Here is a 72,089-nt window from a genome sequence, read left to right on the forward strand (position 1 = left end):
GGTGTACACTGGAGTGGGTCCAAAGGGGGGGGAGGAGGGTTTGCACCCCTGCTAGCTATGCCAAACTTAGTGCTTTGCACCCCCTCTAGCTACGCCACTGGTTTTGCTGAACTCTTTATTTTCAAATAGAATACGAGTTTTTTAAAAAAACTAGATCCAAGGGGAAAAAATCACCCAATCCTATCCAACTTTCCAGCACTGATGCAGCTGTGCCAACATTACATCTTGCAGTGGAGGAGGCCAGTTGTGGAGGCCTCCTCAAGATGACCTCGGGAAAGGTCTCTGTAAGAAAAAAATGAACCTTGAGGCAGCCCATAGTGTGCAGCATTTACTGCATACTATGGTCTGGTCAGGGACCAGGCAGTGATGGAATAGTGACTTTTTTATTTGCCCACTCTGCCATGCCATGGTCTCTAAGGGCCTTCCTGGATTTGTGCTAGCTGTTTGGTGGGTATAAATCTGAGCGAGTTGGGGTATGTGTATTGATGTCAGGCCCAGGGCATAGGATATTGGTGGTGCAGTTGCCACAGATATCCACCCCAGTCCGCCACTGACATCTCCACCTGGCCAGCCTTGATCCTCCCCTGGAATGCCCTCCCACTGACTTACCTGCAGTGGAGCCTGGCTGCTCTGTTGGTGTGTGGCCAAGGCTGCCAGCCATTTGTGCTGGTGGCCCCAGCCTGCACACCATCACTGCACCTGCTGTGCCAGTAGCCCAGGTCTTACGCTGATGGAATTCAAGTTCCACTATTGCAATGCCTGGATAGGATTTTTTTTGTGTGTGTAGCCTGTGGTGTGCTTCATCAGATCTATGGAGTGGAATTACAGTATTATATGTTTGCCTGTTTGATTACTGTGAATTGATCCAACATCAAGTTTTTAAAGGGGCCACAGTGCCAACAAAAGAATGTCAAGGATGTCTGCCGATCTTTCTCATCTCTTCAGGTTGGCCACATTGCACATACTGTTTGAACAGCTATAAGGCTCAAGGCACACAATTAAAATAACACCAGGCCAGCTCCAAGACTTCCTAGTGCTTGAGGCAGCCTCCCCTTTACTAGATGATGGGTCGTCTCCTTTGCTCTTCCTTTTCCCTGGAAAAGTAAGAGGGGGGTGGAATGGAAAGGAAGTGTGGAAGAGAATGGAAGGCTGGAGCATCGGAGACACACTAATGCACCACCCTCTTCTTCTACACACTTTCTTGTCCTTTTCCAATCCTTAGAGGGGGAATAGGAGTTGTGAGTGGGTGGATGTAGATGGGCAGCCAGCCCACTGCTGGAAGTGACCATCTCAGTCGGCTTTATTGGTGGACTGTCTCTGAGTTCGACCCCTAAACAGCAGTCTGTTGGCACTAAAATTTGTGGAATGCTGCTGTTCAGTGCTGTACCAGGATGGGTTTCAGTCCAGAAATAATTAAATATACTGTACCAGATTTTTAAGCATAGTGGATTACTGGTTACTTCAAAGTCTGAATTGTTTGACAATAAGAGTGGAGTAGCTTTGTGTGTCATCTTGATGTGCAGGAACAGAATTCATAATTCATAATTTCATGAAATTCATAATTTCCAAGTACTTTCAGTCTTTCCCCAGTAATAACAACAGTTTGCGCGCAGCCTTCATCCTTCTCTCAGCCAAGAGATGCGAAACTTTTCTTTGCATCTGGGCCTTGTGTTTCTCCTTAATGGAGGAGACAGGTAGATTTTGACTGTAATGTTGCAATGGGAGCTCAAAGAACTTGTGTGGCCCGTGCAGCAAAGGAAGGTCCTAGGTCAGCGTTTCTCAACATTTGTCCCCCACTGTACTACTTTGCATGGTCCACCTATTGGAAGTACCACCGGTGATATCGTCATCAGTTACTTCTGGATTGGGAGGCCAGATGCAACACAACAAAGTGCTTTTTCCAGTGCACGTTGGAGCTCTGCTTGCTGGTCCAAGATTCCCACTGCTGATCTCACGCCTTGGCGGCAGCGGGGGTCTGGGGCTCCCATGTGTACCGCTGAATACCACCTCAAGTACCACCAGTGGTACTACAAGTACCACTGGTTAAGAAACACTGTCCTAGGCAGCTGGCAGAGTTATACTGCATACATATACAATGCTCCACATTGCTGGGAACTCTGAAGAAGTTGGATTCTTGAATGCACAGTGTATTGTCTGTGACTGCAAATAATTGCAAGAACCTGCTGCCTTGTGCCATGCGCACATTTGTAGTTTACATGGAGGGTGAACCCCATTGTTTGATCAGGGCTTACGCCATAATCTCATGCAGTCTGAAACTTTGATGGAGGAGGGCATTCATGCCCTCCGCTAGTGGTGTCACTGACACTTCCTTAGCCTAACCTATATTATAAGGTTTTTGTGAAACTTAAAACATTACTCTCATCTCCATGGGAGGGAGGGAATGGGATACAAATTTAACTTTTTTATTTTTTTAATCTTGACCCTGGATAACCTTTTATGGTACTGTATGTGCTTCCTTTGTAAGCTTGATTTAAAAAAGCTGTTTCACCAAAGTTAATGAATCTCACTGTGCATTTCAGTGAGAATAGTAAATAATACTTGGCATTTATGTACAGTAATGCTTTTTGCATGTGCAAAGCATTTCACATGTACTAATTACATCAAGATAATACAACCTTCTTGTAAGGTAAGTAAATACTATCCTTGTATTACAGTTTGGAAGTGGCTTGCCTAAGGCCTCAGTGAAATTCATAGCCAAGGTGAGATTGAACTGTGGATTGCATTCAACGTCTGAGCTGCTAACCTGCACTATAAACTGGTTTTGAATGACATGGTCCTATCTCTTAATCGTGATGAAGAGATCAGGAATGGTCTGAATGTGTTCTCCATCCCTCCCTGGGGCAAATTCTCTCCCACAGCTTCTAAAGTTAAGGGATACATTGGCACTAATGTTTGCCAGAGTGAAGGTTAGCCAGTTTCTCCACTTAACAAAGAATTTTAACCAGGGTTTTAGAAAATATATCTTGTTAAGACTTTGTGGGAAGGGAGAGCACATTCCTGTTAATAGTGTGTTGAAGAATTTTAAGTGCAAGCATTAAACAATAGTTTCTCCTCTTCTTGCAAAACAATATGAAATAAAATCCGTTTAGCATTGTTGGATAAAACGAGATATTCAATTGCCTGTGGTTTGGAGGAGTGATTAGGTTTATAATAAGCTCTGAGTACTGGAAGCTTTTGCAGTGGTAGGAAAACAAATTAGTGAGTGAATTTTTTTTTATTTTCTTAACATTCTTTACTATAGTATGTTCAGTCATTGGGGGGAGAGAGCGCTCTTAATGCTGCTCGTTAATGAGACTATGGGAGTTGGTTTCTACAACAACCAGTTCCCTTAATATCAAACATGCCTGGAGTGTGTAGGATACTACTGAGAGTCGAATCTCTTGTGTTCCCTTCCTTTAAAACAGCACTGCAAAACTGGTGCCTTTTAAAAAATACTTAGATGTCTCTTACTTTAAAGTGCTGGTTTTGAGGCACTTTATTTATTTCATTTATAGCCCGCTTGATTTTCAGTAATGGAACGCAGGGCAACATTTAGGATTTCCAGGTAGACACCCATCCAGACTTGGAATGACTCAGCTTCAGCAAGGTTGTTGTATTTTGTGACCTCAGATCATGCGCTGTGGCATTAAGGGCCCGATCCTATCCAACTTTCTGGCACCAATGTAGCCACAATGCAGCCCCAGGGTAAGGGAAGTATTGTTACCTTGAGGAGGCCTCCGTGAATATCCCCCTACTGCAGGTTGCAGCGCAAGCCCCCTTGGCACGACTGCATCAATGCTGGACAGTAAGAATCATAGAGTTGGAAGGGTCATCTAGTCCAACACCCTGCCTGTAGGGGTCTCTGCTTGAAGATCTCCAGTGAGGGAGGGTCCACCACCTCCCTCGGCAATCTGTTTCACTGCTGAACCCCCCTTACTGTCAGGATTTTTCCCCCTGATATAATAAAATAATAATAATAACTTTATTTTTACCCCGCCTTTCTCCCCAAAGGGACTCAAGGTGGCTTACAACAGGTTAAAACAGGTTAAAAACATAATTCAAAAACAGATAAAAGCATATAACACATATCATAAAAGCAGTAGTCAGATAAAAAGTAATCAGGTAAAAAGAGCATAGAGCAGCAAATCATAAAAGAATCAGGCCTGTAACCAAGTATTTAAAAAATATTAAAAGGTGTTGAAAAGATGTTAAAAAGGCCGAGAACTCAGAAGGCTTGTTTAAACAGAAGGGTCTTCAGGCCTCGCCGAAAAGTCTCGAGAGGGAGCCATTCTTAAGTCAAGGGGAAGGGAATTCCATAGTGTTGGTGCCACTACTGAGAAGGCCCTATTTCTTGCTGCCGCCCCATGTAACTCCCTAGGCGGCGGCACTTGTAAAAAGGCCCTCTCTGATGACCTAAGTGGACGAGCCGGATTGTACGGGAGTAGGCGATCTCTAAGATACCCTGGTCCAGAGCAGCATAGGGCTTTAAAGGTCAAAAACCAAATATCCAGTCAGAATCTTTTGCAGTTTTTATCAGTTGAATCTAGTTCTTCTTTCAGAGGCAGTTGAGAACAAATCTGCCCCTTCTACCATAGGACCCTTCAGGTATTTGAAGAGCACTTTTATATCCCCTCTCAGTCTCCCCAAGACTGAACATACCAAGTTCCCTCGACCTTTCCTCATAGAGCTTGTTCTCCAGCTGCCTGATCATCCTCTGATCGGTGGATAGGATTGGGCCCTAAGTGTTATACGTGGAGCGTGCTTTCAGCCCAGAATTATTTATTTTTATTTTACAAATAGTGCCATAGGAAAGATTATGTGAAGTAGCCTATATAGTGAAGGGTGGGAGGCTTCAGCACTCTGCCCGCACTGTGGCTCCTAGTCTGATCACACACCCCTCTCCTGGGCACTGTTTGTAGTTTTGAAGAAGCTTCAGATGAAAGCAACAGACACTTTCTAAAAACCCTAAGTAGTGTACGGGGGAGTGTAGTGCATGGGCGGGCTAGAAACTACAGAGGACGAAGCACTCCAATTCACTGCAGTTTCAGGTTGCTTCAAGCCTCTGCCCCAGCAGGTATTTTTGTTCAAAATAAAACCACAAATGCATGCATGTGTAACTCTGCCCTTATTGACATTTCTGTCTTCCTCGAAAGTGCCCCCATTATCCTCACAAGGTAGCTGGGGCTTAACAGGGACTCTCGATGAGCCTTGCCGCATGTGGGATTTGGGGCCCTTATATGTGACACCGAACACTTGCCAGGGGCAGTGCATTGCAGGGGATGAGTGGCAGGAGGGAAGCCTACCTGTCATCATTGATCTTCTCATGGAGAAACTCCAGACAACTACTGAAGTTGGCTTCCGCAACTTACAGCTCAGTGCTCTAGTCCAGGGGTGTCCAAACCCCGGCCCTGGGGCCACTTGTGGCCCTCGAGGACTTCCAATGCGGCTCTCAGGGAGCCCCTAGTCTCCAATGAGCCTCTGGCCCTCTGGAAACTTGCTGGGCCCACACTGGCCTGACGCAACTGCTCTCAGCGTGAGGGCAACTGTTTGATCTCTCGCGTTAGCTGTGGGATGAGGGCTCCCTCCACTGCTTGCTGTTTCACATCTGTGATGCAGTAGCAGCAGCAAAGAAAAGGCCAGCCTTGCTTTGTGGAAGGCTTTTTATAGGCCTTGAGCTATTGCAAGACTTCTAGTCTGTGTCATGATTCACTTTTCATGATTTAGTCCTTTCAGATTCACTTGTGCCATGGCGGTTTCTGAGTGCCAGCTGATCGATCTGCATTCTAAATTGGCAGAAGGATAAAAGATAGGCACCTGCTGGAGATGTTAGAAGGATTTCCTGCTAGAGGCAGGGTTTGAACTAGATGCCCTTGCAGGTCCTTCCAACTCTATGATTCTATGAAACAGTCCGGCTTTGCACAGCATAACCTGATCACAGCTGAGTGGAACAGTATAATCAAGGAGAGTAGCCTTGGGGAGTCGACTCTCCTGCTCTGCAGGTAGGCCTGGATTGGTAAGGAAGTTCTCTGTGCAGCCACAATTGCAATCTTTATTTGGGATGCGAGAGTTCAGCCTCTCGCCGCTGCTGCAGCACAGAACCATGGCAAAGAGCTCTGTGATTCTGCAATTGCTCTGCACAATCCAACAGTTTAATATTTAACCGTAACTGCATTTCACGGCCACATTGCTTCTTAACTTTCTACCCATCCAGTGTGCTGCCAGAATGTTTAATTTAAAAGCACAGAGAACGATGGGGTTCAAGATTTAGGGAGTTTAACCCAGTCACTAGGGTCCAAGTCCCTGCTTATTAGTTGATCCATTTGGGAAAGCTTAACATACCACAGGGCTTCTGAAATGCTCTTTCTAATCTTAAATTCAACAGGCCTGTCATTAACGAGATTCTTGTCCTAGGGTCTTTGTGGCATTCTTGCCTGGATAATAGTGACACGGGAACACCAATACCTGTGGTGACCTGTGGCTCATTCATCTCCTAAAAATTCATAAGTATCGATCCATTCAGTAGTGGAATGGTGTTGGCAGAAGGATGAGAAAGGAAAAAAAATGTCGATGCTTTCCTCCCGGTATGGTCATAGGAAGCCTTAAAAATATTAGCACTGCTGGAGTGAATAGTTTTGTTGTTTTTTGTTTGTTTGTTTTGCAGATTTTGTGATCTGAAAGGCAGACAGCAGTGTTGCATGTTTTTATTCCAAGTTCTCATTTTAATTAACTTTAAACACTTTAAAAGTGTACTGGGTAGGTGATATAGGTAATATAGTGTCAGCAGATGCAGCCACAGTTTTATTTCTAACTAGGAGAGTAATCTATTTTAATTTCTGGAAAATATCTTAAACACCAAAAAGGCGTTGTTTTGTGTTTTTTAATTTGGATATTTTAAACACAAAATGGGGGCATTTTGTATTTTTATGTGTTTTTTTTAACAAAGAACGCACTTCTAACTACGATAATGAAGAATTTACATAATTTTAATCATTTTACTTAATTTCTTCTTCTAGTTGTGGATGGGCAAGACAGTATGAGAGTTATTTAAGTCTTGCTTCAGGGAGAGCGTGTAGCTATATTCTGTGGAGTTTTGAAAATCATTCTACCCTCTGATTCCATTCCATCAAAATTGTTGCATGGGGAGCAGCCATCAATATTGTCAGCTAGTTGCAGCAACTGTTACCCTGCACATGCCCGATCTCATCTGACCTCAGAAGCTAAGCAGGGTCAGGCCTGGTTAGTACTTGGATGGGAGACCGCCTGGGAATACCTGGTGCTGTAGGCTTATACCATAGAGACTGAAGGTTGCCAACCATCTCCCTATACTGAACACTATCTCCCGATCTTGTCTGATCTCGGAAGCTAAGCAGGGTCAGGCCTGGTTAGTACTTGGATGGGAGACCGCCTGGGAATACCGGGTGCTGTAGGCTTACACCATAGTCTTTCGAGATTGAAGGTTGCCAACCATCTCCCTATACTGAACACTATCTCCCGATCTTGTATGATCTCGGAAGCTAAGCAGGGTCAGGCCTGGTTAGTACTTGGATGGGAGACCGCCTGGGAATAGTGGGTGCTGTCGGCTGATATCATATTCTTTCGAGACTGAAGGTTGCCATCCAGTTCACTTCTGATTTCAAGTTCTTTCTTTCACTGGAATCCTCCCAGGTCCCTGCTTCTGAAATATGGGAGGCTGACTCTGAAAAGGATAAGAGTGACTCTTACGGGCTGCCTATGTGTTATGAGGGTGGTGTGGCTCAGGCCCACATGTCTTCCTGGTTGTGTTTGATTAAAAAAACAAAAGAAAAAGCCCCAATATGTCTTGGAGTTCTCAACATTAATTGTACTCTGATTTGGGAAGCAACTTGATTGGAAGTGGAACAAAAATACTAAATAAATATTTTTGAAGCACAAAATTCAGAAGGTAGAGGAGCAGGTAAATGCAAAGTGCTGGTCCCGGGTTGCTGCAGGCTCTGGGACAAAGTCTCTTCCTGAACCCCTCATGGTGCTTCTGTCCGTCCCCGATAGTTAATTGTGTGTGGACCTGAGAACACTGGGGAAGAAATGCAACAATTTCTAACACATTATTTTATACTCCAGCTCTAATCCAAATTACATAGCTCGAGTCTTAATGGGCGCTGAACTAGATCCTGAAACGATTGTCTCTTCTGCGGAGGCTGTCTTAAAAGATTATGAAACCTTGTCTGCCGTTCATTCAGATGAGCTCATAGTGCAGTTTGCAAGACATAAAGAGGATCATTCCATCAGCCAGCACCAAACAAAACCCAAAAGGACATCCTGGACTTTTGGAGGCCTGCAAACAGATTCCTCCTAGACTCTTTCTTTGATGGTGTTCCAAACACTGGAACGTTTTGATCAGAGGAGCCAGAGAATCAGCATCCCTTCCATTAGGTCAGTCTCTTTTGGGGACTATTACTTTCTCCTTCTCTGACATCTTGATTGCTTTGACACCAAGGCAGCCTGAGCACCAGTTTTTCCGTCTCAACGGGGGCAGGTATTAATTCAGGTATTAATTCAGTCAACTCAAAATTCAGTCGACTTTATATTGTTGTGCAAGGGGTAGTTTAAGATTCAGGAATCATTTGCATTTGTTTTGGATAATAGACAGAAAAGTTTTATAAAACAGTTAGTGGCAATCCTGCCTTTCCATGTGAACATGTTGCAGTGTAAGTAAACTTAGAAGGAAGGCAGAAATAAGAGGGCTTGTTTTTAATTATGGGAAGATACACTTCTTATAGTAAGAAATCAGACTCCCTGTCCCATTGCTAAAGGGCTACAATGTCATTTAGGAGCTCTTCAGATTAATCTTCTATGATCATAGAGCACAGGGGCAATTTCACAAAGCAGGCAGATGTGCAGCTGGGTGCACTGTGTTTTAAGCAAGGACTTCCTTGATTCCAAGTTCAGCTCTATAAAAATAAAGCACAGCGGTTCTCCACTCTGTCCAGGGCTGGCTCATCCATGAGGCCATCTGAAGGAGTCACATCAGGCAACAGATTAGTGGGAAGGTGCCATCTCTGTTCACCTACTTGCCTCCACTGTTCCATCCTGGACTGGAAAAGGGACAGAGAGGAAACGGAAATGTGAAGGGTAAGAGAGTGCTGAGCTAGAACTCTGGAGAGTGAGAAGAGCAGAAGCTGGCACATTATTGGGTGGGTGGGGGACAGCATTTGGCATGCCACTTAAGGTGTCGTGAGGTCTTGGGCCAGCCCTGAGACTATTCTTGAACCTAGAAAGGATGGTTAACATTGTGCACTTAAATTTTGTTATAAAGCAGGGGTGCCCAAACCCCGGCCCTGGGGCCACTTGCGGCCCTCTAGGACTCCCAATGCAGCCCTCAGGGAGCTCCCAGTCTCCAATGAACCTCTGGCCCTCCAGAGACTTGCTGGAGTCTGTGCTGGCCTGATGCAACTGCTCTCAGCACGACAGCCAACTGTTCGACCTCTCGCATGAGCTGTGGAACAAGGGCTCCCTCCACTGCTTGCTGTTTCGCATCTGTGATGCAGCAGTGGCAGCAAAGGAAAGGCCTTTTATAGGCCTTGAGCTATTACACGATCTCCAGTCATCCATATAAGTTCCATCTCTAATATATTCATTTATGTAAATTCATTCAAATTTGAAATGTAAATTAATTCTTTTTTCCCCCGGCCCCCTGACACAGTGTCAGAGAAATGATGTGGCCCTCCTGCCAAAAAGTTTGGACACCCCTGTTATAAAGGAAAGTAATCAAATCCACGATTTTTCCTTTTGATATTTGCTTTACGATACCACAAAGGGGTTCTCAAATATTCAGTCTCTCTGTGTGTGAATCTGCTGGCACCCTAAGTCAGATGATACAGACAGACTAAAACTGTCTCGTGTAATAATTCCACAGACACCCAGTATAAGTTACTTGAAACTTCTTACCAACAGGAATGGAAAGTGGACCTGGACAAGGAGGCTCTGTATTTAAGCTTTGGAAAGTGGTCAAAGCCATGATTTTTACTTTACCTCTATTTAGTTTTATGAAACTATTTTTCCTATTATCGGAGGCATTACCTGATGTCTCATAATCCCTGCACTCTTTAAGGCATGGGAATGTCTCTATGTTGCCTACCACAGAATAAGCCACAATAAAACACCTTGTGCCAGCTCTTGGGTGTAAGATCCCTTAGCCAGTGGCATAGCTAGAGGGAGTGCAAAGCAGTAAGTTTTGCAGGGAGCCTCACCGTAGCATGCAAGGGGCTTCTCCCCCTCCCCTTTGGAGCCAGGTGCACACCTCTGTTTTGCTCTTGTGGCTCCGAGGAAGAGGGATTGCTTGCACACTGTGGTCTCCCTGCAAAACTTATTGCTTTGCACCCCCTCTAGCTATGCCACTGGGTCCCATCCCCTAATTCTTACTCTGCAATTCAGACTTTTTCAGACATTCAAATGTGTCTTCTACATCTCCTCATGTTAAGTTGGCGCAGAGTCAAAGGCCTGCCAAGTCCCTGCAGACACCACAAACAGGGAAATAAGAAACGAAAGTGTCAGGACTGCTGATATGAACTCAGCCATTGTTGCACGGCTGAAAATTCATGATAACCAAGTAAGCTGCAGGGTACATTTCAAAGTGTTGGCTGAGAAGTAAGCTCCAAAATCCCATTAAGAAATTACAGGATTTATGTACATTCCTCCCATCTCTCAGCTTTTTCCCCTGGAAACATGGAGTGCTGGGCTGGTCCCATTGCCAAGCCAGTGCAATCTCATTTCATTCCTACAGCCCTTCCTTGGTAATCTGCTGCTTTGAAATCCACTTCTGACTTCCAGTAGAGAAAAATACATTTTTCCCCCCTTCAAAAGACCATTATTAGGTAATTAAACAGTAACTTACAGATTACAGATGAGAAAGCTAAATAGAAATGGCACCAGTATCCGCTGGGCATTCTGACAAATGATGACTCTGCTATTTTTTTTGGTAAAGTAACTATCTTTGCTCTGTACTTACAGTGTGCAGGGGTTGTAGGTCAGTGGTACGGCACATGCTGCAGGTCCCAGGTTCAGTCCTACTGCTAGTCAATGTGGACTGTATTGAGCTAGATCAGGGGTGTCCAAAGTTTTTGGCAGGAGGGCCACATCATCTCTCTGACACTGTGTCGGGGGCCGAATTAATTTACATTTTAAATTTGAATAAATTTACATAAATGAATATATTAAAGAGGAACTTATATGAATGAATGAAGGTCTTGCAATAGCTCAAGGCCTATAAAAGGGCTTGCACAAAGCAAGGCTGGCCTTTCCTTTGCTGCTGCTATTGCATCACAGACGTGAAACAACAAGCAGTGGAGGGAGCCCTCATCCCACAGCTCACTCGCGAGGCCAAACAGTTGCCCTCACGCTGAGAGCAGTTGCGTCAGGCCAGTGTGGGCTCCAACAAATCTCTGGAGGGCCAGAGGCTCATTGGAGACTAGGGGCTCCCTGAGGGCCGCGTAGAGAGGCCTTGAGGGCCGCAAGTGGGCACCCCTGAGCTAGATGGACCAATGGTGTGGACCAATTAGTGTAAGGGTGTTTCCTATCAGTGTCAGGGCCTGTGTTTTCTATCATTGCTTGGGTGCTCTTGGGCCTGATTTCCCCCCCCCCCGGCTTGTGCACACACTCGTTCCCCCACCTTCCTGCTGGAGCGAACTTGGAGTGTGCCTTTTGCTCAGCAAAATGAAGGGCTGATCTCCGTTCATCAGGTGCTTGTCTAGCAGCAGTGAGGGAGAGGCATCCCCTCCATGATCACGCCTTTCCATTTAGCCACAAAAATGGGGAACACCAATATGGATGGAAGACATTTTTCTAGCTATGATGAAAGGAAGACGCCTGCCAAGATAGCTTCTCTTCCTGTTCTCAGTTCACCCTTCTGAACTGCTTCCAAGCAGCTGTTGTGCCTTCTACTCGTAGTTGACCAGAACTGATGCAGAATTAGACTCTAGAAAGGGAGGGAATAGGAAGTGCCCATGTGGTGACTTCCTCCTGTTTCCTCAGAAACTAACAGGACTTGCTCCCAGGACAGGCTACCACTGGGAGTATCCCACTGGGATCGGGAGCCGATCAACTGCAGCCCCTCCAGGGCCATGGGTCCTTGACACGTATCTTGGTAGCCCCACACTATGACGCTGCCACTGCCGGTAATGGTAGAGACATCATTGCAATGAGGCTTCCAGTTTTATCATATGTGATTAAATAGGGTTTGCAGCTTTTCATTGGGCTTCAGAAACTTTCAAAACCTACGTGATCAGAGGTGAGAGTGGGACAGAAGACCGAGCCCACAAACCGTGGGTAACAGTGCCTCTGTCGTTCTGTCTTCAACCGACTTAAAGCATCTGCCTATCTCCAGCTTGAGATGTTGGAGGCCACACAATGATTTCACAGACGTAGAGACTTTTAAAAAATGTTTTCACAATCGTATACACTCACAGGAGCCGTCCAGACGGAATAGGCCCCAGGACTTCTGAATAATCAGTGCAGATTTATGGGGGGTGTGTGATACTCGTATATATAAAAGTTGGTACTGGAGCAGCTGGACATTTAATGCTTTATTTTTCTCCTGAACTTTTGATAGCACTCAGTTATAGGAGTGACCAGAATTGGAAAACGAATGCCTATTTTAGGTTGAGAGTCTGGTCTGAATCTTCTTTGTAGACAACTTGGTTCATTGTGCTTATAGGAGGGTATTTTGCAAGGGGGCTTAGAAGCGTCCACATTTCTCAAACCTGGTCTCATAGAGACTGAGAAATGAACTGTTGGAATTCCAGCCAGTGCCTGGCCCTCTTCCAGGAATGCATCCATGACAAGATGCTATTCTGATCCTAAGTGGATAGCTTTAAAGTATCAGAAGAAATTAAAAACCTTTAACAATATGGGGGGGGGGGAAGAGAAATTATCTTAATCTTTTACTAGATTCCCACCACCCCAGTTCATGTCTGTGTAAAGCACTTGCTGGTGTTTGATGAATAGCGTTTGTTCATAAAGAGATACAGGCGACTGACCTGAGAAGAAGGCAACAGCAAAAAGGTTAGGAGAATTAGTCATGTAGAGGCGACTGGTATTAATAGATGTATTGTGGCACTCTTGGCACACTATCAGTAATTAAGTTGTTGGCAGTCTTGCCTTGGTTCAGTTGCTACCACGGTTTCCCCCTAGCATGCAGTTCAGTGCCTTTGCAGGGGAGGTAAATGCAAGACTTGTGTTACTCCGGCAATTTCTGATTCTAGGTCAGCTAAGAGGCTTCCGTCAAGTTTCTTTGTGCTGTTCTGTGTCCATAATTAGCCTTTGGAGTTGAATGCTAGGGGCTTTGAAACAAAAGCAGGAGACCATACAACACCACTGGGTTAGCTCCATCTTGGTTCAAAACAGGCACATCCCAAGCCAATTTTATAATGTGTTGTGAGGAAGCCCAAGATCAAACTCTGCCTGAGACCAGGTGTGTTTTCATTACAGCTCCAACTTTTGCATATCTTAATTTGATGTTGTTTGGTCTGCATGTATGGTTTATCCCTGTCATTTACGGCAAGTATGCTTGTTTCTGTAAATGTGTATTTATGAATGCCATATATCTCTGAAGCAAACAAATCACAACAATTTTGAGGGTTTGTCTTTGGGGCAAACATTTATGATGTCCCTAAAATTGTTTTATAGTTTTGTGAAGACTTTTGCTAAACTTCTCAGGAGGGCTCTACACATCCCTAGATTATTGCTCGAATCCTAGATCAAATCAGTAAATTGGAAGAATTCCCAGAACCATATTTGGCAGGCAGACTAGACTATAGCCAAAAGGAAGAGTGTCACCCCAAATTAGTGCTGGCTCATGTATGTATGTTAGAAGATCTGTGTCTTCATTCTAGAAGTTTCTCCATGGACAGCACTTTGGTAGTCGTTTCAAGAATGCTGCTTCAGAAGTCTCAATGAGAGCTCTGTAAAATGCAAATCGCCATATTAACCTTAAGTTATTAAATGAGAGAGTAAAATGGTTACCCAAGGAGAAAAGCACCGGGTTTTCCTTTTTACTGTGTCCAATTATGCTGTGATAATGACCTCACCAACCCTGTCCATCACTTGCAAGCTCAGGTCAGAGAGAAACTCTGACCTGGCCAGCTGGGTGACAGAAGACAAACAATGATGAATTCACTTTTCAGTTGATCTTGCTTGAAAGGTCTCCCAGTGATCTGTCAAGCATTTTGAAGAATCGAGTTACAATCCTGTACACACATTTCTAAGAGCAAATCCCATTTAAGCTATTTCTGCCCAACATTGCTACACCCAACAAGGATCAAATGTGTACACCTGTGGGCTGAGCAGAAATGGGTTAACACAATAGGACTTACTTCTGAGTAAACCTGCCTTTGATGGTAGTGTAAAGGATATTTTTGCACACTGGATGGAGTTATCTATCGATCTATCGATCTATCGATCTATCGGATCTATCTATCGGATCTATATCTATCTATCTATCTATCGGATCTATCGGATCTATATCTATCTATCGATCGATCGGATCTATCGGATCTATATCTATCTATCTATCGATCGGATCGATCGATCGATCGGATCTACGATCTATCGGATCGATTGATCGATCGGATCTACGATCTATCGGATCGATCTATCGGATCGATCGATCGATCTAATGGATGCCCTGTGCCGTGGCATCCATTTAAGATTGCTACAGGCTACAGCAACTAAGGTGCTGAAGTGCACAGTTTGGAAACCATGGACCGGTGGCATAGCTGGAGGGGGGCGAAGCACTCAGCCTGGCAGGGAGGTGGGCGAGTGGCCCCTCCCTTCAGAGCCATTCCCTGGCTCGCCCACCTCCCTGCCAGGCTGAGTGCTTCGCCCCACCTCCAGTTACACCACCGCCATGGACCTAACACCATAGACTCAGAGTTTCTGAGTCCACTGACTGATAAATGTGTCACGTCCCATCAGATGTGGATGTGTTGATGGGCCACATCTACTTCCAGAAAGCAAACTTAAAAGTGGGAACAGGGCAGGAGTCATGATTAACTGTGGGGACCTCAGCCCAGATTGAGACCATGATGTGGAAGGAGGGGGCTTGACCCTCAGAGGTGTCTCTAGGGTTTGTGACACATGGTGCGAGAGCTCATTGCATCACCCCCAAGATGGACCTCCTCCTGTACCAGACCATACAGAATAAATTACAATATCATATTCACAGCCTAAATGCAGTGGTATCACCAGGGTTGGTGTTGCCCCCATTCACTTTGTTTCTTTGTTTTAATGGTCACCCAACAAATCAGTGATCAACAAAAAACCAGTGGCCAACTTGATGACCTTCACTTAACTGAATAAGAGTTCTAGTACTAACTCTGATACATGGAAATGAGAGCTGGCTCATACTAACACCTTACTGGTTCCCTGCTATGTCATCATAACGCCTCATTGGCTCTCATTTGTCAGTTTTGAGTTATGGGAATCCACTTTTTGTTACGCAAGGCAGTTGTGTTTTCCTTTTCTGGTTATTTGGCTATAACTTTTGACAGAATACAGATATTTCACTGCAGTCTGTTTCACTGCATTCTGCATTAAATTACCCATCAAATGATATATAACATGATGGTATTATTTGAAAATGCCATGATTTTCACAATTTTTGGCTAGTAGTAGTGTCACTGCCCCTGAGGGTGTCGCCTGGTGCAGTCCACACCCCCGCCCCCTTGTAATGCCACTGTTAACCCTTTCCCACCGTGCTGTTTTCCCAGTGAAACTCCTCCCTCCACAACTGTTTTTCCTGGGAGAAAAACCATCACGGAAACCAATAGCAGTGTGGCAGGCTCCGGAGGAAGAGGAGAAGGAGAAGGGCAAGGCCTTCCTCCTCTCCTTCTGAAGCAACAAGACAGGTAAGCAGGTGGGAAGGAGGGAGGGGGCTTAGACACTGTTGTGATCCCAACCAGATCATTTGTGGCACGACAGGGCCCAATTTGACCTGGACCAAACTGTTTTCTGAATTTAGAAGGGGGGAAAAAGACCAGTTTTCAGAACCCAAGTCCAAATCTGACCAGCGGAGCCTGCCTCATCACTGGTGCTGGGTTGAAGCAAGTGTTTGAGATTTCTAGAATATAATGAATACTGTTTAAGGGACTTCCCGTACATGCTGCTAACCTCGGCGGTGGAGGCAACTGTAGCAGCATGTCACATCTAATGAACACGGACAGCTTGAAGGTTAACTCGGGACAACTGCATCAGAGATGTAACTTTTCCTTGTTTTGTTGTGGGTCAGTGCCTCTCTTTCCACCCCCACTGTCCCTCTTCTCATGAGAAACAATCCGAATAGCATTTGAAAGAACAGCATGGGGGAACAATGGAGTGCTTTCCTTTCCACACCAGGAGTTGTGCATGAGTGTGTTAATGAGGCTCACGTGTGAGGGAGGCCAGCAATCTCCGACCGACCGTTAATTTGCACATGAGTGCACCAAGAATGCAGAAACTATTCAGCAAAAGCAAGTTTTTAGCGTCCACACGTTGCTGACCCTGTTAAACGCTGTACCAGTTCAGCTATTTAAAATCCATGAAATCTGACACTTGGAAAACAGCGGCAGGATGAGGGAAAAGAGTGCATTTCAGGAGGCAGGAAGGCAAGGGGACTATCTATACAATGGAGAATTTGGATTTGCCCTAATAAGGTTGCGTATGTGAGGTTTGGATTGTTTTTTTTTAATTATGTCATTTGTTGGTCTTGGAAACAGGATTTTCTTTTAAGAATTAATCCATTAAAAGTCCCAGTGGCATCACATGAGTTCTAAAGCCAGTTAACCTGATACTTGCAAAGGGCACAAAGATTCGCTTGCCACCATTTTAGGCATAGATTGGATTGCACATTAGAGTTGCCCTGCTGGCTCAGGCCAAGAGCTTTTTAGTCTGTTTATTGTGGCCAGATGTCTCCTGACCTGATGGTCATATGCATCCCCTCTGTTGTTACATAAGAACAGCCCCACTGGATCAGGCCATAGGCCCATCTAGTCCAGCTTCCTGTATCTCACAGCGGCCCACCAAATGCCCCAGGGAGCACATCAGATAACAAGAGACCTCACCCTGGTGCCCTCCCTTGCATCTGGCATTCTGACATAACCCATTTCTAAAATCAGGAGGTTGCGCATACACATCATGGCTTGTACCCCGTAATGGATTTTTCCTCCAGAAACTTGTCCAATCCCCTTTTACAGGCATCCAGGCTAGACGCCATCACCACATCCTGTGGCAAGGTGTTCCACAAACCGACCACAAGCTGAGTAAAGAAATATTTTCTTTTGTCTGTTCTAACTCTCCCAACACTCAATTTTAGTGGATGTCCCCTGGTTCTGGTGTTATGTGAGAGTGTAAAGAGCATCTCCCTATCCACTCTGTCCATCCCCTGCATAATTTTGTATGTCTCAATCATGTGCCCCCTCAGGTGCCTCTTTTCTAGGCTGAAGAGGCCCAAACGCCGTAGCCTTTCCTCATAAGGAAGGTGCCCCAGCCCTGTAATCAATCAATCAATCAATCAACAGTATTTATATACCGCTTTTCAACTAAAAGTTCACAAAGCGGTTTACAGAGAAAAATCAAATAACGTAAATGGCTCCCTGTCCCAAAAGGGCTCACAATCTAAAAAATTCATCTTAGTCGCTCTCTTTTGCACCTTTTCCATTTCCACTATGTCTTTTTTGTTAGTCTCCAGCATCAGGTTATTTGAGATATTCAGATATTATTTGAGATATTCAGGCTCTGAAATTGGAGGTTGCAATTTCCCCTTCCTTTGGGGCAGGGGTGCCCAAACACTGGCCCTGGGGCCACGTGGCCCTTGAGGACTGCCAATCCAGCCTTCAAGTTGCCCCCAGTCTCCAATGAGACTGGCCCTCCAGAGATTTGCTGGAGCCTGCGCTGGCCTGATGCAACTGCTCTCAGCGTGACAGCCAACTGTTCAACCTCTCGCATGAGCTGTGGGACGAGGGCTCCCTCCACTGCTTGCTGTTTCACATCTGTGGTGTGGCAGCAAAGGAAAGACTAGCCTTGCTTTGTGCCAGACCTTTTATGTCAGGTCTAGGTTCTGGATATGGCAGAAACACAGCCAACAAGGTGGTTCAGGAACAGGTGCAGATTGCTGGAGTCAGCAGGATCAGCAAACACCTGTGACTGCCTCACCCTGGGTGTGGCTTAGCCTACACTGATTGGCCACTCCAACTACTTAATGTTTGGTCTGTTGAGCTTCCAGTGCAGCAGTAGGAGTGTAGTAGGAGACTACTGAACTGCTGCCAGTAACTTGGGAGGCTGGATGTGAGTATATACATGTTGTTACTGACCATGGAATGAACTTTGACTGTGTATCTTGGAAAACTGATTTGGATTTGTTGTTTATGGACTGACTGCTCATCGTGCTGACTAGGAACGTTTACTGATTATTCTACTTGTGATAACCCTTGCTCTGAAATATAACCACTGCATTCAAAGAACTCTGCTGGTGTATGCTGTTTTGTGTGCCTGCTCATCCAAGGTTCCATGCAACTCTTTACCAGCCAAAGGGTTGCAGCTTTAACATTTTATAGGCCTTGAGCTATTTCAAGATATACATACATTCATTCATTCATATAAGTTCCATCTCTAATATATTCATTTATGTAAATTTATTCAAATTTGAAATGTAAATTAATTCTTTTTTTCCTGGCCCCCGACACATTGTAGGACAGATGATGTGGCCCTCCTGCCAAAAAGTTTGGACACCCCTGCTCTGGGGTATCGGTAACAGAAGTCATTAGTAGAGAAAGGGTGTTAAGTGACATGGAGTTGTGCCCAAATAACATTTCCTTGGGAGGCCTTGGTGGATAGGCTTAATTTAGGTGTCGGACTGCCCCCATATCTGAGAGTTGAGAAGAAATGTCCCCCTAGATAGGCTTGTGGTTCTGGTTGGTGTTTCTGTTTTCATTCTCCTTCATTGTCTAACTTGACTTAGTGCCTGATCATATCCCCCAGTTCCTCTGCCAATGCAACTATGCTGGTGGAGAGCACACTACATCCAATAGTGGGGGGGACTGGACAGCCAGCAGGACCCCTCCCCACAGAAGGTTGACATATTGGTCTCCTTGGACACATACCAGCCATTTTGCTGGTATATGTCTGAGGGGAGAAAAGTGGCAAGGCAACCTGGGAAAGAGGGAATAGGATATTGGTGTATGCTGGTGCCCTCAAGATCTACCCCCTCCTCCAAACTCCCCCTGCCCCTCTCCCTCCCTGCCCATGACACATGTCCATGGCATTACTGGTTCCGACAGAGGTCTCTGGAGCTGCTACCGCAGCTCGTGCTACACTCTAGCCCAGGGGTGCCCAAAGTTTTTGGCAGGAGGGCCACATCATCTCTCTGACACTGTGTCAGGGGCTGGGGAAAAAAGAATTAATTTACATTTAAAATTTGAAAAAAATTACATAAGTTTACATAAATTAATATACTAGAGGTGGAACTTATATGAATGAATGAAGGTCTTGCAATAGCTCAAGGCCTATAAAAGGCCTTGCACAAAGCAAGGCTGGCCTTTCCTTTGCTTCCGCTACTGCATCACAGACATGAAACAAGCAAGCAGTGGAGGGAGCCCTCATTCCACAGCTCATGCAGGAGGTCAAGTAGTCGCCCTCACGCTGAGAGCAGTTGCGTCGGGCCAGTGTGGGCTCCAGCAAGTTTCCCGAGGGCCAGAGGCTCATTGGAGACTGGGGTCTCCCTGAGGGCCACATTGGGAGTCCTCGAGGGCCGCAAGTGGCCCCAGGGCCAGGGTTTGGGCACCCCTGCTCTAGTCCACCATTCTCCTTTCCTCCTCCTCCTCCTCCAATCCTTTCTTCTTTTTCCAGTAGGAAAAAGGGGTAAGTGGGACACACAGCAGTTCGTATGTTATCTGGGGAAAGATCACAACTTGGTGGTTTAGTACATACTTGGCCCACTTAATGCAAATGCCATCTGCAGCATTTCCACTTAAAGGATCTCAAGTGACTGGGTGGGAGAGACCTTGAGAGAGATGCTACTACCCCAGGTGGTACTGCGTTGGATGGACCAATGGTGTCTCTTGGAATAAAGCAGTTTTCCATACATGCTCACATTGGATCGTATGGACCAGGAGGGTATATTTTTAAATTCTATATATTAATAGTATTGGCAGCTCTCCCAATTGCTCTTGCAGGGCTAGTTGTGGTAGGAATAAATGAATTTAGCTATACATGAGGACAGTCAGAAGGCTCCGGTGGACAAAAGATATATTCGTTGAACATTCATCTCAATTTAGGCAAAAGATGATGATGGCTTTTCTCTTCTCAGTGCATTCTTGGTATGCAATTGTTTTGTTGCTTTTTTGTTTGTGCTGCGGAGTTGCTGTGCCTCATCCAAGATTTCAGAACAACCATAATAAGACTAACATGGAAAGCTCATTACAGTTCAGTATAACAGAATGTTCCAGCCCTAGGAAGGCGTAACTTTTGTTCTACTTCGAAGCTATTTGCTCTCTGTCTCCTTAGCATCCTCATGAGCAGAACCATCTCAGTTTCTTTACCATATGTACATGTGAAGTCGCTGTCTACTAAGTTAGACCACTGGTCTGTCTAGCCTATTACTGGTCCCTGACTTTTATTTATTTGTTGGCAACCTTCAGTCTCGAAAGACTCTGGTATCGCGCTCTGGATGGTGGTTCTGGCACAGCGTCTAGTGTGGCTGAAAAGGTCGATTCGGGAGTGACAATCCCTTCCACGCTGGGAGCAAGTGCAGCCTGTCCCTGGTCTGTCTCCCTGGCTATGGGCCTTCCTTCTTTGCCTCTTTGCCTCAGACTGTTGGCCAAGTGTCTCTTCAAACTGGGAAAAGCCATGCTGCACAGCCTGCCTCCAAGCGGGCCGCTCAGAGGCCAGGGTTTCCCACTTGTTGAGGTCCACTCCTAAGGCCTTCAGATCCCTCTTGCAGATGTCCTTGTATCGCAGCTGTGGTCTACCTGTAGGGCGCTTTCCTTGCACGAGTTCTCCATAGAGGAGATCCTTTGGGATCTGGACATCATCCATTCTCATGACATGACCGAGCCAACGCAGGCGTCTCTGTTATTTATTTACAAATATATATCCCACTTTATCTCCCAAATGGGCATTCAAAGCTAACTCAAATACGTCTGACATGGATGTCCAAGTTACATACAAACTTCTGGAACAGAACTGGGGCACCACTTGGGGACTACAGCACAATCCTATACATGTTTACTTAGGAGTAATTCCCATTATATTCAATGGAACATTCAGGTTAATAGCCCAATCTTATCCCCCCCCCCTCACTGGTGCAGCCACACCAAAAAGGCACACACTGTATCCAGTGGCGGGGGTGGGGGGTCAGAGTGAGAGGCTTTGGAAGGGAAAGGGAATTAAATCTCTTTTCCCCTCTGTATCCTCCCACCCTGCAATGGGTCTCCTCAGATCTGCTCCAACAATTTCGCTGGAGCAAGTCCGAGGAGAGTGCTGCCAGAGGAAATAAGATCTGGCATGCATTGTCACAGAGGGACAACCTGCCTGCCCCTGCATGTATGTTGGCAAGAGGGGATGCACTGCTTTTTTGCTGAGAGGTAGCTCAAGAATTAGGCATTTGCTGGGGCCTCAAGGCTGGCAGTGGACCAATTGCTCCAACAATGCAACATCCTCCTTTTGCATATAGCACATAAGAGGTTTGGAGACAGTGTGAGAGACTGCATGGTTTCCATGCCTCACACCCCTTCCATCTGGAAGAGAGGTCACCTAAGAACTCTCCAGATCCTGGGATTGGCACTGCCAGACTCGATGCCAGAGAACTTATGAGGAAAGCCAACTAGGTCAAGTTGGACCTGAGAGAGCTGAGCAGATCAAACTAAGAGGGTACAGTATGAGTTAAAGCCAAGAAAGTCGGCCTCTGCCAGAAACAAAATCTCAAAACAGAAAGCTACTCCAGTACCCACGAACCTGTTCAGGGAGATGCTCCAGTGTGCATCAATCTCTTCCATTGCTTCTTCAGGGACAATCAGTAGCTATCCAGATGTTTCTGACACAGGTCTTTACCTAGCTCTATCTAGAAATACCAGGGACTGAACCTGGGACCTTCTATGTGCTGTGCTGTTGAGCTATTGCTTGCCTTCCTCTTCTTTACACTGGGAACAAAACAAACCATGCACAAGCCTTGAGCTGCTCCAGTGGATTAGGTGGTGGTTGCAGTGGTGGCGTAGCTGGAGAGGGGGCAGAGCACTCAGGCTGGCTGCGAGGCGGGCAGGTGGCCCCTCCCTTCGGAGCCATGCCCGGCATGGCTCCAAAGGGAGGGGCCGCTTTCCCGCCTCGCAGCCAGCCTGAGTGCTCTGCCCCCCTCCAGCTACACCACTGGGTTGCAGTCATGTGGCTATTGAAGGTGCAAACTGGGCCTGCCATTTTCCACAGTCCATTAGTGCATCTAATTTGATCAAAAAGAGTGTTAGTTGCCAAGCAATAGAGTAAGTCATTTTGGATCTGGCACATGGGAAGAAGTGGTGCTGGGTGCCAGTTTAACAAGACCGGAACAGCTGTCTTTGTTCCAAGATGACCATTGCTGCCTTCAAGGCAGGGAGGGAACCTGAAACATTTTTGCTTATGTTCTACAAATGGCCTTATTCTGCATGGGCACACAGCCCACAAAGCTGTTTGGCAACTGAAGGACTCAATTAGGGTATCCAGTGGTAGCCAAACAAAAGATCTGCACCATGGTAATTAGTTAAAGAGTGGATGCTTTTTTCCTGCCCCCTTTCTAGAAATCCATCAGTGACAGAATGCATAATATTGGAGCCACTTGAGTAGCGGGGCAGCGTGGGAGGGTAGCTAGATTCTTTTAAACCAGGTTTATCATCCTGGCCTTCATGGTGGTATTAAATTCTTCTGAATGTCTTAGGGCTCAGTTCCCTGACTTAGATCCCTCCCAAAGTTGCTGTTAACTGCAGAGTGGAAAACTTACAGGCTCTACTATTGGACCCCTACAGCTATCAGCAGCTTCAGATTTAAGGGTTCCAAGTCAGGGAATTGGAGTGGATGGAGGAGGGTTGGGTACCCGCCATGCTGGAGCCCTGATCCAAGTGTGTGGTGGGGTGGGGTGGGGGTTAAGGCACCTGTAGCTGCTCATAGAAAAAGAAAATTACATTGAGGGTTCAAATCATGACCTTCCAAAATAGTGTTGGGAGACAGATGGTTGATTTTTTTCAGTGAGTTTAAAGTTGTATTGCATGGGTGGCATTGATAGTCAAGGGGTATTTGCTTATCTTTCTAGCAGCTCTTTAGTTCATTGCGAAGTTATTTGTGGAGAAAAACTGCTTGTGTGAAAATCAGCTCACAAGAGAGAAGCCACGGTCTCCCTCCCATGTTCCAGAGAGCGCAAACCGCTTGCACGCGCAATTTATTTCCCACAAAAAAAGGATTGTCAGAACTGGACGGTCAGAGGTTTTGTGAGAACGAGGAAGGGTTACTCCTTAAAAAAACAGGCCCAAACTGGTTTGACCAGGAACAACAGGGGGCCAACAGAAACGAGTGAGCCCCCCACGGGAAACAATGCCTTTCTCATACCACTTTGAACTTTCCTCCAGACCATTGTCTCTCTCTCCAGTCTGTAGCTGGTTGCACTGATGGAAAAGTACAGTGCCTCACTAGAGCACTGCTGCCCTCTTTGGGCCACTGAAGTGGAATCGCAAGAAAGTTTTGCCCATCAAATGGAAATGAATTATGTTTTGCTTGTAATAGAACTAGCAAACAACTCCCAAGCTCTGCTATGCACACTTTAGAAGAGGAATGTAAAGGCAGCCTACACGACTTCAAGATTTCAGACAGTGATTCCCAACCTGGGGGTCCTTATACCTGCAAGCGGGGTGAAAACCAGTGTCTGGAAGGGCCCATTAAACTCAGCTGAGGGACTAGCCTGCTGGGGGTGGAGCCCGCAAGCCTACTGACTTGCTGGGGACTGATTGACTGATTGTTCTGCTCGTCCTCGTTGGCAGGTGTGTACTATTTCACCACAGGGCTTGCCAGAGGCACAAGCCTTTGGCGTGAGCCGAAGGGCAAGGGCCAAAGGGCTTTTTGCCCGTGGCTCTTAGCCCAGGGGCTCATGCCACTGTTGCCAGTCTCTGACAAGGCTCCCAAGACGGTCAGCAGCTGTCTCCTGAGTTCCCCTCATCACTTCGTATCCAAAGCTCTGGAGGAAGATGACTGCCAGCTAATATTTCCACAACAGAAAAGTGCTCCCCCAGTTTGCAATCATCAGGACGTGGGTCTCCACAATTTTTACATCCTTTTTTGACAAGGATTCCTTATGAAGGTTCTGCTGCTTTTATTGACCTTTACGTCCTACAGACTGTGGACTTTAGATTTAATTATTTGTAGTCCTTGTGGCATGTGCCAGATTCCAGCAAGTTATTTCTCCAGTTGGAAACAAAGAGAAAAATTATTATGGGACGGAAAAGGTCCCACTCCCTTGAGAGTGCAGAGGGAGAAAAGTTATCTCTGGCAACTAAGCAATCCAAGATTGAAGATTTCTTTGCATTAACAAAGACGCCATTAAAGGAGCAGAGCAATCCAGATTATTTGGAGGCTGCGTGTGCAAATGAGAGCCGTTTAAGGCAACCCTCTCCTAAAGTTATGCAGGAGGGTAGCTGCTTATTATGTGTGAGAAAAGCTAATAATCTGAAGGGAAATACAGATATTGAATTTTTAATCAACCAGAATTTCCTCATGGCTGAGATACTTCAAGCAATATCTACCCAGCTTGACTGCATCACCAATCTGCTTCAGGACAGGGACAAAAATTTACAGCCAGAGAATTAGGTGAATGCCCAGACAAGAAGTAGGGAGACTGGATTTATAAATAGAAGAGCTACCCCTGCGACACAGCCTGGCAGTCACTCTACACAGACAGCCTTTGAGAAAGATTCTGTTGCCCTTAAGTTGGATATAAACAGTTTAGTTATTAATATCTCCCCTTTCTGGGGGAGACATATAGACTGGTCCTCTAAATGGAAGACCAGGCAGCATCTTGCGTTCCTTCTCAGGAAGACCCCTGCTGCGATAGATCTTTATAAGCTGGAAAGTTTGCCCAACATGAAACATCAGGAGCATTTTCTTATTCATTTTTGGACAACCAAAATCCCAAGGCGGTTTCTTGCACAGGCCTCCGAGTTATCTGGCTTTGGGATGAAGGTGCATCGGCACTTTAGAGATTCTGTATTACATAAGCTTGAGCTAACCTCTGTGAAGCAAGGTGAGGGTGCCAAGGAGGCTATTAAAACTCGGAAGGGGATCCTTGTGGTGAAACCTGAAGCATCATGTCTGAGTACACTTCTGTACTGCAGCGAGTCATGGACTCTTCACTCACAACAGGAGAGGAAACTGAATGCTTTCCACATGCGCTGCCTCCGATGTATTCTCAGCATCACCTGGCAGGACAAAGTTCCAAACAACACAGTCCTGGAACGTGCTGGAATCCCTAGCATGTATGCACTACTGAAACAGAGACGCCTGCGTTGGCTCGGTCATGTTGTGAGAATGGATGATGGCCGGATCCCAAAGGATCTCCTCTATGGAGAACTCGTGCAAGGAAAGCGCCCTACGGGTAGACCACAGCTGCGATACAGGGACATCTGCAAGAGGGATCTGAAGGCCTTAGGAGTGGACCTCAACAAGTGGGAAACCCTGGCCTCTGAGCGGCCCGCTTGGAGGCAGGCTGTGCAACATGGCCTTTCCCAGTTTGAAGAGACACTTGGCCAACAGTCTGAGGCTAAGAGGCAAAGAAGGAAGGCCCATAGCCAGGGAGACAGGCCAGGGACAGACTGCACTTGCACCCAGTGTGGAAGGGATTGTCACTCCCGAATCGGCCTTTTCAGCCACACTAGACGCTGTTCCAGAACCACCATTCAGACCGCGATGCCAGAGTCTTTCGAGACTGAAGGTTGCCAACTAAGACATGTCTGTTAGATCAACCTACGCCAACAGATCTGCCCACGCCAATAGCATCAACTAATGTAAAATCAGGAAGCTTCCCTATTGTCTTGAGCCAGACATCCCCCTTAATCTCTTGCAAACAATTACAGAGGAGTGTCTCCACACCTGGCCTGTCAGAAGAAGAGATGGATGCCAAGCTCCTGTCTTCATTTGGACATTTGCCTTCTAACGAACAAGATGTTATGATTACAAGACAAGAATCTCTGGTTTGTGCCTTGAAAGATATTAAACAGTCATCTATTGCCAATGCCCTTGCAGCTGTCTCCAGATTCTCTGGCCAAAACTTGTCAGAGGTGATTCCAAAGAACAAGCGTCTGCCCTCCTCGAAGAGGCCCTGTCAACGCACTAGAACCAACAGTGATAGTTAAAAGGGCTTCCTTATTGTCCAATGTGAGTGTTCCTATGGACAACCTTGGTCTAGGCGCAATAACTGTAGACTGCAATTCAAACCAGCAGTCAGCTGAGGCAGGCTTGGCCTGACTACACAAGGATAAGCCTGCGTTGGACCGAATGAAATTTTTGTTAATTGCTTCTTGGAACATTGCAGGCTGTACCCGCCGTAAAAGCCAGGATGTTTCTTTTTTTCATCAGAACTACGGCATAGTTTTACTTCAAGAAACATGGACAGATAAAGAACTTAGTTGCTGATGGTTACCATTCTTTTAGTGTTGGGGTTACTCTGGGGGTAGGGCTAGGGTGGTTGAAAGGAGGTTTGGGGATCCTGGTCACCTCTTTAAATATCATATGCAGAGAGCTGCACCCCTTAGATAATCAGGCTATGGCTATTAGCTTCAAATTGGGAACCCAAACAGTACTGGTGGTGAATGTCTATCTTACCCCACAACAAGCAAGAGTTCACATTAATAAGTCCTGGGCTGACTTGGAACGATATATTGAAGATCTAATCTCTGATAATTCAGTAGATATGGTTCTCTTGGAGGGGGGGGGGATTTTAATGCCCGCACTGGTTCAAATGGCTGTCCCTTTAATAGGATGGCCAAGGGTAAACTGGCAATCCAGTGCGATGAACACACTTATTTATATCTTCCAAGTCTTTCAAAAGATAGCAAGGTAAATTTTGCTGGTACTTGGTTGCTCGCTATGGCTCAGAATCTCAACCTTCATATCTTAAATGGAGTCACGATAGGAGACTATCCAGGGGAATTTACTTCTATAGCAGGAGCAAGGTGCAGTACCATTGATTATTTTTTGGTCTGCAACAGTTTACTTCCCTGGGTTGAAAGTTTGCGAACTATAAATGGCTTGGCGGATCACCTGAGCTCTCCTGACTTCCACCCTCCAGCTTGAGCTAACCGTAAGATATCTTTCCTACTGTGCACGGATGATACAGTTATCTTTTCAAGGACCCCAGTGGGACTTAGAAGGGCCCTTAATAGTTTTACTCTTTTCTGTGAAGAAAACCACCTGGTCACTAATGACCAGAATACCAAGATTATATCCTTTGGCAAGAGACCTAAGTGCAGGCCCCGGAGATTTAATGGCCATAAGATAGAACAGGTGAGTTCCTATAAATATATGGGTGTAATGCTGCACTCCACTGGAACGAGAACTGCTCATCACGAATCTGTGGCGGCAGCTGGCCAGAATTCTGCAAGTACATTAACTAAGTTCTTTTGTGTTAAAGGTGGCCATTATATTCCGGCAGCAATTAGATTACTGTAGATACTCACGTATAGTACATGAAATTTTTGCCAAGTAATCCAGCTCCAATTCTCACTTGATCAAGTGATCAGGATCAGGAGATCTCCTGATCTCCTCCTCCTCCTCCTGATCTCCTCCTGATCTCCTGATCTCTGAGTCAATCAGAGGGCAGAGCCTTTCAACTCTGAACAGTTTCTTTCTCAGCTGAGCTATTGCTCAGCTCAGGCAAGCACCTATAGTTGCTATAGTTACTTCCCACTTGCTATTTCTTATAGTATCCAGTTACTTATAGTTGCTATAGTTACTTTCCAGGGACATTCCAGCCAAAGTTAACCTTTTCTTCTCCTTCCTTCTGCTGTAGCCTGGTTCTGCTTGGCAAATGCTTGCAAAGCAGGTCTGTTTTTTCAAATGCCAGGATGGGACCCTCCTTCCCAGGCTATAATTCAGTGCACCCTTACATAAGAGTAACACCTATGGAAAGCAGTGAGTCTACTTCTGAGTAAAAAGGGTTGCAAATATCTCATCTCTCTGCTGTGAATTGAATTGCACACTCCCAGTTATGTGTTATGGGTTGTATGCTGTATGTAGAGCTTCTGTCTTAACACACCAGACACCTTAAAGGTATCTGATTCATGGTTCTCCTCATGTCCACCTTAAAGGTGGATTTGATTCATGGAACTCCTGTAGTGGTTCCCAACCTTTTTCACTTGCATACACCTCGGCAATAATAAATTGTACCCTTCATATTAGCAAAATGTTTGTAATAATACAAGCCCTCATCTCCTCTCTATGAAAACCCAGACTTCATGCATTTATCACAGTGTTTTCTCTTTTTATCTGTTTGAGGAACAGAAGACTCTGCCTTTGCACTATTTTGCACCAGAAGTGTGCTGACAAATTCTGGGTGATTGATCACTTTCCATATTATGTTTCAGCTGTTTTACTGTGCTGGTTTTCAATCACTGGTTCATAGATGACCCAAAACTAGCTATTGGTGGGGCTTTCACAGCCAACTAGCTACCTCCCTTCCTGCCTTGCTGGTCCTTGCAAGGCATTCTGGAGCACGGCCTGCCTTTTTCTGCCATTCTGCCATTCTTTTTCAAATACCCCTAAAGGTCCTGTTGAGTGTCCCTGGGAGTACGTGAATACCAGGTTGGGAACCACTGTTTTACTGGTATGTAGTTTACAGTGCACTTACTCTGATAGTGTTTACAAAAAGGTGGTGAAGACCAGAATTTAAAAAAGAATAAAAATGTATCTTATGATCTTTTTCTATGTTTTTAATAAATTAGAGACTACAATTCCTAGGTAACAATTAGTGGTAGGTTATTTTTCAGGATCTGGCCTCTGGTAAAATCAGACAAAACTATAGTCAGACACCCCCCTAAGTTTAACCCCCAACTTATCCATGGACCATAGAAAATTCCAGGATTGTTGGCTCAAAATATGCCCTCGACTTATCTGTGGAGTCGACTTATAGGTGAGTATCTGCGGTGTATCTTGAGAAGGTCTTGCCCCAACTTTTGTATGGAACAATTCTTGTTCCCTCCTCTTCTTCCTTTGTCTCACTTGAACGTGTCCAATCCAAATTTTTAAGATCTATACTTCAAGTGTCCAGCTATGTGTCTAATGCAAGCTTACGTCTTGATTCCGGCCTGTTAAAGGTCGAGGCCAGGATTGCCTTTGCATCCACTTATTTGTGGCTCAATCTAAATTTTAATACCCAAGGCCGAACACCTTTGGTTTTAATTGATAATTTTCAGTCTACCCGGCTCAAGGCGGTACACTCAAAGCTGAGACACTTGGGGTTTTCACCGTAGATTGTTCTGGCCATGGATTTGATTCAGGCAAGAGTGACTATAAAACAGAGACTGAGGGACATCGAACGACAAGAAGATGTCAGCAGGTCTCCAGATTTTCTTGCCTCTGATGACACAAGGTATGTAGCTGCCCTGGCCACTTATCTTTCATTATTAGAGCTTCCTGGGCAGAGGAGAGCTTCCTTCCTAGCTAGGTGGAGAGCTCTTCCTTTGGCATTTGTCGAGGGCTGTTTCAGAAAGATCCCCATCTTGAAAGACTGTGTCCCTGTGGTTCAGGGGAGGTTGAGACACTTGAACATGTCATGTTCTGTTGCCCATTTTATCAGGGGATTCGAGATAAGTTTATTATTCCCCTGAGCAGAAAATTCTTGGGCTTGTCACAAACAAAAATGGGCAAGAAACTTCTTTCAGGTGCTAATTCTCAGATTTTAAGACCAACTGCAAGTTTTTTGGCTGCTGCTTACAAAACCCAGATGGGCATTATTAATATTAGAGCTTCATGTAATTTTTATTTGCCATGTCACGTTCATCAGATATGTATAAAATGCACTGTGGCTAACTGTAAATTTAACCAGCGCTTATCATATATGGTTAAAACCTCCACAATTTTTTAAAAAAAATATTATTTGGACTTTTGCAAATTTATCTCTGGGGTTCAGGCAATGCAGAGTCCAAGTCATGAAGAATATGAGCGATTTTTATCTGTAGAGTGGCTCAGCATGGACATCGAAGTCCCCCAGCACAACTTGCTGGGGGCACCCCAGCACCACATCTGAGACCACCGTGGCCAGCTCAGACATTGAGACTGTTGGCCGGGAAGGTGAGTGGAATGCCTACAGAATCCCTGGCTTATCTTGGCCACTCAGCCTCACTTCTAAGCAACTCAATCTTGGCACACCACTGGAAAGGTATCAGGGATGGTTTTCCAGTAGACCAGTGCCTGCAGCACATGAAAGCACATGAAAACCTGAAGGACATAATTAGACTAAAACCTCCCATGTCTTCCAATCAGGTCTCTATTATCCATGCCAGGTCATCCAGGATTAAATCCTGGATCAGGCAGATCATATAATTCACTGACCTGGCATTTAACAGCAGCAGCTTTGGGCCACCGGAGAGCAAGGTTGCTGCTAAAGCCGCTAGTAGTCCTAGGGCTGGATGGAGGGCCAGAAAGAGGGATGGTCCATCTCTGACTATGTTCCAGGATGCTATCCCCCTTCCTTCTCCTGTTCCTTCTCCCTTACTCCTAAACCAACAAAGTGGCTGGCACTTTGCTGGATCCAAGGAGATGGACCCAAGGAGACTCACTGGGGCAATGGAGGCTTACCCTGGTAAGGGAAGAAAAGTTTCCTTACCTTGAAGAGGCATCTGGGACTTCCCTCCCCTGCAAGATGCAGTACGAGCTCCACTGGTGCAGCTGCATTGGTGGAAGGGGGGTTAGTTAGGGTGGACCGTAAAACAGAATGCCATAGACTGCTGGAACAGCGTAATAGATTGCAGGTAAAAATAGTAGATGCTTAACCATGTGATTGCCAGTTTCTGGTGGCTATGTTGACAAGGTCCGGTATTCCTAAAGTACCATCACTGACCTGCTCCTGACATCTCTGTCTTGATCTTTGTCCTGATTCACTATGCCTAGTGACATGTCGGAACGGCGCATGCTGTACGGCATTCTGAGCTGTCTAGCCAAGTTCTAAAACTGAGCATGGGGTGGCAGCAGAGGACAAAGCTTTAGCAGGAGAAGCTTAAGTTTTTCAGATTGAAGAATCAAAAACTTACCACAAGTGTTTTTTCATTCTCCCCAAGGATAATTCTCTCATTTGCAGCTTCCTGTATCTCACAGTGGCCCACCAACTGCCTCAGAGAGCTCACAAGACAAGAGACCTGCATCCTGGTGCCCTCCCTCACATCCAGCTTTCTGACATAGCCCATTTCTAAAATCAGGAGGTTGCACAAACACATTATGACTTGTAATCCATGATGGATTTTTCCTCCAGAAATTTGTCCAATCTCCTTTAAGGCATCTACGCTAGGTGCCATCACCACATGCTGTGACATGGAGTTCCACCGACCAGCCACACGTTGAGGATGTTATTTCCTGCTTCTCATTATTTTAAAAAAGCATTCTAAAAAGGCATTCAGTTTTAAGAGAATATCAGATATGGGAGGGGGGGAAATGGTTATAGCCAGGGCTTTTTTTCTAATGGAACGCGGGGAGACGGAGTTCCGGCACCTTTTTGCAGGGGCCCCTCCCCTTTGGAGGCATTCCGGGGGGGGGGGAGCAAAACAGAGGAAGGGTAGACAGGCACACGATTGGACTCTAAGGCTGCCATCCTATCCACAGTAAGCCCCATTCACTAAAGTGGACTTCTGAGTAGTCATGCATAGGATCGGGCTCTTAGGCTGCAATCCTAGGCACTTTCCTGGGAGTAAGCTCCATTGACTAGAATGAGACTTACTTCAGAGTAGACATACCTAGGATTGAGCTCTTAATCCTGGCAGAGATATATATCTGCACCCGTTTTCACATGCTAAGGGCAGGTGAAAAGGGATTCTACGTGTGTACAACATGCTGTCCAGCCTTGCCAGAGATCTTCCTCGTCCTTCCCCCACAAGCATGCCCTCCGCCAGCCAGTGTTTGCAGCTCCTCTCCAGCAATGCAAAGCAGCTGCTCAGGGCAGCAGAGAACATACAACTGCATGCCAAGCGCCTTCCCAAAGACACAGAGTATTCTGATACCTGAATTAAACCATATTTAATCGCTTGTTTGCAAAAATAGCTGTTTCTATGTGCACCTAAGGACCCCTCTCATGTAAGAATTCCTTTTTTGTTCTTACTCCTACAGTTGCTTAGAGTAATTTTACTACACGGAACTCATGTAAGCCATTTTTTGGAATCCATTCACTGCTTCCTCTCCTTGAAGTAGTGCCACACTACATGCTACAAGTGCACCTGTACAGTATTTTCCCCCATGTGTAGAAAAAGTAGCTAGGGGGAAGGGGATGTGGAGATGGACTGCCCAATCCTATGCATGTCTACTCAGAAGTAAGTTCATCTTTAGGGGGGAAGCACATAAAAAATATTTTATTTCTCCAATAAAAAATGGTTTATAAATAAATAAATAAATAAATAAATAAAAGATTAACAAGTTATGAGTTCCTGCACCTTTTTTTTTCACAAAAAAAGCACTGGTTATAGCTGTACTATGTACAGATCTGTGTTGTGCCCCTCAGTAAATGTAACCTTCGAAGCACAGGGAAGTTAAAGAAAACACTCTTAACATTTGATAGTCTTTAATAACACTGGTATGTAGGGTGCGGTAAAGAAGCAGCGCAATTGCACCATCGTTTACCCAGACTGTGCACAGTTAAGCCACATTTCAGATACTGTGAATCTGTGTTGTGTGAACAGATTTAAAAGACAACAATAAGGAGCAAGGTGCATCTAGTCCTTCTGATCTCTCCTTTCATTGAAAAGATAAGTTCTGCTCATATTTCTGGTGTTGTGAGGAATTTGACTGGCTAAGAGTTACATTCCGGCGGCCTGCGTTATCAGAGCACTTCAGCTCCATCACTTGCTTCACCCAGAGAAATTCACACCTTCTTTAGCAGAGAGACCAACTCTGGAGGCTGGCGTCATGCGCTTGGAATCCCAAGGCTTTGGTTGAAAAGCAGAGGAGGAGCTTCTGTAACCATCTCGTAGAAGAAGTTGAAAGCAATGATTCTCAAACTTTAGGAAGGAAAGCAGCCTCTTTAGTTCAAAACAATCGGCCTACATAATTCAGAGCAATCCTTGCCCTCACCCCAGGTTTATGGGAAACTCTCTGCAAAGACCCAGCTAAGAGTCCCCATCACCAGTGACAAAATCAGGTAGGCAGGGCAGACAGACCCAGAGGATGACTTACAGGTTCAGATTGGCTGAGGGCACCCACCTTCATCAGCCTGCTCTCCTCCACTCCTCCTTCCACTCCCTAGATTGCAAGAAGATAGACATGGAGTGGACAAGGAAGTGGAGGAAAAGAGAGTGATGATCTAGAGCAGTGGTGCTCAATAGGTGGATCGTGATCTACTGGTAGATCGCGAGGCAAAATGAGTAGATCGCAGAGCCCTGTCTCTCCAAACTGTTAATATGTCAGTTTCGTCTAGTGACTAGACGAAACTGACATATTTAGCTGACACTAAACTGAAACTGACACTTTAGCTGCTCTTCAAGCATGCAGCAACAAAACTGACGAAACTGACTAGACTCCAGCAGGGCTCCATACATTAAAGGGGGTGTCTGTCAGACGCTTCCTTCCCCCCTGGTAGATCTCCGGGCCTTGCTGGGTTTCAAAGTAGCTCTCGAGCCAAAAAAGTGTGAGCACCCCTGATCTAGAGGGTCACTGTAGCCCACCACTTTCCTTTCTCTACACCTCATACTGCATTGCTCTAGCTCACCATTCTCCCCTACACCTTCTCTCCCATTCTGTCCTTCTCTTCCTTTCCTAGGAAGTGGGGGGAGGGCCACAATCAGCAAAACAAATGAAAAAGATCTCATTGCTTACAATACATGCTGCTAATCGGATTTGTTCTTTATGATTCACCTTGGAGGTCAGAAAATTCATAAATTAAGATACGCCTCTTTGTGACTGTCAAGAATAGTGCTGTTATTTGACCCTAGCCATGTTTCCTAAGCATATGCAACTATTGAGCCAGGTCATGGCTGTAGGGGAGGGGTGGAGCTTTTCTACCCCCTGCTCCTTTTGGCAAATGCCTTTTTTGGGGAACAGTTATGCTCCAGAGCATAACACTTTGATAAGTATTGTCGGTAGGTTTGCGTGCTCTGGGGAGGGAGGTTGCCAGGAAAAGGGCAACAGAGGATTTCTCCAGCCGGAGTTCTACCGCTTCCTTGACTACGTATCACCATGATAAGCACTGGAACCCAACCAAGTTCGCATTTGCAGCTCTGATGATATATTAGAGTGGAATTCCTGGAATGAACATTTGCAAGGCCAAAGACTATAGAACTGGAGAGGGTCAAACAATCTCAACTTCCTGCATGGAAGTTATCTGTGCAAGGAATATAAACGTTGTATGTGAAAACTAGAGGCCCTTTAACAGGGTTGCTCTTATCCCTGAAAATACTTTCTATCTCTTGAGAAGTCCACTTACAGCTGTGGCTAGCATGTCAAGGGAGAAGGGCAAACAGGAAGATACAAGCCAGATTTATCCAACTAGTCCTTAACTAGCTACGACCCTGTCTCAAGAGGTTTGGATACACGTCTCTATTTTGAAGGTAGGCACTTCAGTTGAGTTGTAACCGTCAGATTCTCTTGCTCCCTGTAGTTCATGTAAGTTCACTGCTAAATGACTGTGCTATTATTAATACAGAGAGGTGTTCTACTTTTCAGGAGACATTTGCTCTGGAGCATAACTGTTCTAACAACCTAACATTGTGCTGGGCCAGTGGAAGTCACTTGTACCAGCACAGGGGGGGGGGGGGGTTTCCAAACGTGCCATAAAGCACCTTTGCACCTACTCCAGAGTCAGCCGGGCCAGCACAAGGATATGCGCCACCTGCGGAGGCAGCCTCCAGCCTCCACAGTGATGGAGCATGGTGAGTTCATGCTGGCTGAGCTCAGCCAATGCAGGGGTCTGGGGGTGTGTGGGGAGGATGAGCGGTGGGGAAGTGGGGGGCGATAGGACCAGGACCTGGCCGTTATGCCAGATCCTGACCCAGTTCCTGGGCAGCCTGGGCCAACTCTGGGCTGCTTGGATCGGCACCACCTCTTTAGCAAGTCCCATTGGGACTGCAGCAGCACTCCTTGGGATAAGGGGAATTGCCCTTGCCCCAGGCTGAAGTGCAATTGGCCTCAAACCTGCGCTGGATACAGGGCAGGCCTGCCAGCCTCCCCGTTCCAGTGCAAGTTAGGATTGAGCTGCCTGGAAGATATGGTCAAACTGGCAACATTAACAGAGCATCTTAAATCTAATAATAGCTCTGAAAGGGACTCTGAAAGGTGAGAATTAGAACAATGGGATGTCTCAAATCACAACTCTATTTTTGACAGTCACATGGTGTGTTGTTGGCAACCTTCAGTCTCGAAAGACTATGGTATCGCGCTCTGGATGGTGATTCTGGCACAGCGTCTAGTGTGGCTGAAAAGGCCGATTCGGGAGTGACAATCCCTTCCACACCGGGAGCAAGTGTAGTGTGTCCCTGGTCTGTCTCCCTGGCTGCGGGCCTTCCTTCTTTGCCTCTTTGCCTCAGTCTGTTGGCCAAGTGTCTCTTCAAACTGGGAAAGGCCATGCTGCACAGCCTGCCTCCAAGCGGGCCGCTCGGAGGCCAGGGTTTCCCACCTGTTGAGGTCCACTCCTAAGGCCTTCAGATCCCTCTTGCAGATGTCCTTGTATAGCAGCTGTGGTCTACCTGTAGGGCGCTTTCCTTGCACGAGTTCTCCATAGAGGAGATCCTTTGGGATCTGGCCATCATCCATTCTCATGACATGATCGAGCCAACGCAGGCGTCTCTGTTTCAGCAGTGCATACATGCTAGGGATTCCAGCTCGTTCCAGGACTGTGTTTTTTGGAACTTTGTCCTGCCAGGTGATGCCGAGGATGTGTCGGAGGCAGTGCATGTGGAATGCGTTCAGTTTCCTCTCCAGTTGTGAGCGAAGAGTCCATGACTCACTGCAGTACAGAAGTGTACTCAGGACGCAAGCTCTGTAGACCTGGCTCTTGGTATGTTCCATCAGCTTCTTGTTGGACCAGACTCTCTTTGTGAGTTTGGAAAACATGGTAGCTGCTTTACTGATGCGTTTGTTTAGCTCAGTATCGAGAGAAAGAGTGTTGGAGATCGTTGAGCCAAGGTACACAAAGTCATGGACAACCTCCAGTTCATGCTCAGAGATTGTAATCAGTCACATGGATGCATATTTTAATTTATGAATTTTCTAACCTCCATAGTGCATCATAAAGAACAAACCTGATTAGCAGCATGTACTGTAAGCATTGAGATTTTTTGTTTGTTTTTGTTATGCTGATTGTGCCCTCCCACAAGTTTTGCAGGGAGTCTCACTGCAGCCTGCAAGCGACCCCTTCCCCTCCCCTTCGGAGCCATTCTGAGCAGGGGGGGAAGCAAAACAGAGGCATACAACTGGCTCCTAAGGGGAGGGACAGGGACCGCTTGCACGCTGTGGTGAGGCTCCCTGCAAAACTTAGTGCTTTGCACCCCCTCTAGCTATGCCACTGAATGGAAGTAGTGTCCCAAAGGGGAGTGTATTGAAACAAATGGAACACGGACTCTTTGAAAAGCTCTATGTGTTCTTCCCAACTCCAGAATTAAGAAAATTAAGCAGATGCAGTGCAGATAATCAGTGCTGTTTCTCCACTCCCTTAGCCCACGCCTTCTGCTGTGTAGCTTTACAACCTGCCTGAAGGGGTTACGTGCTCCTTGCTGGCCACCAATCTAAAAAGGAGACTGCTCCCGAGTTTGATGCATCTCTGTAGAAGAAACTGACTCTCTTGACAAGGTTGCCAACTTTGTTTCTGGGATTCTGGCAGGACGGAATTCTGGGTCTTCCGCTATATTATGGTGAATGGGGGGAGGGGGTATTGGATGATTACGAGTGCTTTATTTTATTGTGTGTGTGTGTGTGTGTTCTGAATGTTTAATGTTTGGTTGTTGCTTTGTATTTCCATTATCTATGCCAATAAAGGTCTTATGTGTGTGTGTATGTGTGTGCATCTCTGTAGTAAAGTCATCATTTTTCCAGCTTTCATGTCCAGTGAATCCCTATTGATGGTCAAAGGCCACGTGCCTCGTAAAGGGCATGCAATTTGGCTACATCGGCAGTGACCATCACCATTAAAGCATTGTAGTAGAACTGAGAAAACTGGTGGGAGTGACCTTTGCCATCAGGCAGCAATAGGCTGCTGCTGTGAAATTGCTGTGCCTCTTCTGAATGGTCTCAGTGGTGTTTTGTTTCCTCTTTGTTCATTCACCTTCCTTCCGTGGTTCATTGCTCTGCGAAAGCCCTGCAAACAAGAGCCATAGCTCAGTGGCTGAGCACATCCATGGCATCGCCATGGGTTGGGAGAGACCCCTTTCTGGAACCTGGGAGAGCTGCCCCAGCGAGTGTAGGTAATGCTGGGTTAGGTGCACCAGTGGTCTGACTCGGGGGGACGACAACAACAACAACAACTTTATTTTTACCCTGCCTTTCTCCCCAAAGGGACTCAAGGCGGCTTACAACAGGTTAAAACAGATTAAAAACATAATTTAAAACAGATAAAAGCATATTAACACATATCATAAAAACAGCAGTCAGATAAAAAGTAGTAGTTGGCATCCTTCAGTCTCGGAAGACTATGGTATTGCACTCTGAATAGTGTTCTGGAATGGAGTGTCCTCTCCAGCGCGCGAAGCCTGGGTAAGGTAGATATGGAGGATAGACTGTTACCCATGCAGCAAATCCCCCCTCTCCACATTGCTGAAATGGTCCAATGGAAGGCAGAAGCCAATCCGGTTGGTTCCAGCGGCGTCACAGGAGTTGCCAGAGCGTGACTGTGTTCAGCCATGAACTGCCTCAGGGACTCCGGCTCTGGATTTTGCCTCAGGGTTGACTCCTGAAGCCTTTTCCATAACTGGAAAAGGTAACAGATAAAAAGTAGTCAAGTAAAAAGAGCATAGAGCAGCAAATCATAAAAGAATCAGGCCTGTAAAAAATATTAAAAGATGTTAAAAAGGCCGAGAACTCAGAAGGCTTGTTTAAACAGAAGGGTCTTCAGGCCTCGCCAAAAAGTCTCAAGAGAGGGAGCCATTCTTAAGTCAAGGGGAAGGGAATTCCATAGCGTTGGTGCCACTACTGAGAAGGCCCTATTTCTTGGTGCCACTACTGAGAAGGCCAGATAGGGATGTGTCATCTCTTCGTTAGCACAAGTAACACATGTGGCTGAAACAGCTTCCACACTGGGTGCTTCCTTCATTTTCATACTGGATTGATAATTCCAGTTTAGTGCCCAATCCTATGCATGTCTACTCAGAAGTAAGTCCCATTAGAGTCAATGGGGCTTACTCCTAGGAAAGTGTGGATAGGATTGGGCTGTTAGTTAAGAAGCGAGAGAAAAAGAAGACAGTTCTCTTTGCTTCCTGAATAGAACTCTGTGACAGAGCCAGAAATGGCTCTGTTCATGCAGGTGGAAAATCAACTTAAGGGCTAAGCCTTCTTTCTGCTATTGGATTATAAATTCAGAGAGTTGGATTAAGATTTGCCACAAGGAGGCAAGTAGCAAGCCTGGTCCCTTTTGTACTCTTGAGGCATGCAAGCAAGGTTGGTTTTTGGGTCATTTCAAGCCGGCAGACTGACTAGCTTGCCAGGATTCAGTGGCTTAGCTAGAGGGGGTACAAAGCACTAAGTTTTGCAGGGAGCCTCACCGTGGCATGCAAACGGTCCCTGCCTCTGTTTTGTTCTGAAGGGAAGGGAGAGGGGCCGCTTGCACACTGCGGTGAAGCTCCTTGCGAAATCTGCTTTGCACCCCTTCTTGCTACGCCACTGCCAGGTTCAGTGAGACTGCAAGAGGTGAAAAATCAAGTAGAAAATTTAAACTAAATGAAGGAAGGAAGGAGTTTTGCAGTTTAAAATGTCAGGTCTTACAACAAGAAATTCTGTAGCCTAATACCAGTAAACATAAAATGCTGCAAAGAGATCATCGTCACTGAGCTGCATGAAATCCTCTGTCTCTGCTGGAGAGAAGGTGGAGTACCTCAAGACATGAGGGATGCAAACATCATCACGCTGTACAAGAACAAAGGTGACAGGGGTGACTGCAACAACTACCGCGGCATCTCTCTCCTTAGCGTTGTAGGAAAGCTGTTTGCCCGAGTTGCACTAAAGAGGCTCCAGGTACTTGCAGAGAGCGTCTATCCAGAATCGCAGTGTGGATTCCAAGCCAACAGGTCCACCACTGATATGGTATTCTCCCTTAGACAACTGCAGGAGAAATGCAGGGAACAACGACAGCCACTCCTTATAGCCTTCATAGATCTCACAAAGGCTTTCGACCTGGTCAGCAGAGACGGCCTCTTCAAGATTCTCCCCAAGATCGGATGTCCACCCAGGCTCCTCAGCATCATCAGATCTTTCCACAAGGACATGAAGAGCACTGTTGTCTTCGATGGCTCCACATCTGACCCTTTTGACATCCGAAGCGGAGTGAAGCAGGGCTGTGTTCTTGCGCCAACCTTGTTTGGGATTTTCTTCGCTGTCCTGCTGAAGCATGCCTTTGGAACTGCAACAGAAGGCATCTATCTCCGGACCAGATCAAACGGAAAGCTCTTCAACCTCTCCAGACTGAGAGCAAAATTCAAAGTCCAGCTGAAATGTCTGCGTGACTTCCTCTTTGCCGACGATGCAGCTATCACTACCCACTCTGCCAAAGATCTCCAGCAGCTCATGGATCGTTTTAGCAAGGCCTGCCAAGATTTTGGACTGACAATCAGTTTGAAGAGACACTTGGCCAACAGACTGAGGCAAAGAGGCAAAGAAGGAAGGCCCATAGCCAGGGAGACAGACCAGGGACAGACTACACTTGCTCCCAGTGTGGAAGGGATTGTCACTCCCGGATTGGCCTTTTCAGCCACACTAGACGCTGTGCCAGAACCACCTTTCAGAGTGCGATACCATAGTCTTTCGAGACTGAAGGTTGCCAATACATAACATCATACAAAACATTCTATGCAAATGTAGCTGTATTTACATATTTTCATTTGTTTGCTAGGTTTGTTTTGCATTTTTATTGGGTGCAGAATGCATTTGTTTCCAGTTCTTTATGACTGAGGCCAAGAGGCTTAGGAGGACTGTTATGCCTGCAAATCACACCATTAAATGTATGTCTTTCAGACAAATTGGGTTTGCTTTTATTAACTTTATGGCTTTCCTCATGGGAATTGCTGGTGCAATGTAAGTGCCAGCACCAGGTTACTGGCCCCCAAGGCAAAAGCCCTGCAACACCTCCCCCATGGCATCGTTACCTGCCCCAATGGTTCTTTTGAGTGCTGCCACTGTTCCTTGTACTGAAGCTTCACAGGTTGTCCTCAGTGGGTGTGGGCCCTCGGCCAGTGCCTGAAATAGCCCATTTGTGATGCTCTCCCCCTTCCTTGTGCTGTGCCTTGTGTTGATCTTGCTTTGGTTTTGTGAAGTGCCTTATCATCAGGCCCAATTCACACCACCAGTGAATTGGAATCTCATTCAGGTAACTGCTTTCTGAAGTTGTCTAGTCTAATCCCTGTGGTTGAGCATTGCCCATATATAGACATGGGCAATGCCATTATTTAATGTAATTGCTGGTCTCTCATGTCTCCGTTTTTTATATTTTGGTAACTAGTGGGCACTAAGTTGTGGAGCGCAGTTGCTTTGGTTACTTAACTGCAGGGGTGTCCAAAGTTTTTGTCAGGAGGGCCACATCATCTTTCTGACACTGTGTTGGGGGCCAGGGAAGAAAATAATTAATTTACATTTAAAATTTGAATAAATTTACATAAATGAATATATTAGAGATGGAACTTATATGCATGATTGAAGGACTTGCAATAACTCAAGGCCTATAAAAGGCCATGCACAAAGCAAGGCTGGCTTTTCCTTCGCTGCCACTGCTGCATCACAGATGTGAAGCAGCAAGCAGTGGAGGGAGCCCTCGTCCCACAGCTCACATGGGTGGTCAAACAGTCACCCTCATGCTGAGAGCACTTGCGTCAGGCTAGTGTGGGCTCCACCAAGTCACCAGAGGGCCAGAGGCTCATTGGAGACTGGGGGCTCCCTGAGGGCCGCATTGGGAGTCCTCAAGGGCCGCAAGTGGCCCCAGGGCCGGGGTTTGGGCACCCCCGCTTTACCGTTTTTACTGGCTGTTCCTTGTCAAACCAATTGCTGCTGTTTTCATCAGTGTTCAGTTATGACTTGCTTCGTCCTCCTTTCATTGTCCAGCTGAAGAGTTCCTATGCAATTTGTAATATTAAAAACTGCAGAGACCACAGGGGTTGCCTTTTTGTTTCTTTTTGTGTTTATCAGTAGTTAAAAAAAAAATCCTAGTTAGATCACCTCTCCAGTATCCATTTTTGTGTATATAATTAGTGGCATGTAATAATTTTATGTCACTTGCCTTGCAAGAGACCACAGAACAGGTGCAGAAAAGGCAAAAAAGAAAAATACAGAGTGATCAAAGCATCCCCAGTAGAGATGGGATTTCTCAGTTGCTCTCCAGATAGTTTTGGAGTAGACTGTAGAACTTTGTGCATGCTCTGAGACCTCAAGTGCAACTGTCATGTTCGACTTCCAAGGGAGAACTCACAAGGCGAGGGAAGATAAGACTGCAGTACCTTGGAGAGCACCAAGTAAGCAACCTATTAGAGAAGGAAGGGGGACTTGAACGTACCTCCAGTCCCACCAGTCCCAAACTATCCTTTCCAGGCTTTGCCTCCTGCCTGGGGAGTGGAGAGATTTAAAGGGGTAGCCGTCTAGCCTGGAATCTTGCAGTCCTTTGTTCTATTGCAGTGTTTCACAAGATTGGACCTCTACTGTACCGCTTCACATGGTCCACCTATTTGAAGTACCACTAGAAGTAACCGGCAATGACATCATCTCCGGTTACTTCTGGGTTGGGAGGCCAGATGCTGTGTGTCACTTCAGTAAGGGGCTCGGAGAGGACAGGAGGAGTGTTTTCAAGCACAGAAAAGCATGTTTTGGAGCTCTGCCAACCGCGCCAAAACTCCTACTGCTGTTTGTTCATCAAATTCCTGGTCTTCCTGCCAGGTGGCAGGTATCCAGGGGTCCCATGAGTACCACCAGACACCACTTCAAGTATCACTGTTGGTACCTGTACCACTAGTTGAGAGACAGTGCTCTGTTGTACTCCTCCTGGCCAGTTGCCAGTGTTTAGGTGCAGGTTCGGGCAGCTCAAGGTCCTGGCTGTTGGTGGGGTGGGTTCATTGAGGGGCATTGAGTATCTGCTTCTGGTGCTCCTGATGCCAAGGTCTGTGGCTCTGGAGTCTTCCTGCTGGCAGGCTCATGCTCCAGCCTAAGGTCAAGGACTCAGACTGGGTCTGGGGTTATTCCTTCTGACCTTGCTGTTCCTCCTTGCACGCAGCATGTGTGCAGAGCTATTTTCTGTGGCTAGGCATGGCCAGTTCCAAGTTTGAGGTGCCCCTTAGCCAAGGGCCCTCTGTGACCCTCTTCTACCTGGGTGGCCTCTCAAAGATTGTGGGGGGTACCCAGGCTCTCTCTCCCTAATGGAGCCTAGTTACTACCTGCCCGTCTGTCAATGGGAGCTTTCTCCCAGGAGCCCCTGCAGTGATGTGTAAGGCTGTGACCGGAAGCTCTCATTTGCAGACAGGAAGGGAGAGAAGCAGTAGCAATGAAACAACTCAGTTGAAAGAGTTTTGCTGTTGCTGCATTGGCTCTGGGCACGGGGCCTAGGACCTTGGCAGCTGCCCAGAGATGCTGACTAATGGTGCAGGTTAGACACTCTCCACTTGCCGAAAGCAGACCGCAATATCCATTTTGGATTTCACAATCTGTTCTGGAGTTTTGGCAGAGAAGGACTGAGTCATCCTTATTTCTGTAGTGGAACCATGAGATTTCACTTATGCCTACTATAACTGTTTTCTCTTATTTCTTTTTTTTTTGCTTTGCATTGTCAATTTCAAAATGTAGTTGTATTAATACTTTTATGGCTGGACCTTGACTTGCATGTTTTGAATAGAATGACAATTTTAAAAAAAAGACGAACGTAAAAAGAGCCCTGCTGGATCAGACCAAAGTTGCATCCAGTCTAGCAGTCAGTGGCTGTCTAGATGTCTCTCGGATGCCTTCGTACAGGACTTGGTAACACACACACACACACACACAGACCCTCCATGCTGTTGCTCTCCAGCAACTGGTATTCAGGAGTACATAGCCTTTGAACATGGCATTTCCAGATTAGCACAATTTATGTCCAATAGCCATTGACAAACCATAATTTTGTCTAACTCTAAACCCTTTCAAAGCCACTTAACCATGCAGGACTCTGCTTGGTTTTCTCCTAAAGCAGTCAGGAGTTCAGGTGACTCATGAGCCACATTTTTGCTACCCCTGATCTACATTCCAGGGTTTGGAACCAAGAATACTGTACTGCCTTCCTTCCATTGACCCATCGGGCAGCATAAATGGCACTCCTCAGTGATGCCCAAGATTGAGAGACCAGCTGACCTTTTGCCTTCTTTTCTTGCAAGGCCTCCTTCTGTTACCAGGAGCCATTCAAGTTTGGCGTTTCCTGGTTTCGCTGTTTTTCCAACCTGCCTATTGAAACAGGTGCTCAGCTTGGTGCGTTCAATTGGTGCTTTGTTTGCCTTTGCAATCATTGTGATGTTGGCTGAAGGTAAAGCTGTGTATCATATGATGTTGCTTGCTGGACTGGAACACTGCTGTCTTTCCCAGGGATTGCCACCACACCCTAAATGCAAACATTTCATCCAGGTGCATTTTTTTTTGCAATATGGCTTGTTTTAAGTGCAGTACACTGGAAGCTCAGTTGTCACAGACCTGGGAGCTGATCTAACTGGATCAGCACACATTTCTAGCCAGTGGCGTGGCTAGAGGGGGTGCAAAGCACTAAGTTTTGCAGGGAGCCTCACCGCAGTGTGCAAGCAGCCCCTCCCCTTCAGAGCCATTCTGGGCGGCGGGAGCAAAATGGAGACCCGAATGGCTCCAGAGTGGAGGGGCCACTTGCACGCCACGGCGAGGCTACCTACAGAACTCAGTGCTTTGCACCGCCTCTAGGTGCACCATTGTTTTCAGCTCGGATCCAACCCTGGGATGACTTCCATTGCTAAAGAGCAGAAATAGATCAACTGCTTTTGAGAGGATAGATGCAGCTTTGTTGCATATTTTTACCCAAGAAGATAAGGATAAACTACTGTATTTTACACACAGAAGAACCAGATTGATCTAACACATATGTCCAGCATTTTTAATTGACATTTTAATTGCCTTCCAGACTCAGTATCTATTATTATTATTATTTTATTAATTTATACCCCGCCTTTTTGCCCAATGGGCACACAAGGCGGCTTACAACACCTTAAAAATACAACATTAAAAAACAATTTACAATAATTAAAAAATCTAAAAACAAACAAACCCTGTGGATTTTCATATAAAAAGCAAGAACGCCAGCCAACCTGTCAACAATTAAAAGCTTTTTGAAATAAAAAGGTATTCGGTCCACGCCGAAACGTTAGCAACGAGGGAGCAGTTCTCAGTTCTAAGGGGAGGGTATTCCACAGTTCGGGGGCCACCACCGAGAAGTCCCTCTTCCTGGCCGCCGCCCCTCTCACATCTCTTAGTGGCGGCACAGTCAAAAGGGCCCCCCCAGATGATCTAAGAGCACGGGCAGGATTGTAGGGAAGGAGGCGGTCACCTTTCTTAAAGAAGACTATCCAAGTAGCGTAGAATGCAGTTGGTTGAGGTTCAGGTAGAGCATTAAATCAACATGGGCAAAACAGGCAATCCTAAACAAAGGAGAAAATATTTAGTCAGAGAAGTTATGTATCAGCCAAGTCAGCAGTATAATCATGTAGTGCAACATAATGCTGGACAGTGCTACTGTAGACTAAAGATGGGGTTTGCACACGTGAGTGTTCCTGCCCTCATATAAAATGCCTTGCACATAGAAAAGTAATGTAGCAGGAAGGAACGGAGAATAGATCTCTTCTGACTGACCTGTCATTTTTCTATCTGCAGGAGTTTTTTTTTTTTGACATGGGGCAGCAATCTAACATACAGTTTTTCTCAGCTGCAGTCTGATGTGGTGCAGTCCTGCAAGAGAGGCAACCACGATTCTTCTGGCTGTAGAGCTGTGCTCTGAAATGGAAGGTGACACATCGCAGATATTTCAGGAAATGGTTCCATTTCAGGCATCAAGCCTAAAGGCTTTGCAGAGAACTGGTACATTCTCTTATTACTGAGTCTTCTTGATTTAATTTCAAGGTTCGAGATGTTTCCCTGCAAATACTGTAAATGGTTCTCATTACAAAAAAGGTTTGCTCATCCAGAGAGAACACCACAACCTTGCAGTTAAGTACTATATCAGTAGATATTTTAAAACTTTCCACATATATTGCAAATCATTTCTGAAGGCATGTCTGTGAGGTACACATGTACCCATTTGGTCAGTCTGAAGTGCAGTTGCCCAAGTGCATGAAATGAAGTTAATAATTCTAAAATTTCCTGATGTCGCAGATTCAGCCCAGGTTTGCACTGCTGGTTGTTGCAGAGGAGAAGGAAGCAAGACAGACCGTGTATCTTTAGAGGTAGCACAGACCACCACAGTTCCTTCCTGGACTAGATCTATTTCAGGAATTACAGTAACCCTACATCCTCAAGTCATTTACCTGATGCATAATAGACATAATTATCCCCTGGGGGCTGGGGATAAGAATCGGCCCTCAGTTTGGCTGTACTTGTCGTAAGAGGCGACTAAACAGCCACTGGGTAGATGAGACTCCTCAGCCTGGGAAGGCAGCTCATCTGAGAGAAGGAAAACTCGGATCCCAAACCTCCACTGCCTTGTGGCTACATCCAGTTATGGAAGAGGCTTCAGGAGTCAACCTCGAGGCAAAACCCGGAGCCGGAGTCCCTGGGGCAGTTCATGGCTGAACACAGTCACGTTCTGGCAACTCCTGCGACGCCGCTGGAACCAACCGTATTGGCCTCTGCCTTTCCATTGGACCATTTCAGCGACGTGGAGAGGGGGGATTTGCTGCATGGGTAACAGCCTATCCTCCATACCTACTTTACCCAGGCTTCGCGCACTGGAGAGGACACTCTGTTCCAGAGCCACCATTCAGAGCATGACACCATAGTCTTCCGAGACTGAAGGATGCCAACAACAAATAGACATCAGGTCATCCCTACCTAGGGAGGGGAGGTTTATTGCTCACGCACTGTGAAGTGCAATTCACCATTCCTTCCTGTAGCATGTACACTCATGTTAACTACAGCGATTCCCCTCCTACACGCATGATTGTTACAGGAACCCTATGGAGATGCTTGATATACACTTGGTGTGAGGGAGTCATGATCATGCCTACTGGGCCCTCCCCCTCAGTACAACAGGCATTCATAAGTAAAAAAAAGAGTGTTTGCCCAAGAGCCAGTGCGCATAGATGTGAATAACACAATCTGCACACTATTTCAACCCTTTCGTGCCAAACCATCTGCATTTCCGCAACGTTAATATTTAAAGACAATCAATCTGCTCTAATCTCACCAGATCCAGCAACCATCAGGTGTGACCTAAGAGCAAAAGATGCTAGAACAACAAAAGTGTATAGATAGCATTAAGAGTCCAAGATCAGGCATATCATGCATGTGTCAGAATCAATGACTTAGTTAGAGGGGGTGCAAAGTACTACATTTTGTGGGCGCCTGGATGCGCCGTGCGAGCAACCCCTCCCTCATCTTCGGAGCCATTCCAGGGGGTGGGAGCAAAATGGAGGTGCCTGGAATGGTTCCAAAGGGGAAGGGGAAAGCCCACTTGCACGGCGCATTCAGGCGCCTGCAAAACTTAGAGCTTTGCACCCCCTCTAGCTATGCCACTGGTTGGAATGACTGTGCTTTTCTATGACTTTAAAGCTGCCTGAATGCAGTATGACTGCAAAAGTGCTCTAATGCAAACCTCCAGGAGTCTCGGATAAAAGCCCAACAGCTGATAAGTACTGGGGGAAAGAAGCATAGCCAGAACTGACCAAAATTTGGATTGAATTCTCTGCAGCATTCACACATGACTGCTTCCTAACAGTAAGAACAATTTAGCACTGAAAGAAACTGCCTGAGGAGGCTGTGGAATCTCCTTCCATGGAAATTTTGCAAGGCTTTGGTGCTCAGAACTGGCTAGAGTTTCACTGGGGCTAAGAGCAGTTCCTGAGAGACCGCTGAGGGCTGTTCCCTTTTTCTGTCCTTCTCCCAGCCAAGGGGTCCCTGGTGGTCATGCCAGGAAGCCATCAAAGCGGTCTGTGCCATTTTTTAAATGCCAAGTCAGTTCACAGGAAAACAGGGACCAGAATGAGGGTGCTGACCTGGTGTGTGTACAACCAAGACCTGGATGGATGAACTGAGACAGGCTGATTTGCCCCAGCTGTGTCTGCCTGGATTCTTGGTGCAGCATCAGCCCAGACAGGGATGGGGGCATAGCCCCAGTGGTAGAGCATACATGTTCCATGCAGGAAGTCCCTGGTTCAATCCCTGGTGACACTGAGTAAGGGCAGAGACTGCTGTCTGGAACCCTGGAGAGTCCCTGCCAGTCAGTGTTGACATTTCTGAGCTGGGTGGACAAATGGTCTGATTTGATATGGCAGCTTCCTGCGTATTATGCTGTGGCTGTTTTGTTTGGTGCATCCCAGAGCTTCATGGCTACCATGATAACCGTCCCAATTTGCCATTGGCCCCACTTATGTCGCAGATCAGATGCTGAACTTGGTGTTTTTGATTGGGAAGGGAGGGTGATGGTCTGGAACAGGGGGTTTCTGCCGACTGCCTTGTCAAGATAAGACCGCTTGCTGGCAGGGTTGTGGTTGCATCCTTGCATCAGATTGTGGTTGCATCCTTCCTTCACAGGGTTGGTGGGGCAATTATGAGGGTCTGTATGCAGAGGTATTAGATAATTCCTGAACACTCTTGGAGCATTTCCTGCTACATGGCTGTTGCTCCCGTCAAAGCTGCATCATATTAGGAGATTCAGAAATAACCTGGGCCATTGAAATGATTGCTCCTAAGCACCTACTGGGCTCCTTGGTATACCTAGGAAGGGACAGTGAAGCAGCTTGGGGAACACCCAGTAGTGGAAGACTCACTCTGAGTATGATCAAACCTGTCTTTGGAGAGCTTCCTTTTGGTGCCTTCTATGTGAAGCTCTTTAGAGTGGTTAGGGAACTCATAGTCTTCATTTTTTTGTATAAATATATATGATTTTTGGGGTGTGTTTGTATATAATACAGTGGTTCCCAAACTTTTTCGCACCACACCTACTTTTTTTAAAGACACTCTATCATAAGAACATAAGAACAGCCCCACTGGATCAGGCCATCTAGTCCAGCTTCCTGTATCTCACAACGGCCCACCAAATGCCCCAGGGAGCACACCAGATAACAAGAGACCTCATCCTGGTGCCCTCCCTTGCATCTGGCATTCTGACATAGCCCATTTCTAAAATCAGGAGGTTGCACATGTACATCATGGCTTGTAACCCGTAATGGATTTTTCCTCCAGAAACTTGTCCAATCCCCTTTTAAAAGCGCCCAGGCCAGTCGCCATCACCACATCCTGTGGCAAGGAGTTCCACAGACCAACCACACACCGAGTAAAGAAATATTTTCTTTTGTCTGTTCTAACTCTCCCAACATTCAATTTTAGTGGATGTCCCCTGGTTCTGGTGTTATGTGAGATAACACATAATGTTATGTGTTATTGGGATCCACCAGTCTCTATTGGAACTTTTAAAAAAGAAAGAAAGAAAGAAAGAAAGAAAGAAAGAAAGAATATTTATTTATTTATTTATTTATTTATTTATAATAACTAGATAAAAGACCCTGAAATATTTATCTCCCTATATTTACACATGCTTGCAAACTATAGAAACTGAGCTCTTTGCAGGGTAATTAGCAACTACAGGATCAGATTTTTGAATAGCCTCAGAGCTTGAGACAATTATTGATCTGATCTTTCCATCACCCTTTGGCGACCCCCCCAAAAATCAGTTTGCGAACCACCAGTGAGTTCCGACCCACAGTTTTGGGAACCACTGGTATATTAGATATAGCTGACACTTATGTTGCATGTAAAAAGAAGTCAGAATTTTCATTTGGATGCACAGAATTGAGGAAGAAGTGACTGGCGGAAATGCCCACTGCTCTTGAGTCTCACTGCCGTTTCTCTTTGCTCTGCCCCTGCTCCAGATTGAAGAAGGAGGAAAAGCAGATCTGTTGAACTCTAAGCTGCAGCCTGGAGATGAAGTGATGAACATCAATGAGGTAGAACTCAGCAGTTCCCGGCAGAAAGCGATCTCCTTAGTGAAAGGCTCCTGCAAGACACTGAAGCTGGTTGTCCGCAGGTTGGTAAGCGTAAACCGTGCTGGAGGCATCAGGGCTTGTCCACGTGGTTTTAGAATTCTGGTTCTGTTCCTGTGATGCTTGTCAATCTGGTGGCTCTGAAATATACCTCCGTGGTGGGAGTGGTGGTTGTCATTCACTTGCTTTCTTGTTTCACAAAAACTCAGCTTACAAGACCTGTCTTGAAAAGGCCTTGAGTATGGCCTAAAATGAATCAAACTATTCTTCTGGGTTGCCATGTGCAATATCTAGCAGAACCACTGCAGGTCTGTGACGCCGGAGTAACTATCCAGGCTTAAGGGGAAATGGAGAAGACATTAAAAACAAGTATTTTATTTAGTTTACAGAGGTATATCCTGCTCTTCAACACAAGTATTTGTAGGGTGCTGACAATAAATCCAGAAAAAGAAACATTTTAAAACACCAACTGAAAAGATGTATTTGCTGCCCCAAACTAATTTTCTGGTGAGACTTCTCTGGATCGTGGACACTGTTTTCTCCCCCACTCCTTGCAGCAAGTTCCTCTCATCGTGACTGTTATTCCGAGGGCAGGTTGTGTGTGGAAATGGCAGTCGCTGGCTGGGCCTGGGAGGATGGGTGATGCTGCCTATTCCCATTTTAGCTCCTTTGAGCTCAAGCTGCCCCCCGACCCCATGTCACCACCATTAATCAGAGTAGTCTGTGTTTCCTAGAGAGCGTGACACGGTGGCTGGAGATTCTCCAGCCCTGGTGATTTGCTCTCTTTTCCAGGCTGTGGTAACTCAAGTGGCAGAGCCAGGGGATTAAGAACATAAGAACAGCTCCACTGGATCAGGCCATAGACCCATCTAGTCCAGCTTCCTGTATCTCACAGCGGCCCACCAAATGCCCCAGGGAGCACACCAGATAACAAGAGACCTGCAAGGCTTCCTGGGAATTGTAGTTAAGAACATAAGAACAGCCCCACTGAATCAGGCCATAGGCCCATCTAGTCCAGCTTCCTGTATCTCACAGCGGCCCACCAAATGCCCCAGGGAGCACACCAGATAACAAGAGACCTGCAAGGCTTCCTGGGAATTGTAGTTAAGAACATAAGAACAGCCCCACTGGATCAGGCCATAGACCCATCTAGTCCAGCTTCCTGTATCTCACAGCGGCCCACCAAATGCCCCAGGGAGCACACCAGATAACAAGAGACCTGCAAGGCTTCCTGGGAATTGTAGTTAAGAACATAAGAACAGCCCCACTGGATCAGGCCATAGGCCCATCTAGTCCAGCTTCCTGTATCTCACAGCGGCCCACCAAATGCCCCAGGGAGCACACCAGATAACAAGAGACCTGCAAGGCTTCCTGGGAATTGTAGTTAAGAACATAAGAACAGCTCCACTGGATCAGGCCATAGACCCATCTAGTCCAGCTTCCTGTATCTCACAGCGGCCCACCAAATGCCCCAGGGAGCACACCAGATAACAAGAGACCTGCAAGGCTTCCTGGGAATTGTAGTTAAGAACATAAGAACAGCCCCACTGGATCAGGCCATAGGCCCATCTAGTCCAGCTTCCTGTATCTCACAGCGGCCCACCAAATGCCCCAGGGAGCGCACCAGATAACAAGAGACCTCATCCTGGTGCCTTCCCTTGCATCTGGCCTTGCATCTGGCTTCACAAACCAGGCACACCCTGATGATGTCAGGATCAGCAGACTGATCTAGCTGCCTCCCAGTTAGAATTGCTAACCTTCCAAGAATGTCTTGAGTCTTCTGGAAAACCCCCCCCCCCCCAGGGAAAATCATATATCAGGAGGCCTCCTCAGGGTAAAGGAAACTTTGTTCCCTTGCTCTGGGCCAAGCTCATGCTGGCTGCTGGGTCTACTCGTACCTGCACAGGTGATATCGCTGGCACAAGTCCGCATGGACAGGTGAAGGTGGAGCGGGGTCAGGTTTTGGCCCTCACCGCTGCCCCCAAAGCTGCCCCCTTCTCAGGTGCAACCCACCCTCCTCCCCAACCCTTTCACCTCTTTGTTCTGCCCTCCCCCTGCCCTGTTCCACCCCCTTGCCGCTTCCCTCCCACCTCCTGCACTGCTTTGTCTCAGGCAGCGGTGTTCCCAGTCTGTCGCCACGTTGACCCAGCCGCTCGCTGCTTGTGGTGTTCGCGACAGCTGGAAAGCGCATTACGCCACTTAAACGTGCATTCTGGTTGCAAAACAGCCAAATAGGTTTGGGCCATCATTGCCTGTAACTGTTACCCTGCACATGCCCAATCTCATCTGATCTTGGAAGCTAAGCAGGGTCAGGCCTGGTTAGTACTTGGATGGGAGACCGCTTGGGAATACCGGGTGCTGTAGGCTTATACCATAGTCTTTCCAGACTGAAGGTTGCCAACCATCTCCCTATACTGAACACTATCTCCCGATCTTGCCTGATCTTGGAAGCTAAGCAGGGTCAGGCCTGGTTAGTACTTGGAGGGGAGACCGCTTGGGAATACCGGGTGCTGTAGTCTTCTACCATAGTCTTTCGAGACTGAAAGTTGCCAACTATGCCTGTACTGTTCATCCTCCAATTTCCTCTGTCTACAAAAAGCAGATCTTATTTCCCTTGGTTCTCGTGATGCCGCCATGGAGATTAACAATCCATCCTAAAGAAATAAAACCACAGGTCTGGGTGAACTTTTGTTCCTTTAATTTACTTCCATCTATTTTTAGATCTCTCTCTTCCCACCCTCCCCCTACACTCCATACCAAGAGTTCTGCTGGTGGAGGTAAAGCAGTTCACCTTGCAGAGTACACAGTGCTTCCTGGATGCTTTATCTGAGTCTGAATCAGATCAAAAAACAAAACAAAATCCATGGAGTTACAGCCTCAGTGTTAGCCAAGCCAAAATGCTTTGCAGACTTCTTTCAGCGGGAACAATCAGCTCGCATTCCATTGGCATCACCTGAGCAGCATGGCCTGGAACAAGAATGGGACGCCTTCCAGTTCCTCTTAGCTGTTTCAAGCCATGTCAGCTCAGATGAGCTGGTGGCCTTTTTCCTAAAAGGAGAGGGCTTTGGCTGCTGTGTTTCACTCACATCCACCTCTCTTCACTTGCTGGGTCCCAGTTTTATCTTGGCCATACAGAAATCAAATTTCTTGCCAGTTGTGACAGCAACTGTTACCCTGCACATGCCTGATCTCGGAAGCTAAGCAGGGTCAGGCCTGGTAAGTATTTGGATGGGAGACCGCCTGGGAATACCGGGTGCTGTAGGCTTATACCATAGTCTTTTCGAGACTGAAGGTTGCCAACCAACCCTCTTCATCAAAGGTTGCTGTCCACAAAAGCATTAATAACACACTGAGTAAAGAAATATTTTCTTTTGTCCGTTCTAACTCTCTTGCCACTCAATTCAATGGGTGTCCCCTGGTTCTGGTGTTGTGTGAGAAGGAAAAATTTGAGAGAAGAAAAGGCCCTAACCCTTTATCCTTCCCTTCTCCTCTGAGCACTCCCTCTTGTCCTCTGACCACCAACCTGTTAAGATGTGCACACCAGGGCTCTGATGCCCAGGCCATCTTGAGCACAAGGCATGCAGGGCGAGGCAGCTCCAGGGCCTTGCTATCTCTAAGTGTTAGCTGAACCTCTGATCCTAATCAGATGCTGTAAATATACACTCAATGGAACTGTAAGTCAATAACTTCTTTTTGCAACTTTAACCCTGCACATGCCTGATCTCGTCTGATCTCGGAAGCTAAGCAGGGTCAGGCCTGGTTAGTATTTGGATGGGAAACCACCTGGGAATACTGGGTGCTGTAGGCTTATACCATAGTCTTTCGAGACTGAAGGTTGCCAACCATTTGTAATCAAGGCCATGTCTATACTGAGAAGGACCAGCTTTCATTTTTTAAAAAATCATGTTTTCAACCTTTATAGCTACAAAGATGTTCTTGAAATTACTTGGACATGGACTGTAGAAAGTAGCCAAAGGAATGACGGAATAGCATTTTCAATGTCCAGGGATGGGTGTTCAGGACATAGCGCCAATGAGGGTCGTAACAGCTCCTCCTCCAATGTGGATCATGTTCTAGGCAGAAAATTTAGATAACAATCCTGTACAATGTTTTGCATTCATGACCTGGATTGTTAAAGGAATCACGTGAGCATGTACCTATGGAAATGCTGCATAAGTCTTGATTATCTGCAGCACTGCAGAGATGAGTTGATGGACAGAAAGCGGAAGTCAATGTGCCTTGAAAGAAGGGCTGGGAAAAGGACTGAGGCTGCAATCCTAACCACACTTTCTTGAGAGTAAGCACCATTGAACAAAATAGGACTTACTTCTGAGTAGATCTCATTAGGATTGTGCCCTGAGATTCATTAGAAATAAAGGATTTCTGGGCTCGCAATCCATCCATGAAATGTTAGACCCCTGTGCAAAGTTTTCATGTGCGGGGAAGTTTCTTGCACATACCCTTTGAAAAACCAATCTGAGAGTGCTAAAGATTAGATCAGAATTGGCTTACTCAGACTGTGCCATATCCAGTGTTTCCCAGAAACTTTGTCCCAATTTATTTTCTGTAACTTGCAGTTAATGCTATCTGTGAGGGCTGTGTTATCAGACTACCTGAGGAACCGCCTACGATAAATCAAATGTTAGCATTTACATTGCATTTGACATGTCCAGACAGTTCATTCATATCTCTGGCTTGTCAGTGAGACATGCAACAGGATATGGGAGTCTCCCCCATCCCTGCACTGCATATAGAATCTCTAATATTAACCAGAGTCTTCCACAAGGATGCAGCCTCCCACTGTCCTTCCTTTATTAAATGTGCATGCATATCCAGAATGATAAATTATAGCCATTGCAGCAAGAAGAAAGAATTAGTCTGAAGACGTTACCTTTGTACATGGGCTACATAATCTTTCCAAAGTTCAATATTCAAGACAGTTTTCCACTGTGAATTGTTCAAAGGAAATTGTTTGTGATTGTCCCAAGAGATGCACAGTGCTGATGTTGTTCACCTCCAGTGAGGATTTATCCCCTGAGGACAGGATCCCAACACCTGGATGGGCTGGCGCCAAGTCCCTTAGGGGCTGCAACCCAGAGGTGTTGCAAAAGTGCTGTAAAGCACTTTTGCGCCACCGTTCAAGGAGGGAGGCTGGCACGACCCACAGCGCTGGTGGACTGGTAGGGCTGTACCAGTCGAATCAGCCCAGCATGGGGGCTTGAGGAGGGCAGGGAGAGGGCAGGAAGGAGGTGTTCTGGGGAGGCAGGGAGGCCCGTGGGTAGGCCCGTGGGTAGGCCCGTGGTTAGGCTGCAGCTGGGGGGGGGGGTGGAACCAGGATCTGGCACTTGTACTGGATCCTAACCCCAGTCCCAGGTGACCTGCAGCAGCTCTGGGCTGCTAGGATCTGTGCCACCTCTTTAGGTGGCACAGATCTGAGTAGCCCCATTGGGGCTGCTGCAGTGTTACGTTTCATTCCCCTTGCCCTGGGGTGAGCTGCAGGCAGTCCCAACCCTGCTCTGGATACGGGGCAGGCCAGCTAACCTTCCCATGCCAGCGCAGGTTAGGATTGGGCTGTGAGTTAGTTTTGTGACTGATAGAGCGCCAGCTGGATTTGCCGGCATGGAAATGTAATTTCTCAAAGTTCCGTGTTTTGTTTATAGTATGTGTTGTGAATATGTATCTGGCTGGTGATATGTTTGCAAATTGTGGTAGACTCTCCAGTCTGCTTTTCAAAAGAAGGATGCAGTTTTTGGTGTATTATTTTGGTCTACTGCACTGATGCTGAAAATGTGGGCTTAAGCTAAAAGGGTAGGAAGAAGAAAGACTGCATTTTTCTGGACAGGTTATAAAGCTCAAAGCTGCAACTGTTATTTCTAGACTTAGTGCTGTGCAGAAGGGCAGTTATCATCAGGAGGGACCTGAGGGCAGAACTAGACATTACATTTGACCTGCAGCAGCTGCCAAAACCAACCATTGCTTGTCAAGGTCTGCCAATTCCATATTTCCCCTTAACATTTAAATATACTTAAGCACATTGTAATGTTAAGAACATAAGCCCCACTGGATCAGGCCATAGGCGCATTTAGTCCAGCTTCCTGGTGGGCCGCTGTGAGATACAGGAAGCTGGACTAGATGGGCCTATGGCCTGATCCAGTGGGGCTGTTCTTATGTTCTTAACTACAATTCCCAGGAAGCCTTGCAGGTCTCTTGTTATCTGGTGTGCTCCCTGGGGCATTTGGTGGGCCGCTGTGAGATACAGGAAGCTGGACTAGATGGCCCTATGGCCTGATCCAGTGAGGCTGTTCTTATGGTCTTAAACTACAATTCCCAGGAGGCCTTGCAGGTCTCTTGTTACCTGGTGTGCTCCCTGGGGCATTTGGTGGGCCGCTGTGAGATACAGGAAGCTGGACTAGATGGGCCTATGGCCTGATCCAGTGGGGCTGTTCTTATGTTCTTAACTACAATTCCCAGGAGGCTTTGCAGGTCTCTTGTTACCTGGTGTGCTCCCTGGGGCATTTGGTGGGCCGCTGTGAGATACAGGAAGCTGGACTAGGTGGGCCTATGGCCTGATCCAGTGGGGCTGTTCTTATGTGCTTTTGTTCTTACACTTAAGCACATTGTAATGTTGTTGTGTTCTGTGTTTTCCCTGTCCATGCTTCACATCATTGGCTGCCAATAGCAGGCATGGGGGCGGACACACACACACACACACGCACACACACACACTAGAGCTGGTTACACCTCAACAGGGGGAGAAGCTTAAGCGTTACCCAGGAGAGTGGGAGTACTCCATACAGAGCAGTTGCCTTGTGTTGAGCAGGCTATGTGATTGTGCCCCAATTGTTACCAGACGTGTTGCCCTAACACTGTGTTTCTCAATGTGTGCTCCTAGGAGCTCTGGGGCTCCCTGAGAACCCTTCAGGGGCTTCAGGGTGCACACTATAAGTGGCCTCTATCTACTCTGTGCATGCACCAGGGGTTCCCTGGGGTGCCGCACATGTGCCAGCAGGGGTCCCTGAGACTCCATTTAGGAGTATAAAGGGCTCCAGAGACCAACGAATTTGAGAACCACTGCTCTTGCATAATAATGTACACACCTCAGGGACCAAATTGCGGTGTTGGGGTACTGGGCAACTGATCATGTTAAAATATCAGCCCAGGAAAGAAGATAAACTGCTGTGGAGACTGCTTCTATCCCCATTGCGTGGTAAGCCACGGGTTGCTTACTGGACAACGGGGGTGGTGGTATAGAAGCTGCCACAACAGAGTACCAGAGGCCAGGCAGCAGAGGTCCGAGATGGAAGAGTTCTCCTTTGCACTGCTACAAAGCACAAAGTTCTCCACCCCCCTCCATCTCAGATCTGAGAATACAAAGGGGGGCTGCACAATAGGGCCTGAGTCCAACAGCCCCCACCAAACTGGCACTGATCTGTTATAAGTCTGAGTCATTATAAAGCAGATTCCTATGTCTACATATTTCAGTGTTGTTTACAGCAACCGCAGCAAACTGCAGTCACCAAGGAGCCTAGCACAGATTGGCCATTGGTCCACCAGTAAACCACAAGTGATGCCTGCCCACCACTACTGTAAAGCATAGTTTACACAAGCAGACTTTATAGCATGTTGTTATCAATAATCATAAAAATAATGAATTACCCCTCCAAAATTAGCACCCGAGGCATGTCTTCATATAACTGCATTCAAAACAATCTGACCCACCCTGGAAGCATCTTGTGTTAATCAGCCCTCAACGTCATTTGACTTCTGTTCTCACAGAAGACCTTGTGCCAGGGTGTAAGGAGATTAATTCCTCCCTTCACTGGGTTTGACTAGAGAAATAAAGCAGAAATGCTTGTTGTAAACTTGGGAGTCAGCTCTTTTAAGCCTGATAAATGTCCATGTGTAACTAGAAAGACCTGTGAAGTAATCATTGGGGACAGCAGATAATTTTGGGCTGAGGAGGCTTGTCTGATTAGGGAGAAACAGTGTGGCCTTCGCCATTAATTCATGAGGTTGCAACTGACAATTGGTGTCTCCTAAAACCAATGCGCACTTTCGTTCCCATTTCCCCAACAAGGGGATCAGAAATGTGCTCTCAGCTCACAGATTCCTTGCCCTCCCCTTGCACATGAATTTGCTTTACTTCACCCCTAGGGTCTGGGGGATAAGAATAGGCCCTCCGTTTGGTTGTACTTGTCGTAAGAGGCGACTAAATAGCCACCAGGTAGAAGGCAGCTCATCTGAGAGAAGGAAAACTCTGATCCTAAACCTCCACTGCCTTGTGGCTACATCCAGTTATGCAAAAGGCTTCAGGAGTCAACCTCAAGGCAAAATCCAGAGCCGGAGTCCCTGAGGCAGTTCATGGCCTAACACAGTCACGTTCTGGCAGCTCCTGCGACGCCGCCGGAACCAACCCTATTGGCCTCTGCCTTTCCATTGGACCATTTCAGTGACGTGGAGAGGGGGGATTTGCTGCATGGATAACAGCCTGTCCTCCATACCTACTTTACCCAGGCTTCGCGCACTGGAGAGGACACTCTGTTCCAGAACCACCATTCAGAGCATGATACCATAGTCTTCTGAAGGATGTCAGTGCCTTGCCAAGGAGGTAACAGGACCTTAGCACAGAAGTAGTGGTCTGAAAAGACTTTTAAAAGATCTTTTAAAAAGATCCCATTAACAGCATGTACATTGCCACTGAGGTTTGGTGTATTAAGGAGTAGGAGGGTCCTATCATAGTGGGGGGGGCACAAGTGAAATGAGGAGTGACAAGTGTGTTGGTGTGGGCATGGCCAAAGATGCATTAAATTCCCCCTCTCTGCTTTTTTGCTCAGGTGTCTGTTTCTACCTTTCTGTTTGTATAGTCCATGTTCAGTTGCCTGATGAAACTCTTTATTTCTGATATTGAAAAAGTACATTGGGAAAACATCTTAAAAATATGTAAACTGTAGTTCTTGCACACTCCTTAACCCTTTTCTTCCCAGCCTACAAGCGTCCACATCTGATCCTGTTGCATATATGCAACATTGGGCAGAACTGGCTTTAACAACCAGTCAAAGGGGGGTGAGCATTCATCTGTACTGTTTCACTCTTGCAAATAACCAGGAAAGAGGAAGGTAACATGACTGTTAGTGTGACTATGCGTCATTAACTGAGACTGCAGTTCTTAAAATAGCTGCGGCATGTGCTTGCCCATAGCCAAATTGAGATCAGAGGTCACCAGCAAGTGTTTAATGTTTACTAAAGCTGCAACAACCCCGGCTGTGTTCGTATTTGTATGGTTGTCTCTTTGTGTGTGTTCACCCACGGAGTGTTAGAGATACGTCCAGTGGCTAGAGAGCTGGGTTGGCAACTGAAAGATCTGGGGTTCAAGCAAGGACATGCTGTTTGTACCTTTCCTTCCTGCCAATGCCAGCCAGAGGCTCAACACAAGCAACCTTGTATGGGAACCGTACAGGGAATCTGTTCTGCAGTCTGTATCAATACATGCACATGCACCAAATTTACATTTTCCCACTCTTTTTAAAAAAAACATTCTGCAGTTTTCTTTTATTCTGGTTTTGCTATGGTGAGTTAGAGGGTGGAGGGCAAGGAGCTATCATGTTGGCAACCTTCAGTCTCGAAAGACTCTGGTATCGCGCTCTGGATGGTGGTTCTGGAACAGCGTCTAGTGTGGCTGAAAAGGCCGATTCGGGAGTGACAATCCCTTCCACACTGGGAGCAAGTGCAGTCTGTCCCTGGTCTGTCTCCCTGGCTGTGGGCCTTCCTTCTTTGCCTCTTTGCCTCAGCCTGTTGGCCAAGTGTCTCTTCAAACTGGGAAAGGCCATGCTGCACAGCCTGCCTCCAAGCGGGCCGCTCAGAGGCCAGGGTTTCCCACCTGTTGAGGTCCACTCCTAAGGCCTTCAGATCCCTCTTGCAGATGTCCTTGTATTGTAGCTGTGGTCTACTGTAGGGCGCTTTCCTTGCACGAGTTCTCCATAGAGGAGATCCTTTGGGATCCGGCCATCATCCATTCTCACAACATAACCAAGCCAACGCAGGCGTCGTAGGCAACATAGGCAAGCAACATAGGCAACGAGCTAGGCAGGGCACCAAAGCCACACCTCCAACCACTGCAAATCTTATCAACCACCCTTCTTTCTGAGATTTCAACAGGCAACACCCACAGACTTTCAAACGCATCATCAGTCCCCGTAAAGACTGGGAACTGGTGGATTTGTTTGAATTTTTATAGAAAAATGTCAGTGCTTTAGAGGCTACTTAAGAAGCCTCCGTGAGCAGTTTCTCTGAAACTGGCCAGAATGAAAAGAAACTACTAAGAGATTATTGGGGACTTTGAACTCCAAGTAGCCAGGTTTGATAGGCCTGCTTGTGATCTTAACACACATGGACTCCCTTTCAATTTGCCGTCCTTCCTCTTTCTCTTCTCCTCCATATATTTTATTTTCCTTCTGCTGCTTGAATTTATGGCCTCGCAATTCAGTGCACCTGACCTTCATCATCACTTTATTACGTGATAGTGAGAAATTAACTTTCTTCAGTTTCAGCTTTCAGTTCCTTGTTTCGATATGAACCCGGGGGGGGGGGGAGGAGGTGTTGCTGACTCAGAGCCCAATCCTATCCTGTTTTCCAGCACCGGTGCAATCGCAATGCAGACCCAAGGTAAGGGAACAAATGTTCCCATACCTTGAGGAGGCCTCCGTGACTGCCTCCCCACCACAGGATGCAATGCATGCCCCATTGGCACAGCTGCACCGGGACTGGAAAATTGGATGAGACTGGGCCCCCAGGCTGCCATCCTATCCACACTTACCTGGGAGCAAGCCCCATTGACTACAGTGGGATTTACTTCTGAGTAGACATGCATAGAATTGGGCTCTCAGTGACTTACTTCTTAAGTGCATAGCAGTTACTGTACTGTGGAATGCATGCAAAGCAAAAATAGAAGAAAAAGGATTAAAAAGTGGCAGGGATGGGATGGAGCAAAAGCTATAATGACCATTGGCCAGATGGCACACAAATGTATGTCCAGGCAAATGACATTCTCAAGCAGTGATATGCATGCAGCTGTCAGTACTCTTTGGTGACCCAGTCATGCGACCATCATGCAGTTGTGTTGCTATCTGTTTAACACATATGCAGCTGCCTTATACACCACTGGACCAGCATTGCTCTCCACGGTTACTGAGAGAAGTCTTTCTGTGTAAGAGGGCTTGAGGCTTAGCTAATGTGTGCCATGAGCTACTGCCCTTGTTATGTGGATGTGTGATAATAGGGTGTGCTAACACTTTTCCTATGGGGAGGAGAATGTTACCATATATCAGCATCCTTTCATCAGTCTAGACATGTAGGGCACCGTGTGCTTTGAACAGATGCAGATGTACCGTGATGCAAGACTGCATGAAAGCAAACACTGGTAAGCCAATCATCTCTGATCCCATCTCATGGAGATGATAAAAGTCTGAATTGTACCTCTTTGGGCTGTAGCAAAGAGGTCACAAGGTTTGCTACTGGGCAGAAAAAACCTAGCCTAACCTTTTCTTGGGCATACTAGTGTTCTGTGTGGAGGGATTGTTTATTTCAAGGCACAGTATGTGTACTTACCACATACTGTGGTAAGTATGTGGTACACCTGCGTTGGCTCGGTCATGTTGTGAGAATGGATGATGGCCGGATCCCAAAGGATCTCTTCTATGGAGAACTCGTGCAAGGAAAGCGCCCTACAGGTAGACCACAGCTGCGATACAAGGACATCTGCAAGAGGGATCTGAAGGCCTTAGGAGTGGACCTCAACAGGTGGGAAACCCTGGCCTCTGAGCGGCCCGCTTGGAGGCAGGCTGTGCAGCATGGCCTTTCCCAGTTTGAAGAGACACTTGGCCAACAGACTGAGGCAAAGAGGCAAAGAAGGAAGGCCCATAGCCAGGGAGACAGACCAGGGACAGACTGCACTTGCTCCCGGTGTGGAAGGGATTGTCACTCCCGAATTGGCCTTTTCAGCCACACTAGATGCTGTTCCAGAACCACCTTTCAGAGCGCGATACCATAGTCCAGGGGTGCCCAAACCCTGGCCTGGGGGCCACTTGCGGCCCTCGGGGACTTCCAATCCGGCCCGCGGGGAGCCCCCCATTTCCAATGAACCTCTGGCCCTCTGGTGACTTGCTGGAGCCCATGCTGGCCCAATACAACTTCTCTTAGCATGAGGGTGACTGTTCAACCTCTTGCATGAGCTGTGGGACAAGGACTTCCTCCACTCTTTGCTGTTTCACATCTGTGATATAGCAGTGGCAGTGAAGGAAAGGCTGGCCTTGCTTTAGGCAAGGTCTTTTATAGGCCTTAAGCTATTGCACAACCTTCATTCATTCATATAAGTTCTATCCCTAATATATTCATTTATGTAAATCTATTGAAAACTGAAATGTAAATGAATTCTTTTTTTCACGGCCCCTAACACAGTGTCAGAGAGATTATGTGGCCCTCCTGCCAAAAAGTTTGGACACCCCTGCCATAGTCTTTCGAGACTGAAGGTTGCCAACATGTGTACTTAGTACTTAGGTTCCCACTAACACATAGATCTGCTGCCTCAGTGAGAACGAGGCCTTGGGCTACAATCCTATACACACTACCTGAGAAAACATAATAACAGCCCTGTTGGATCAGGCCAAAGGCCCATGTAGTTCAACTTCCTGTAACTCACGGTGGTCCACCAGATGCCTTAGGGAGCACACAAGACAACAAGGTCCTGATGCCATTCCGTAGCACCTGGCATTAAGGTTCCATTGAACTCAGTGGGACTTACTTCTGAGTACACATGCATAGGATCGGGCTGGTTTTCATTCTGTCAGATGGTGAGGAGATTTTAACCCTTTCCCTTTGTTGCATTTTTGGAAGCAGTTACAAAAGTCTAATGTTTTCCTTGCCCCTTAGCCAGGGCCATGTGGATGGATGCTCACCAGACACTTTCCTCTTGCAAGCACATAAGCCATTCTTGGCATCCTTCAGTCTCGGAAGACTATGGTATCGCGCTCTGAATAGTGGTTCTGGAACAGAGTGTCCTTTCCAGTGCGCGAAGCCTGGGTAAAGTAGATATGGAGGATATACCCATGCAGCAAATCCCCCCTCTCCACGTCGCTGGAATGGTCCAATGGAAAGGCAGAAGCCAATACGGTTGGTTCCAGCGGCTTCGCAGGAGTTGCCGGAACGTGACTGTGTTCAGCCATGAACTGCCTCAGGGACTCCAGCTCCAGATTTTGCCTCGAGGTTGACTCCTGAAGCCTTTTCCATAACTGGATGTAGCCACAAGGCAGTGAAGGTTTGGGATCAGAGTTTTCCTTCTCTCAGATGAGCTGCCTTCCCAGGCTAAGGAGTCCCATCTACCCGGTGGCTGTTTAGTCGCCTCTTATGACAAGTACAGCCAAACTGAGGGCCGATCCTTATCCCCCAGCCCCCAGATCAAGCAGGTAAAGAAATTGTAGGGGTGGTGATGTTGAGAAGCAATATTGCTGAAGCAGAAGGGCCTGACCAGTAGAGTCCTAGGAAAGGATCCTCTTGCTCATGAACATGCCTTGATCTGGTACAAAAGGAGCGGCTTTCTCCTTCCATTACCAAGAGTGAGTAGATTACGTCTTGAAAAGTCTCTGGCATTGTTACAAGAAAGCAGGATGCCACAGTTAAAAATTCACAAAGCATATTGCCTTAATCCCACCCTTCCGCCCCCCACTCCTGCAGCATTAATGTCATTTCATGTGAGCTTTGGCACAGAACACCAAGAAATTACAGCAAGCAAATCCCACTTTTGTGAATGAAATCAATTAGCAGAACGAATCAAATCATTGCTGTGGCTGCCTGGCTAAAGCAGCTGAAATGAATGTTCCACTCAAATTAATCATTGTGGTTGGGGATCCTCCTTTGGATGGCACTGTAGGTGAAAGCTTCCAAGACAGATTGTCAGTGCAATCCTATGCATGTCTACTCAGAGGTAAGCCCCATTAATTTTAATGATTCCGACTGCCAGGTAAATGTATATAGGATTACAGCCGTAGAGATCCTGGCCGCCATTGGGCACTGCAAATTAACAAGGCCAGTGGTGATACCATTCACAATTAATAGTTGATAAAGGGCCCAATCCTATCTAATTATCCAGTGCTGGTACAGCCGTGCTGATGAGGTGTGCACTGGATCCTGTGGTGGGGAGGCAGAGACCTCCTCAAGGTATGGGGACATTTGTTCCCTTACTAGGGGCTGTCTTGCGGCTGCACCAGTGCTGGAAAGGTGGATAGGATTAGGCCCACAATGATTTTCAAGTCTCTTCTAAGGTATCCTGAGTTGTGGAAATGGTGGCGTTTATTGAAAATGACAGCTACCCAGCGCAATTGAAATGTTGGGCTTGGAATGAAAGACCACAACCAGTGGAAGAGGACATTTTTGCCCCTGTCGAAAGTGACCTGCTGAACTCCTTTAGGCCATTGTCAATTTCAGTCAACTTTACCATTTCCTGCGCCTTTTTGTGGGCTTGCTTGCAGGCTTTTTGGTGCTGCCCCTTCTTTTTTTTCAGATCCCATTGTGGACACATACTGTAGAGAACAGTAGAGAGTCTTGGGGCATTTGGTGGGCCGCTGTGAGATACAGGAAGCTGGACTAGATGGGCCTGTGGTCTGATCCAGTGGGGCTGTTCTTATGTTCTTAAACTACAATTCCCAGGAAGCCTTGCAGGTCTCTTGTTATCTGGTGTGCTCCCTGGGACATTTGGTGGGTCGCTGTGAGATACAGGAAGCTGGACTAGATGGACCTATGTCCTGATCCAGTGGGGCTGTTCTTATGTTCTTAAACTACAATTCCCAGGAGGCCTTGCAGGTCTTCTTGTTGTCTGGTGTGCTCCCTGGGGCATTTGGTGGGCCGCTGTGAGATACAGGAAGCTGGACTAGATGGGCCTATGGCCTGATCCAGTTGGGCTGTTCTTATGTTCTTAACTACAATTCCCAGGAAGCCTTGCAGGTCTCTTGTTATCTGGTGTGCTCCCTGGGACATTTGGTGGGTCGCTGTGAGATACAGGAAGCTGGACTAGATGGGCCTATGTCCTGATCCAGTGGGGCTGTTCTTATGTTCTTATCCCTTCAGAAGAGCAGCGCAACCAGTCAGAATTGCTCAGCGTTAACTCCTGCTACCTTCTCCATGTTAGCCACAGGCAGGATACACTGCAGCTCCTTATAAGGAGCTATGGGCTCCTATACAATGAATCAATTTCTTCCAATATCACAGTCTTGCTACCTGAGATCCTGTTAGCATGAGCTTCCAAGGGGTGAACCTGGGATCCACTGCAGGTTCAGCATGTGATCTGCCAGTGTACTACAGTGCCACACTGAAAGTTGGTGGCAGTCTGGCGTCGCCAGACTGGATACAGTCTGGCAGTCTGTATCCAGGAGGTGCAGGCCATACTGGGCAATACGCACAGGGGATGTGATGACACCACTACTCACCAAAATTTTTAAATCTTGGTATTTTTGAATAATACCATCATGTTATATATCAATCTATGCGTAATTTCATGCAAAACGCAATGAAATGAACTGCGTTGAAATATCTCTATTCTATCAAAATTTATAGCCAAAAAACCAATGGGGTGGAGCAATGGTGCGTCACCATGCCCGCCCCCTAAGGCATTGCCCCACCTACTGCATGGGAGGAGGTCCATCATGGGGGTGACGCACTGGCCTCCCGCACCAGGTAACGCAAACCCTAACTGGCGCTGGTGACTGTTATGTGCAACAATTTATATCACTGTGTCCACAAGTTTTATATATGCATCAAATATCCACGTAAATCTGTTTTTCATTCTGAGAGCATTAAAAAAAATCAGTTCCTATTTACCAATTAAAATTTTTCTTGCCCAGCTAGAGGTTTGTGGATCTCTCACCAACCTGATGTGTCGCTATGCCTTTCCCATGCTCATTTGCTGCCTTGTGTTATGAGGCTACCTTAATGACCTGCGCACAAAATATTACAATCATGTATTTAGACCTCTTTTTTTTGGTAATGACAGGCATTCCAAATTTCAGCTTTCAGTTGATGTGGAAACATCTTCAGCATATAAGTCATTTCAACAGTGAGACATGCAAATACCTGTTTCTATACTTCTTTTTTTTTTTTAAGTAATTAGGATGTTTTCAAATATATGCGTTCCAGAATTGAACTTTATACTTTATCTGGTATGCTCCCTGGGGCATTTGGTGGGCTGCTGTGAGATACAAGAAGCTGGACTAGATGGGCCTATGGCCTGATTCAGTGGGGCTGTTCTTATGTTCTTAACTACAATTCCCAGGAAGCCTTGCAGGTCTCTTGTTATCAGGTGTGCTCCCCGGGGCATTTGGTGGACCGCTGTGAGATACAGGAAGCTGGACTAGATGGCCCTATGGCCTGATCCAGTGGGGCTGTTCTTATGTTCTTAAACTACAATTCCCAGGAAGCCTTGCAGGTCTCTTGTTATCTGGTGTGCTCCCCGGGGCATTTGGTGGGCTGCTGTGAGATACAGGAAGCTGGACTAGAAGGCCCTATGGCCTGATCCAGTGGGGCTGTTCTTATGTTCTTAACTACAATTCCCAGGAAGCCTTGCAGGTCTCTTGTTATCAGGTGTGCTCCCCGGGGCATTTGGTGGGCCACTGTGAGATACAGGAAGCTGGACTAGATGGCCCTATGGCCTGATCCAGTGGGGCTGTTCTTATGTTCTTAACTACAATTCCCAGGAAGCCTTGCAGGTCTCTTGTTATCAGGTGTGCTCCCTGGGGCATTTGGTGGGCCACTGTGAGATACAGGAAGCTGGACTAGATGGCCCTATGGCCTGATCCAGTGGGGCTGTTCTTATGTTCTTAACTACAATTCCCAGGAAGCCTTGCAGGTCTCTTGTTATCTGGTGTACTCCCTGGGGCATTTGGTGGGCTGCTGTGAGATACAGGAAGCTGGACTAGATGGGCCTATGGCCTGATCCAGTGGGGCTGTTCTTATGTTCTTATGTTGAAGGAAAGTACTCTTGTAGTTTCAGTACTACTTGTGAGTGATCCAGTCCTGAGTACCTTTCTGGAGACAATATGCGTGGCTGCGGGTGTATGCGTGTATTCTTACACAATCCCGTGCATGTGTACTTGGAAGTAAGCCCCACTGAGTCTAATGGGATTTGTAAATGTCAATTTGTATAGGATTGCAGCCCCAGTATTGTGATCAGTTCTTGTGCTACATTTTTCACTAGGGATTACTGATGTGATGCCGGTGTATTCCCTAGGGCGCCTGGTAGAAACTGACTCACACGTTTTCTCCCTCGATTTCCCCTGACATCATCACCACTTCAGCTCTTGTCAGCCAGGCCTCCTGGCAACTGGCAGGTAGACCAACAGTAATCTGAGCTGTCCTCAGGATTTGGCTGCTGTCTTCGTGCTGGAGCACAGAAGCCAACCGCCTCCACTGGCTTGTTACCGATTTCTGACCTCGAAGTAGCCTCTTTTCTTTCCTGCTAGCATGCCTGAAATCCTCACCGCCACTATATACCACCATCTCTCCTTACAACAACTCTCCAAACAAACCTGGTTGTAACCAAGTCTTCGCTCGGACTCCTGCACGGTAAAGCAGTCATTTTTTCCCCCCTTAACGTAGCTGCTGGAGAGCGAGAGGGAGCGTGTGCTCGTTTTACACCTGGCTAAGTGCATAAATTTCTTGGCAGCGTTTGTGAGAAGGGAGGAGAGAAGGAGGGAGGTGGAAATCTCAGGAATCCAGGTGACCGTCACAGACTCCGCAGGGCTCATGAAGTGGACAAACAAGTATCCAGGTGGTGAGACAAGAAATAGCTGAGGCTGTACGTATGAGGTTTGCATCCTACCGCCAACAGGGATGAGGAAAGACTTTGTTCAGGCTTTGCTGGTGTTTTGAAACCCTCGGTAAGGTAAGAAAGCCTCCTATGAGCTGTCACTTTCAAGTCAGGGCCCTGAGATGGAAAGATTCAAGTTGTAGCCTGGAGCCTGGACGGCGTTTTGTTTTGTGCACATGGTAATGAGTTGAAACATTCCAGTTGTCTAAAATGTGCTGTCAGCTTCTGATATTTCTCCTGTTTCTGTTGGCTGTTTCAAGGCCTCTCCAGGCTTGTAAGTAGGGTTGACTCATGTCTTTTCTTTTCCTGACTGAACTTCGGCGTCTTTGACAGGGAGAAACTCAGCAGCTGAATCTTTTCATGGCGCGGAGAAGCAGTGCTGGGAAGCCTTAATCTGTCAATAAGTCAACTGGTTTTTACTTAGGGCCACACTAGATGTGTATAAATCCATGTCTCCCTAGTTTATGTATAAAGTAAGGTGTGTTGTAACGTAAAAGGGGATGCACGGGCGAGGGGACCTAAACCCTCCCCTGCCAAATTGCTGCCGTGATTGCTGGCCTAGACTTTGCTCAGGGGGTTTCCCAGGTTCCAGGAGCAAATCTAGCAATGACATTAGCTCAGCTGTATCTCACAGTCCTGGCTGCATGTACTCACGTTCAGTGGTGTAGCTAGAGGGGGTGCAAAGCACTAACTTTTGCAGGGAGCCTTAGCGCGGTGTGCAAGCAGCCCCTCCCCCCTCTGCTTTGGAGGCGAATGCCTCTGTTTTGCTCCCCCCACCTGGAATGGCTCCGAAGGGAAGGGGGAGGGGCTACTCGCACACCACACTGAGGCTCCCTGCAAAACTTAGTGCCCTGCACCCCCTCTAGCTACGCCACTGCTCACATTGCTGAAATAGAGCTATATTAACTTGCCGTGGCAAAGTTCCATGCGAATTCTTTTGCTTCCCTCTTGTTTTTTTATGTTTGATGTTTGTGCTGATTTTTAATGGAGATATTTTAAATGATTTTTAGGTTGGCTGATTGCTATTTTTATAATTTGTGCGTTTTTATTTTTGTTGTAAGCTGCACCCAAGCAGCCAAAAAAGGGGCTGCAGATCATTGGATAGACAGACAAATAAATAACTTGGGGGGGCTGGGTTTGTGGTGGTTGCAACCAGACTGAAACAGTCACAGAGAAGTAGGCAGGCAAGGATGTGTTACTGTATGTAACACCATTTCGTGAAATAGAATTGGGTAAACATGATTCAGCCCTTAAAGAAGGAACTGTGTAACAGATGTGTTTGAGTTTTGCACCACTGATATTTGGGGGGGTGTAACACTTGGGCATTGTCCTGTGCCATCACAATCCCATGCATGTTTACTCAGAAATAAAACCCAAGTAAGAGGGCAGAGGACTGCAGACTTAAAGGCCAAAGTAAATGAGACGCGCAACTCTTAACAGAAGACTCAAATTCTGCAGCTTTAAATGTGGGTTGAAGTTAAGAAACATAGACTATTGTGGTCCAATGGGTTGGGCGGATGAGACAGAAGATAAGGTACAAGATACTTTCCTTTAATCTCTTTTTAAACAATTATTTTAATTTTTACTGGTGGGTTTCAGTTAGTAGCTATAGAACATAGAAAAGGCAGAGACGGCGATACAATTTTCATAATAAGCAAAGGCATATTAATGGTTGTTGGGGTCTCTTTCTAAAGCTTCTATAAATGCTTAAATCTGTGGTTAGTCTCGAAATTGCATTTGAAAGCTGCCATTGGTACAGCATTAAACATTGTTTCATGTCTTTACCGTCACTGAAAATTAAGAGTGAAAATTACATATATAGTAATGTATATAGTATAAGTATATAGTATATACTTAAGTATAAGTATACTTAATTATACTTAAGTATAAGTATAAGTATAAGTATATAGTATAAGTATATAGTATATACGTAGTATAAGTATAATGTATAAGTAACAGATGCTTTAGTCACAGTTAGATGGTATTGCTACAATGTGCTTTACGTGGGGCTAACCTGGAAAAGTGGCAGGAAGTTTCAACTTGCCGCTGCACAAATTCTAGTTGGGTCGCGTGCGTGGGAGCACATAACTCCATTTTGTACCATTTTTATTGGTTACCACTGTGCTTCTGGATTCAATTCAAGATATTGGGCATAATCTTTAAGCCCACAACCATCTTTTTAGATGCCATCTTGGCCCTACATGTTTTTGAGTGGGTACGCTTAATCCTGCTTTAGGCATACAGGTCTGTAATGGCACCACTCTATTCCACACTGGATTAGATCGTGTTCCATAACTTTTATCAGATTGCTTGTCAAACCATGCAGCTATGGACTTTGAATCATTACTTACTGACTGGACTTTCAGTTCCTGTAATGAACGGATTAGCCTAGATTTGCAACATATTCCTTTCAATGAGCTGTTTATTTCCTCCGCAAATTTTGCTGTTTGGCTGTGAAGGATGAGGGTCTTGGGGATGCCTCTCCTAGTCTGGATGACGTATGATTTTGTGTAGGGCATAAACAAAACCAGAAGAACCCATTTATTTTTAGGGATTGGTGAACCCATTGGTAATCTTCTGTCTAAAGCAAAGCCACTTTGCTGCACTCCTAATTGTTTAGGAGAGGGATGGACAGCCGGCAACCTGAAGGCCATATTCACACCTTGCCATCTTTTTGTTTGGGTCCTCGATTGCTGTTGTGTGCTGGGTGGGATATGCAACAAACAGATAGCTTCTCATCTTCAGATACGCTTTACAGTGGGACATGAGAGGTGACTTCTCATTCTCCATATATGTGTGGAGTGTGCGCATTCTCCTTTCAGCTGACAGTCAGTGACTCATTGCACTGCTTCTGGGCTAGTCACTGTTAATCCCTGACCAGGTTCCTTCTGGAAACACTTTTGACCTGTCCAAAAACTGTGCACAAGAAGTTGTGCTCTGCTTTTTACCAAGCTGGTTTATGACCCTCTCACTGGGAGATATATAAGTTCACCCAGAGGCCTTTGCATCATCACCAAGACTTTTGGAGTGATCTCCCGTTTCCTGATTTGGAGGCCTTGGGTCTGATCTGTTTTTTCCTGATGGGAGTGGCAATTGCTGCCGGCTGAGAAGCAGCAGCAGTTGGTCATAGCTAATATAGAAAATGAGATGAGTCAATACACATACACTACATTGCTATGTTCTCTCATCCGCATTCCCAGTTATGGATAAATTTGGCTTCTGGCCTCTGAAGAGTTAGACTAGGCTCTCATGCAATGTTTTCAGAAGGGGCGTGGATCCCTGCACAGCACACACCCTAAACAAAGGCACCAGCAAATGTGTCATTGTCCAGCGGATGAGACCTAGACATTCTTAAACATGTGGTCTTTAAGAGTCCTAACTCTGATGTCAAAGAGCCATTGCCTGGCACTGAAATTCCAGCAATTTTCTACCTCTGCTCCAACCTTGCACGCTGGAGAAAAATGATTCAGAGGTTTCTCAGTAACTCCAGGATAGCCATGGAATTTGGGTTTTTTAGATTGTATCCATATGCAGTGTTTGATGCAGATTCGGAACTGGTTCTCTGCACAGCCCTACCTGTCTCTTTTCACCCACAGTGCAAATCACTTGAAAGGAATGATTTAGTTCAGGGAAAGGGCAAGAGAGGAAAGGATAATGCACTCTCTTCTGGTGTGCCACTGCCCTCGTCTGCTAATTAGTAAAGGAAAAGCATCCCAATATGTGGGAGATCCTTATCGTACATCTCTCATGACATGTCTAGTAACCCTGCAGTCTAGATAATATAGTGGGAAGAGACTGAGCTGTGGACTGGGACATCCTGGGTTCAAATGAACTCATGGAGGGGCCTTTGGAGAAAGTCAATCTCTGAAACTCCCTATCTGTAAAGTGGGGATAATGCTTGCTTGTACTCAGTGGTGTAGCTAGAGGGGGGTGCAAAGCACTAAGTTTTACAGGCACCTGAACATGCCGTGCAAGTGTCTTCTTCCCCTCCCCTTTGGAGCCATTCTGGGCAGTGGGAGCAAAATGGAGGCTTTCACCTTTTTTCTGGGTCTTCTCTGGCACGTACCTGTTTTGCTCCCCCTGCCTGGAATGACTCCGAAGGGGAAGCACTGTCTGTGCTACAGAGTTGTGGAATAATAGCTATGAAGTGCTTTGAGAGAGAGCTACAGAAATGTCATGTACTACTATTTTGGTAGTCTAAAAAATAGTTTCGTGGTACTTAAAATATTAGTGCTTGGATAAATACAGTACCAGCTACTAAAATTTACTTCAGTTGCAAGATCCTTTAAAAAAAAAACAAACACCGCCCACGAAGGTCACAGTATAATGATGAAACAACTTGCTTTAATGGAGTAGTCTGTTAGCATAGGGTTGCCCTGAAGCCAGTGTCTCCCTCCTTTCCCCTGATCTGCCCCATACCATGACCAAAACCCATAGACTCCGCTACCACCATGAGGACACAGGCAGAGAGAAACTGGCCTCAGAAGCCTCCGTCCTGGTTCCATGAAGAAATCCTTTCAAAAACCTAACCAGGTAGCCCAAGGTCAAGAAGACTGGGGCAAGGCTCTGACAGAGGAACCAATCCCAGACTAGTAAAGAAAGAAAATGGAAGCAGATTTTATTAAAAACACACAGGAAAAGGGTGTGTGTGGAGAATAGGAGGAGCAGCAGTCATAGAACAAGAAGAT

General features: G+C 46.4%; 1 long non-coding RNA gene and 3 pseudogenes across 1 annotated transcript; 3 read left to right on the top strand and 1 right to left on the bottom strand.

The window, feature by feature from the left end:
- The first annotated feature begins 7,165 nt into the window (after positions 1-7,165).
- LOC136656322 (5S ribosomal RNA) lies at positions 7,166-7,285 on the top strand (annotated as a pseudogene).
- A 22-nt stretch (positions 7,286-7,307) lies between these two features.
- LOC136656667 (5S ribosomal RNA) lies at positions 7,308-7,430 on the top strand (annotated as a pseudogene).
- A 1,422-nt stretch (positions 7,431-8,852) lies between these two features.
- LOC136655396 (uncharacterized) lies at positions 8,853-31,138 on the bottom strand. The gene is made up of 3 exons (XR_010794653.1): positions 31,067-31,138; positions 30,833-30,894; positions 8,853-9,071 (listed from the first exon to the last, which is right to left on the bottom strand). It is a non-coding gene; the product is annotated as an uncharacterized lncRNA (long non-coding RNA).
- A 20,665-nt stretch (positions 31,139-51,803) lies between these two features.
- LOC136656345 (5S ribosomal RNA) lies at positions 51,804-51,920 on the top strand (annotated as a pseudogene).
- Positions 51,921-72,089: the final 20,169 nt, after the last annotated feature.

This window comes from Tiliqua scincoides, chromosome 6, assembly GCF_035046505.1.
Source record: "Tiliqua scincoides isolate rTilSci1 chromosome 6, rTilSci1.hap2, whole genome shotgun sequence".
Classification (NCBI taxonomy): Eukaryota; Metazoa; Chordata; class Lepidosauria; order Squamata; family Scincidae; genus Tiliqua; species Tiliqua scincoides.